The sequence below is a fragment of the Diadema setosum genome, chromosome 4, assembly GCF_964275005.1.
Source record: "Diadema setosum chromosome 4, eeDiaSeto1, whole genome shotgun sequence".
Classification (NCBI taxonomy): Eukaryota; Metazoa; Echinodermata; class Echinoidea; order Diadematoida; family Diadematidae; genus Diadema; species Diadema setosum.
Genome location: NC_092688.1, coordinates 10,499,484 through 10,560,431, shown reverse-complemented (window position 1 = coordinate 10,560,431; position 60,948 = coordinate 10,499,484). Strand labels below are relative to the sequence as shown.

At 38.5% G+C, this 60,948-nt stretch overlaps 1 protein-coding gene across 1 annotated transcript; it reads left to right on the top strand.

Annotated features, from left to right (window-relative positions):
- The first annotated feature begins 529 nt into the window (after positions 1 to 529).
- On the top strand, positions 530 to 39,364 carry LOC140227551 (ATPase MORC2-like). Its single transcript, XM_072307959.1, has 26 exons — positions 530 to 1,182; positions 2,516 to 2,569; positions 3,071 to 3,105; positions 10,513 to 10,581; positions 11,154 to 11,244; positions 12,140 to 12,326; positions 12,728 to 12,818; positions 13,252 to 13,378; positions 14,612 to 14,740; positions 15,703 to 15,782; positions 16,437 to 16,519; positions 17,148 to 17,374; positions 20,040 to 20,194; positions 21,941 to 22,069; positions 23,087 to 23,192; positions 24,397 to 24,490; positions 26,360 to 26,398; positions 27,552 to 27,764; positions 28,970 to 29,029; positions 29,214 to 29,489; positions 30,450 to 30,622; positions 31,425 to 31,458; positions 33,196 to 33,593; positions 34,567 to 34,699; positions 35,357 to 35,479; positions 37,315 to 39,364. Exons 1-26 carry the CDS (start codon positions 1,118 to 1,120, stop codon positions 37,399 to 37,401), a joined length of 3,258 nt encoding a protein of 1,085 aa, XP_072164060.1. The 5' UTR covers positions 530 to 1,117; the 3' UTR covers positions 37,402 to 39,364.
- The last annotated feature ends 21,584 nt before the right edge of the window (positions 39,365 to 60,948 follow it).

The window sequence follows — 60,948 nt, the reverse complement described above, 5'->3', positions numbered from 1 at the left end:
TGCATGTAATTAGATTCCATATTGACTTTCATGAAGACTGGAGACTTGCAACCAGACGCAACGAGGAAGGAAGACATTCCAAGCCAGCCATTTCACGTGTAGGAGTCGGGACCGTACCCATGAACACCGTCAGCGTGACCTTTCTGGCGGGAGCGGCTGATCCTTCGTTCATTGTTACAGGAAACAGGCCTTGTCGTTATAGCATGGTGGAATCCAATCGAGTCAATTGAAGTGTGTTGCATAGGGCAACCCATGTGATTGTGCAGAAGTCATTGAACAGTCGGACCACGTGCAAGCCGTAAGACCCGTAGTCTTTTAATTGAAGTTCTACTTGAAATTCGGAGTGAACTATTTCACCTGGCTTATGGACCTGTCACCATCAGACCGTGAATTGTCAAAGGCGTTAAGTTCGGTTAATATATCATTATGGGCCTACTATCCTTGCATACAACCTTATAAGTTGTACCTGCAGATAGGCTAACAATCCCAAAGAGCTAAATTCCGCGTTCAAGCAACTACACTCAGCACATTCTCAAGTATTTGTTCGTGAGTGCATGGCTTTCTGCCATTTGGATGTACATACACTGGTAAAGGTTGAGATGCACCATGCGTCCAGACGGATCCCCAGAGAACGAATAAAGAGGGTCTACCTAAAACGATCTCTTCGAGTATGTACTGAATGCTACTTGACCGTGAGCTGAGTTCAACCTCGTTAAGACCACACCCATGATTTCGCTGCATGGACGATTCATGTTAAGCTGCTTTAGGCCTACCTATGGTCATGCCAGTCTGATGGACTGATTGAGCAGCTATCTAGAGTGTACAATGCTTTGTCCATCAGTTTTACCGGGATACAGACCGAGAAGTCCAAGCAAAGTAACTATGTACGCGGTCAGTGCTATAGTCGCAGATTGTAACCAGTAACTGCAATGAACCCGTCGTGTTCTATCATCAACGCACCATATTTCTGCACTCTTTAATTGGGCATTTAAATGTGATCTTGACTGACCCGAGTCGTCGTGGGATCCAACTTGCAGAGTGAGAAAGCTAGAAGACGTGAAGCTTGGTGTAAACAATCAGCCCGGAGCAACATCCTTAGACGGCACGAACAATCAAAATGGCCGCAGCGTACAGCGGTTTGAGCCGTGCGGGTTTGACATTTGAATATCTTCATACAAACTCGTGAGTGCCTCACAGGGAACTATCTGTAACGCGCCAAAGGGCCTGCTATTGTTGCCTGTAGATTTGTCTGTGTGTTGTTCGAATGTGTCAAGATATTATGTCGCATACAGTGTTCTGTTGGTGATATTGATAAGTAACCAATTGCGCCCAGGTCGGAATGTCGTGCCCAGTCAATTGCAATCAGTCCTTTTCTTCTTCTGTAGACAGAAAGACCTGAACCCATAACTGTACGGTCCTCCTTGGCTTAATATCCCACCCTGAACCCCCCCCCCCCCTCCCTACCAACACCATTGAAGTCCACTGCACAACAGCGTATTTGACGAGTGGGCCAACAAAATTACAATCTCGAAAAGTGTTTTCTCTCCCACCTAAATCTCGTCGCTGTTGTCCACCTTTTCTTCCCTCTCCCTTCTTCTTTGTGTAAAAGTTGTAAATGACCGGGTCAGTGCCGTCGACGATTATTCTTGAGCCCTTTTCAAGAGTGTACAGTCATTCGCTCTAGGCGTACATAATTAATGTACGTCGTGTTGCAGTACGTCACAGATGGTTATTGCTTCGGTCAAAATCCGATGTGATGGCCTTTACAAGTACACTTAGACCTAGCCACGTGTTTTGGGTGGATATGAGCCTGCTCACCTCGTGACGAAGCATTGTGTGCGTGTGGTAGACGTACTTGGAGCTGTCCGTTCATGTAAAACTTAAGCCTGTATATTGCAACTTTTATATGAAGAATTGAATTACTAGTATAATTCTGAACTGTCACTGAGGATAAAAATGTCGCACCTGTTTATACGTAGGCGTACGTACTGTTACATACATTTGTAGGCTATATCTATTCAGAGAAGAACATGATTGGAAGTTTGAAGTTTAGTCAACCTTACCTATTGAGTATTGGCTAAGTCGAGAAAAAGTTTAATCCCATAGATGTTAAACACGTAGTATGTCGAAGGATTTTCTCGAGTCAATTTGGATTCGACTTTGGCGAGGTTGACTGTATACACTGGAAGCTACAACCAAACACTTTGCTACTCAGCAATGGAACATTACAGATTTGTTGTAGGATCTGCCGAGTAATTTCATTTCATAGAAAAGATTTCACAACGGTAGAACTAACTTGATAAGCTCTTCGAGGAGGCGTGCAGAGAGGTATGCTTGGGCACGCGCTTTAATTATACCGACTGAAATAAAAAAAAAAAAAAAAAAAAGCAGCATGTGTGATCTCACCAGTTATCAAAATTTGGCCTTTTGTTGATGTGTGGGCGAGTTCTGAAGTTAAAGGGCCTAGTATTCTATACTCATTATTCATGCATGAGTAACTTTTGTCTCATTCCAGAACTACTCATGAATTTCTCTTTGGAGCACTTGCGGAACTTCTGGATAATGCAAGGTAATTCATCTCATTGTGAATGTCATGATAATGATAAGAGAACTCTAGTGATAATCCTACATATATATATTTTTTTAATCAGTTTACGCCATTTCATGCTTATACGAAATTTTGATGGAAATGATAATGATTACTTTTAATGTAGACCTACCTCTGTCATCCTAGTGATTTGAAAAAAAAAAAAAAATCTGGGTTTTTATGGCACCCCCTCTTGCAAGCAAATGCTGTATGCTCTTATAAGTATATAACATGGAATTTCTGTTTTTTTCGTGCAACAGTTTTCTCATCTCAAGCTGAAACTGGCGCATTACCACCCAAACATGAAGCCCTCGCCTTAGAAAAGCAGGAATTTAAACAGCTGCTAGTATAAAATGTAATATTCCTTGCTGTTCTGTTAGATGGCGATACGTTTTTTTTCCCTAGTCATCGTCAATGTGAACAAAAAACTCGTTTAATGCATTATCATCCCTTATTAACACCTCTAAACTATCTCCATTACAGAGACGCCAATGCGAGTCGGATGGACGTGTACACTGGCAAGTACTCGAATTGTTACATTAACGCAAAAAAGAAGGGCTTCACCATAATGCAATTCAATTTGAAGTGAAAATAAAAAGTGTCATGTGATATGAATCCCAGTAAATCGGTGATCATGACCGACCGACCTCGGTGTCCTCAAAATCATAAAAGTTGAACGAGGGACTCCGTTCATAATAATCACGGAAGAAGATCGTAAGTTATCGGGCCTACTGGCTGGGAGTATAAATATAGACATTTTGGCGCCCAAGAACCAGACAAAGAGCCCATGGCGAACCGATTCTGACAAGACCACGAGTACCGTTGACTGCCTGCCAATGCTGATCGCACATGAATAGGCCTACTTTCGAAATGTCAGGAAAACACAAAACAAAAAACAGTCTTCCGCCACGAAATGGAAGGTTTCACGTCAGCATGGATTACCACTGAGAATAACGCAGCAGTGTAATTATTGAATTATTTTATTTTCATATCGGAAATTATTTAATGAGTTAAGAGCTGTGTGGTATCTGTTGAATGTACATTGAACAACACATTTTGTATGTTCTTAATACATTTCTTGCATGTGTGTATGTTTGTGTCTGTGTGTGCCACAGGCGCTTGGCGCGAAAGGGTAAAACTCCTTTGCCCAGTACACGTAGAAAGAATAAAGGGAGAATGAACTTCACATGTGATTCTATGGAGTTAATTAAGCCATGCTAATGGAACTTCATTTTTGTGAGAGGGGGAATGTCGGCAGCATCTATGGAAAATTTCAACACGTGGCATGCTACACGCATTCTCAAGACCACGTTGCAAAAAACCAGCTTTGAACATCGAGCTTGTTCACTGGCGGGCTGTTACTGCGTCCTACTGTGGAATGCGTGTATTGTGTAATACAAGTGTACAACTTATAATGGGATTGACAAGTTCATTTGGGACCCGCTGCGTAAATTGCACGATAAAAGCAACTAAATGAGATGCTGTAGTCTTTTTCAGCCAGGGTTTGTTGGGGATATCAAATTAGCACAGACTGCAGGAAAAATGAAACATGAATCTTTAACAAACAAGGAAGTGAAAATTACAAGTTGTGAAATCATAATTGCCTCTCTGTAAATAGACAGCTGAAACATAAGGTAACTATGCACGATGAATATCAACAAGGGATGTTGACAACTACTCCGATATCACTCAATGGTGCTTATCACATTTACAGTACAATGTAATAGATTTACAGTAATGCACAACTATAGACATATAGGCCGCGGAATCGGATGGATGGCAGCCCCCACCCCCCCCCCCCACACACACACATGTTTTGCCCCCCCCCCCCCAAAAAAAAAAAAAAAAACCAAAACAAAACAAAACAAAACACAAAAAACAAAAAAACAAAAAAAAAAAAACAACAACAACAACAACAAAAACAACAACAAAACACAAAAACAACAACACAAGTATATAGGGGAACACAGGGCAAAGTGAAACACCCCATTAAACCTATATATTCAGTCTTGAATCTAAAGCTGATGCACCAAGATCCCTCTAGGGATGCTCCATCTTTTGATATCAGAGCTGTGTAAATAAATAATTGTATGTGTGTCTTTAAAGAAAATGTCTGTTTTGCATACCTCAAAACCAACAATTGATGATTATATATTTTATGCCAAATTATCATGCTTATCTGAAATAGTATCTCGAAAACCATGGTAACAACGATGCCTAGATCTCAATTCAATTCAATTCAGTTCAAAATTATTTCATTTCCATATAAAGTAATACAAAGTAATTTAAGCTTCCATAAATCGTGATATCGGGGCTAGCAAATATTGGCCGACGTCACAGTGATGCATGTAGGAAAAATTATACATGGTTGGGGCAAAGTGGACGGGGCAAGGTGGAACATGTTAACTAATGGGCTTGTGGGTAAAATGAAGTTTGGTGCGTTTCCACGCACGCCGCATGCCTTGCGTTTTGTATTTTGCCCCAATGGTCTGGGGCAAAGTGGAATTTTCATACTCTTTTCAAATTCACAGCACAGTAATTGATAAAACTGATAATTTGAAAACAAATTTTACTGCCATTTGTTAGCGGTAGTCCTCAGGTAATAGCATAAACAAACAACCTTGCTTCACTCTGCTTTGAATTCCCGTTTTGGCTGCACAAACATTTTTGGTCCACTTTGCCCTGGGTTCCCCTATATACATATATATATATATATATATACTTGTATAGATACAAGTATACTTGTATAGATACAAGTATATATATACAGTATCAGTATATATATATATAATTATATATATATATATATCCTATATTTACAAGCTGACAATATATTCGTCGTCCCCAGATTTTTTCGTGGTGGGGATGCGGATGGGGAAGGCAGTTCCCTTGTGGCCCACAGTCATGCAGAAACAGTAAAACACACCCCACCCTCTCCGACTGCTCGAAAGGGTAAACACCCCTGCGTGAGTTGGCTGTATTGCTTGTCCAGTTGCGTAGCGGAAGACAGGCGCCACTTTCCGTCGTCGTTCTTAACATTTTGGTGTACTGTAACTGCCCTTTCCACAGCCAATCTCTCACCACAGGTACATAACCTAAAAAGATGGCGGTCAAGTTCGCATATGGGGAAAGTCCGACAAAGTCAAAGGTCAAAAGGTCAATGAACTTGCCCTGCTAAGAAGCACTGTACGCACTATTTTGTGGTGTATTCTCACTTTCCACAGTTTTGAGCTAAGACCACAAAATCTCACCACAGGTACACTACCTAAAAATGAATATAGTTGAAGTCCGACAAGATCAAAGGTCAAAATGTCGATGAAGTTTCCCTGATAAACAGTGGTACTCACAGTATTGTGGTGTACTCTCAATAACTTTTCACTAATTTGAGCGATGACCAGCAAACTCACACCACTGGTACATCACATAAGGATGCTGGCCAGTCAAGCTCGAATATTGATTAAGTCCGACAAGGTCAAAGGTTAAATAGTTAATGAACCATAATCGATTAGCACTGTTCACAATATCGATTGTGTTTACTCTCAGTAACTTTTCACAAGTTTGAGCTCAGACCAGCAAATTAATTCATACCGCAGGTACATCGCATAAGGATATCAGTCATGTTTGAATATGGGTGACTTCCGACAAGGTCAGAAGTCACAATGTTTATGGACTTTCCCTTATAAGTCGGCCCTATCATTATATTGTGTGCTCTCAATAACTTTCCACAGCTTTGAGCTATGACCACAAAAATCACACGACACGTACATGTACATCGCCTAACGATGTCGGTCAAGGTCGAATACAATGTGCTAGGGAAGTCAGGTAAAGTCAAAGGTCAAAAGGTCACTGAACTTTTACTCAAAAAACAATCACAAATTGCGACATGTGGGCAGGACATCGCTCGGCGTTTGCGTTGTATATATGAGACATCTACATAATGAGAATAGGTAGTTTTTTTCTTCTTTTCGAGAAAAAAGAGTGAGATCATGAGCAACCAACTCAGTAGGGCTTATAAATCTCGAGGCTCAAAGCTGTAGTGCACTGCATGTATCAGAATTCATACATAAGGCCGGGCACTCGATTTTTCTCGTGGGTGCGGCTCGAATCGGGCTATTCATTCATGAAGACCCATACATCGCAACGAACACTCACTGAAAACCTTTGGCATCAGTACTCATATTGTCTTGAAGGAAGGCCCCATTCTGACCAAATCCAAGACACGTCCGTGTCCCCGGAGGCGTTATGTTTTTCGGGTTGTCAGTCTGACCGTCCTTCCTCCCATACTCAAGTACTCGTAGTCGATTTTTTTTTTTTTTTTTTTTTTTACGACGTAAGTAAGAACGGTTTGAGGTATCCAAATGAGCGCCCTTTTGGTTTTAATTTTGAACATTTGACGTAAAATAATTTAGAATTGACACCATATAATGCAGAGAAGATTGAGCTTTACAACCTGATACCAACCCAATACCCCCAAAATTGCGATATAAAGGCCTCTGGTTCTCAGACGACGATATTTATGTATTTGTGGACAAAGCTGCCCATGTTATCAAGGAATAGGTGCACGTGCTCAAGGGGAAAGGTTATATTTCAAGGTCAAAGGTCGAATGTAAATGTCAAAATTTCACATTTGTTTTTTAATATCCCGGAAATAACTCGAGTAATCTTCATGAAATTTAGTACATTTTATGCGTGTATTGCCTGGCAATGATTTTCGTTAGAATTTTTGAACTATGGGTAAAATATTATGGGTTAAAAAGTCAATGTAATACGGTTTTTTTGTTTGTCTGTTTTTTTTTTTTTCCTGCTGAAATTGCGTAGCGAAAGGTTTGGTCCAAGAGAATAAGGGTGAAATGTCTGTCCAATCATGTAGAACTTGTCACATATTGTCAAAATATATCGTATGAAGAAATTTAAATAATGCGTTTTAGTGGCTTAACAGTCGCCATTGCAACATTAGTTTTAAGTTTTGATTATTTGTTCTGCCATGGTAGAATCAGGGAGGTGAGCTCACCTCCCTGGTAGAATAAAGCCAAGGATTCTAGACAAAACCACTGCAGTAAATTGCATACGACACGTTGTAGTATGCCTCCTCTTGTCTGAGCATGTTGTACTTGTTGTTCATTCCCATGATGTACTGCAAGTCAGGGTGGAAAGTGTCCCAAGCGAATTAGATTGGTAGATGTGCCAACTTCATCTTTCGTCAATGTCGAACAATATGTTGCCATATAGAAATATCAGTTTTGGAAGAAAGTCATACAAAAATATTGTGGATTAAACTAACTTCCTCAGATTTTTTAGTAATTGACTCAAAATCTTGCACTTTAGACATAGATGTGAAAGTTTCATCTTTTGTAGAGTAACCATGATTTTGTTTTAAATAAAGACATACAAAAAATTCAAAATTGAGCTAAACCTCGTTGAGATTTGGCGCATATGACCATTATAACTTTTAATTGAGCAAAACACCTTCTCCACCAATGTTGCACAATGCATTATTTATGGTAATAGCATTTTTTCAATAACAAGCAGAAAATACAAGGGATTAAGGTAACTCCCTTTCAAGTTTGAGTTTTATGTATTCATCCAAACTAACAAAATCTTTGTATGGGAATTACTTTTCATACGTGTGTTTTTTTTTAAGGGCACGAGGAGAGAGAGAGAGGAAAAGAGGAAAATGCGTTAAAGGACTCGATTTTTTCGTTGAACAAAGCGTCATGCATATTTTACAATGAAAAAATAAAAAGAGTACATGTATTTTGCTTTCGTTCTGTAGTTTCGGTGATCAACTTAGCACAACACGTTTACATCCGTGTTCGAACTTTAACATGTAATATGACTTATGTTGTATATTACTTGTCAAAATTAATTTTGTGATTCATGATATGCTAATATGTATTTTGTAAAAGTTCAAATGAAATCAATATCATGATGGTCGTTCAATAAATTGAAAATGAAAATGAAATGGGCATTGATCTAAAATGCTGTTAAACTGATTGTAAACATTTTATATTACCATCCTTACCGGCATAATACATTGTACGCTTATTTGAAAACAACGAAGTCAAAAGATTCGTATACTTGTAATGTCGTGGCATTTTGCACATCACCACCTAATTACCATATTACTGTATGATGTTCAGAACGACTCGAAAGAGTTATCATTATCATGCATAATTATACAGATGTTGATGTATATCATGGTTAGTGTATTCATGTTCATGAATCTTGCACATATTAGGCTTTGTCAAGACGCATGTTTATGCATGGTGGCTGAATAGAAACAGGCAAAACGGGATTTCTACGAAGGTCTGAACCATAATCATCTGCGTATGGGTATTATGTTCATTGTATGCCAGACTCTTTTCACATCCTCATTTACAAAATACATGATGTACACCTGCATGTGCATAAAGCAGTCTGAAACCCCGTTTTTAACAGACCTTACCGCGACGACGTCGTGACAGAACAAATTTCCCCACCTCAGTATATAAAACCTCATGAGAGAGCAGCGAGGGGTACCATTTAAGGTACCATTTAAAGGGATCGTATAGTTTCGGTTGAGAGCTAACTTCAAGTTTCTAACATTCTTTGGCGAGATAATGAGAAACCTCTGATGAAATATGAAAGAGCATGTAATTCCAAGAGGGATTCAACGTTTACTTGATGAAAATCGGTTTTGAAATGGCTAAGATATCCAAAACAGGGCAATCTTGATGAAAGGTGAGACGCACCTTTTATTAGGATCGCTTTGTTTTATTTTGTTTTTGGATGTCTCGGCAATTCCAAAACCGATTTTCATTTAATAAACTTTGAATTCCTCTTAGAATGGTGTGCTCTGTATTATTTCGTAGTGGTTTCTTGATATCTCGCAAAAAGCTAAAAGCCCAATCCTCATCTCCACCAATACTATACTATCACTTTAACACACACACACACACACGCACACACACACACACATACAACGAAAGCCTCCGGGTAGGTTTATACGAAGGAGATGTGCCCACCAATGCGACTACCCGCCCACCGTCCAGCGCCACGTGGTATCACTGAACTCAACTACGAGTAGAGATCAGTGGTTACAATCCATGTACGTGATCGGCGCGCTGTGTGTCAGTCATTCTCTGTTTGCAAAGTTGCACATGCGCGCTGAGTGTATAAAAAGAATGTTACCGCAGCTGTGTTCCAACCACCGAACTAAAAGTTATCTTTTAGTTCGGTGGTTCCAACAAGAGGGTTACTGTACCCGGGTAACATCAGGGTAATGTTGCGGAGCGAGGGATATACTGTTTTAACAGACGCATACCGAAAACCTCCGGATATGTTTCCATAATAACCTACCCAATGCCCGAAGGGGTGTATGTGCGTGTATATATATATATATATATATATATATATATATATATATGATATAATCCATTCACGTGGCAGATGAGAGGTTTGCCATTTAGATTGAGTATGTCAAAGGAAAGATACCGCGAGAGCGTTTTAGCAGAAGTGTTGTCGGGATAATGTTAGGATACCAAAATGTGGGGGTAATGACAGGGTAACATTCTTATCCTAGCTAGCTAGGGCAGAATTTGGCAAAAGCAACCGCGACAGCGTCCGAGCAACATTTTATAGGGACCGTTTTAAAACAGGCAGGGTAAAGAAAGATCGCCCGAACGTTTTCGGGCAAACTCTTGTTTATAAAGTTTTGTTAAAAAGGGACTGCAGGCTCTAAGCGTTTATGGCTGTATTAGGCCCTACATGGTACCATTCTAAACGTTCTTCCATATAATACAATGTACTTCTGGAATATCGAGTATAGGATATAAGATTCGATACCGCTTTATGAACAAGTATGTTATCATATTAGAGATGAGCAAGTATGATATCATAATGTAACTGTAAACGTCTTTTTTCCCCCTTTCTTTCTTTCAATGCAGAATTCGACGATTCCGTCCGAGGGGGATATACCTTGTGTTTCCTTGATGATGGGACAGGAATGGATCCGAGTGAGTATTGTTGCAAGTTCTCACTCCGCCACATAACAATGCGGACCAGAGACATTATTTTTCCAGATTGTCCGTCTGCCCGCCCAGATCTCGTTATTGCGATTTTAGGATGAGGGAGAGGGAGAGAGAGAGAGAGAGAGAAAGAAAGAAAGAATGGAGGTGGGGGCGTAATGTTTGCAGTTCACAGCAAGTCGTCTAACGTTGTCAAGATTTTGATCGAATGAGAGATATATCGGAGGCATACCATTCGCCATATTTATAAGCCTATTGCAACATTCAAGTGCCTTGTTGATTTGTGTGTTTTTTTTTTGTTTTTTTTGTTTTTGTTTTTTTAGAAGGGCTCGAGAATGGAAAGATCCTCGCCGTTCTCAGAGAATGTCCAAGATGGAATGATACTTAATGTACAGTCAACCAGTTCAAAATTCCCTCGGGAAAATGTACGTTTGAAAATTTTGATTTTGTCCTCAAATCATAGTTTTATGTAGCCTGATGTCTTTGCGATGGGTTGAAACGACTGTATTGCGGCGATTGAGCTTTTGTTTGTTGTGTCATTTCGATGATCCCCTCTGCAGACGAGACAGCCTCAATCATACAGTTCGGAAGGTCGTCAAAACGTTTACCAGACGGGGAACTTATCGGCCAGTATGGGAACGGCTTGAAATCGTAAGTTCACACAAAGTTCCCGTCGATGCAGCTGTGCAAGTTCGAAGACACCTGGATCACATTTCATGAAAAATGTCAAGAAAAAACAAGTCTTGTTAGAATAGCAACTTTGAGTAGCAACATCCAATCAGGAAGCTTGATTCTTGTCGTTACCATGACATTTGCCACTCCAGCAAGAAATAGAGAGCCTTGCTGAATGGAGTGGGCGAGGGGGGGGGGGGGGTGGTATGATGGCAAGGCACTTGGGAAGAGGAAATATGAAAGCCATGAGGCGACCAAGTGAAGCGGAAATCAGACTTTCATACTGTTGTTACTCAGTAATAATATCATTATTGCCATATGATGATTATCGTTCGCTGTCGTAAGCCCAGTTGAGGTGACCAAACGAGAAAGACACAGTCATTGGACACTGGGGTTGATTCATAGTCATAATGTAATAGAGTCCACCAGCAGACTAAATACATGTGTCATGAATCTGTTCCTATTGCGGAATGTATCGCGTAGCCTTCATCTCACCCAGTAAAAAGAAATCGGCAATTGATTGCAAGGAAGGGTAATGAAAATTTGACATACATGTATATATACAATATTGTCCACGAAGCTGCTTTCGATTTCGTAGCAAGAAAGGACGGTTTTTTTTTTTTTTTTTTTTTCAGACGCGGTGGCTGTCTTGGCCCTTGCAATAGTAACATTACGTAGAATAGTGAAAAAAAAAAGTAATGGACGAAAATGGGAAAATGTGAAGGATTTCACCGTTTTCTAGTGCACAATGAAATGGGACTTTGACGTATTTGCCGTTTTTCTCCTTTCTGTCCTACTGTGAGGATGTTAACTACGTACTGTACGTACAGTTTTAGTTTTAGATGCCCTTGTCACTTTGCCATTTTCTCCTTAGTGGCACCATGAGAATAGGGCGGGATTTCATCCTGTTCACTAAAAAGGGCGACACCATGAGTTGCCTCTTTCTCTCCCGGACCTTCCACGAGCAGGAGAAGATTGAAGAAGTAATCGTACCGCTGCCATCTTTCGATGCCATCACAGGAAGTCCGTTGATTGGAGCATCGGCCGCCGAAAAGGAAAGGGTAAAAACAAACAAACAAACAGGAAGTTTGTGCCTATCCATATAAATGTCATCGTTTGAAACTTTTGATGTCATTGGTCTGGTGTCTGATCTCAAAGACATCAGAGCTTCATTGGACGTGTCGTAGTTGATGTTCATTCCTAAATATCCTGTAATTTCTTCCCTACGTATTCATGTTTAGATGATGAAACGATTTTTGTTTTGATTTTGCTGAACATTACTAGTTGGTGGTCAGGATTCGCTTGTACCTTTAGGTCTATATGACATGAGTACATATTGGCGCAGGACAACGCATGTAAGCCTGTAAGCATGTAACGCATGTCAGTGAAATAAGAGTTGCTGATTGAGCTCGGTGTAGAATGACATCTCTCCAAGAAGACTGTATCCTTTTTCATTCTGCAGCACCGTGTGGAAATGGAGATCATCTTGAAGTATTCACCGTATCACACTGAAGAGGAGCTGTTCAGACAATTCAGGAGGATCAAAAATACAGGTACTGTATATTCAATGCATTTTTTTTTCTTAATATGAAATCGTATCAAAATATATAGACATTGTATTCATAATCAGAGGGAATTTTGAACCCGTGATGTCGGATGAAATTGCATTCGATGATCAAAGATGATCAGTTACAATAACTAAAAAACAAACACACCACACAGACAACCAGCCTTAGAGGGAGAGATAGGCCTTTTGAAACTGCATCTTAGCTTTTCAATGATTCCTCGAGTCTTCTTGCTATCGCCCCCGTTATTGCTATTATTTTGTGTAACATAATATGTCATCATGATCATGCATTACCTCAGACTAAAAAAAAAAAAAGATACTGTGACCAGCTACCAAAATCCTTTTATATTCTCTCCGCATTATTCGTAACTTCTCATGTGCAAGACTAACTTAGTTTTACTACCAACGTCTTATCCCAGGGACGCTTGTGGTCGTGTACCATGTGAAGCTCCTGGACAACGGTGATCCCGAGCTCGACGTCTTTTCAGATGACACCGACATCTTGATGGGCGGTCTATCCAAGCAGGACATTACCTACGATAACGGGTAATGCAACAAGGCCGAACATTTCCGAAGGCATCATCTGCGAAACGGAATGTTTCAAAGCGCGCATGAAGACATGTTGTCAAACTGAATTGTGTTTGTAGACACTATGTTGATGCATGAAGAATATAAAATGTAAACTGTTTCCGTTTTCTTTCGTGAAGAGGGAGAGAGAGAAGAAACCCACCGTAAGAAATAAACTGTGAAGTGGGTTTTGAGACATGATACGTGTGCGCATTATGAGTGAGCATTCCATTGCAAGGGTATTTGGTGAGGTGGTTCTCCCATTCTGCACGTATGTTTGATTGTGGTTGTCTCGTAATAGGAACATGTATTTCATTCAATACATGTGCCTGTGTATACCGAAATAAAACATTCTCCTACCGTTTTCATTGGTATTGTAATTGTTTTGGTCAGTTTCCCTTAGATATTTCATGTTGTAGGACTTTCATATGCAAATGCATAGAGGCCGTACAAATAGCACTTGCAAATTGAAATTTGAAATGTATTGTGCATTGTACTTTCAAACAAATTTGTCTTGTATGTCCCCGGAAAATCATTGTCATGCTAGAATTAAAACTGCTACATGTACTATCGCGCAAGGAAACTATATAGGAAGAATCATGTTTGAGACAGTATATGTTTTGGAAAAAAAAAAGATATATATATACATATATACAAAATGTATATGTTACACTCGTCTTTAAAATGATGCCGATTTAGCAATGCGCACACACAAGCAAGGCTTCCTAACTTGTGAATCGGTTTTGTTTTGTTTTGTTTTTTGTTTTTGTTTTTTGTAGTTATCAATTGCGAAACAATGCAAAACTCTAGTGTCCTTTTGTTTTGAGTGAGAAATGTGTGTTTACATAAGTCGTAAAATGGATATCGCAAGCAGGCTGTGGCTTGTAGCATCTGTGACATTATCCTCGTCAGTCGGCACTTTTAGGCGCATTACTCGCGTCTGCATGCCAATAAATAATGTATTATACAAGCTGTTGTGTAGACAAAAAAAAAATGCAAACTTTTTGCAACAAGATATTGCAAGTTGATGCAATACAAGTTACACATACAACGTAGCGATACCACTTACACTTTATACTTGTACAGTGTATGCATGTTATATAATCAAGAGGGATCTGACCAAATATAGTATTCCATTGTAAATTTTATGCCAACATTGGCTGTTATTGTTGAATAAAACGAAGGGTTTGTCGACGTTCGTCACTGTTTCAGCATGTTTCCCGAGCGACACTCGTTCCGGGCCTACACCACAATCCTGTACGCCGAACCCAAGATGAAGATTTACATTCAAGGAAACAAAGTCCGGACCAAGAAGCTGACATACGTCATGTACAAACCAAGGTAACGTATAATTGACGACAGGATAGCGAACTGCTGGAGAAAGATTGAAAGAAATAGAAAGAGCGAGTACATACTAGATGCTTTCAGGTTCAGTTTTTGAATTATAATTAGTCGTCATGTCACAGGACAGAACACAGTGATATACAGTAGTAGGCCTAATTCCTTCGAGAAGAGTCGTTACCATTTTATCAAGTAGAGTTTCAGAAAGATGGAATCCATCACACATGTCACTAAGGGAAAGATGGAATCCATCACACGTGCCACTTAAAGGGGAAATGAAACGGTGCTAATGCTGTCAAAACCTGCACACGTTGATGAATACAGTGGAGACGGTCATAACCTGGTAATTTAATTAACGGGACCATTGCAAGATCCAAGCCGACCTGTCTATGAGCGACTTCAATGAGAGCATTGAAATACAATTAACAAAACCAGTGAAATCGGAATCTTAGAATCGGATAAAGGACAAACGGTATTATGTAGCCCTAATGAAGTGATTTGAGGAAAACGTGACGGAAAACATTTTCTAGTCCTACTTTGAACATTTTGACATGAATATTGTGTAGGCCTACAGTATAGACTTCTTTTGTTTCACGCCGAAGAGGTTTTGCAATTCTAGACATTGATGAAAAAAGGACACTATAATGAGCTGCCTATTACGAATAAACAGACTGATGTTTTGTCATTGTATTTGTAACTTGTTTGTATGTCGCACAAACATCGTGAGAAACGACGAAATATTTGTACTGAAAGAGGGTGAAGTGTGTCGTAGAAGTCACATGGTAGTTTTTATTCTACCTGAAACCACCCCTCCCTCTTTCTTTGATTTGGAGTCAGTTTCATATAAAATTATTTTCATGAATGTGCAAAGTTCAGTCTGCTCCGTATCGCAGAGAGAGTAAGATAGTTATCCTCTTGCGAGAATTACTAAAGACTTGTATGTGGTTAAATGTTTCTTCCAGACTGTACAAATATAGCTCCAACCGCTTCAAGAAGCGATCGGAAATGGAGGCAGCACGAGCAGTGGAAGCAGCCAAATACGGTTGGTATATAATACATGAACTTGGTATATAGGCCCTGCTGTTAGTATAGTCCATTTTCAGATGATTTTTAAAGATACTGTTGTATATTGTAATACCTTGATAATGTGTTCTATGCCATATTTTCTTGGCGCACTCTCCATTGTAAGGGGTACGTGTGGTGCGATATTAATGGTACATCGCATCCTGGTCCCGAGTATTTAAGGACAGGTATATAGGCACGTCTGATTGTCCGTTAATGTCGTAGCTTGTCTTTGACTGCCATTCATGTTATTCAAACTTCAAAGTACATTGTGCTCTATTAGTATTTACCTTACCTCGGAAAGATCGAGAGAGTGAGAGAGAAGAAAAAAAAAAAGACTGATAATATAGGAGCGACAAGGAGAGAGTGTAATACATGTACCGTATTGTGGACACGTGTCGATTTATACAGTATTGTGTACTTGCGATTTGTCGCGTTCTAGTCGTAATCAAGCGATGATGTTTATGAAAAAAGAGAACGTCGGCCTGTTTGCCATGTGCCGCGTATTCCTTGCAATACTTTTGTCTTTCAGTCATTCATTGTGTCTTTGAAGACTCAAACTAGTGTCTTTACGACTTACGCTGTGTTGATCCTTACATCAAGATGTTTGATGTCTGTCTAACTGTCCTCACAGCAAACGAGAATGCACGAGAAGCCGTGAGTAAAGTGAAGGAGCTGGAAATGAAGTTCAAGAACATCAACACCAAAGATTCGCGGGTACGTCGTTAATTGGATTTCTGCAGACTAACATTTTAGCGTTTTATGCTGGGTGGCGGTTTTGTTGAGTGAGGTTCTTGGAGAGAACAAATTCGGATGGTGACGTATATACGCGGCTTTCGCCGCTCGAAAGTACACGTTTGTCTTTTCCCTCAATACGAATTCATTCTAAAAGGGAAAGGAAGAGGTAGGGTTGTATTGCGCTGATATTATGGACAACTATAAGGCAATCATTATGAAATGTTTATTCATCTCTTACTACAAAGAGGAAAGAAAAGGACATGATCATTTTCGAAATAGATACTGACCAACTGTCCGGCAAAAGCATGCATTTGATCTAAACTTTCACGGGGAACACGCCCATTTCAGACCCTAAACGATGTTTGCATACGAACTATTCCCACTGTATATTAAATATTCTGTTTTTGTTTTGTTTTGTTTTAAGGAAAGAATGAACTTTATTAAACCATGGATATATATGTTTATGGACACCTGCCAATTGCGATTTATGGAAGAAGCGGCGAGAAATTATATTCTCGTATTTTTTTCACCTGTTAAACGTGTAGGAAGGAAGGTGTGTATGTATTTGTGTCCAGTATCTATGTTATATTAATTGTCCTCCCAACAGGCGAAGATACGACAGGCACAGGCAAAGGCCCAGGACTTGAAGGACGAGGCGGCCATTAAACAGGAGGTGGCCGACAACAAGCAGAAGGCCATGAAGGAGCCCAAGACACTGGACTTCATATTCGGCGTGAACATCGAAAACAGGCGTCAGCAGGGCATGTTCATTTACAACTGCAAGCGACTGGTAAAGATGTACGAGAAAGTGGGACCCCAGCAGGATGGAGGAGTGTAAGTATAGCGTTTTGGTTTGACAACCCCCCCCCCCCCCCAAAAAAAAAAAAACAAAAAAAAACAAAAAAAAAACAACAACAACAACAACACCTTTTTTTTTTCTTTTCTTCTGCTAGAGAGTGGGATTGTGTTGGCTTTGCTCTTTTTGTTGTGGGAGCAATTTGCAAAAATAAAAATCAAATGACCGAAAAAGCAGCGTAAAAAAAAAAACACCCAACAACAAACAACAACAAAGACAAACAAACAAAGAGCTTTATTTTAGTTTGACCTAACAAACTCTCTTCTATATTTCTCTTCTTTTTTTTTTTCTTTTTTTTTTTAAATCTCTCTCTCTGATTTGGCCTGGCCCCAAAAGACTTCTACTCTCACAATTCTATTTTTGACCCCCCCCCCCCAGCAAAGTTTAGGGGTCATTATCCTGTGAAGGTGTTGTAGCTAACAGAAGGCTGTAATGATGCCTTGCAGTTACAGCTTACACCGAGTTAAAATTTGTCCTTCACGTAATTGTGCCCTGCAGCTGCAGAGTTAAACTAAGTATAGTTTCTCCCATTTCTTTGTCCCCATTTCTTCCCCTCCCTGTATAGCAGTTACTGACTGATGATGAAGCTCTAACAGTGGAAATAATTAAGGAAATGATGACCCACAAAAAGGAGATAATTGAGGATTAGGATTGGCAAATACTGGTAACAAAAAAAGAAAGAAATGAAAATAGAATATTTAGAATTTGTCCAGAAACAGAATGTGAGTATTATTCTGTTTAAATGAGACTGCACTGCATTCTTTCATTTTATGTGAAACAGGAATGTAGGTGTAATTTTCAGATATACTAATTGATAGGGTGTGAAAGGGAACTCTATTTCTCCATTTCCTTGAAGACATATTATACTATTACCTCAAGTGGAGGTGTCTTAATGTAATTTACACCACTTTTATTTCAATTATTTGAACATTCACTGTTTGTTTGTGACTTTTTCATGTGGCAGTATTCTTTGAAAGAGAAACTACTTTTTTTTTATGCCTCCGCCACGAAGTGGTGCCGGAGGCATTATGTTTTCGGGTTGTCCGTCCGTCCGTCCGTAATGAATTTTGTGGACAGGGTAACTATCAAAACCTTTTGAGGCATCCTAATGAAACTTGGTATGTATGTGTATTAGGGGGTGAAGTTGTGCCTATCAACTTTTGGGTGCACATGCTCAAGGTCAAAGGTCAAAAGGTCAAGGTCAAATACATAAAATTTCACTATTTCCACCATATCCATGCAATACCTGAAGATATTTTCTTGAAACTTAGTGTATACATGTATTTCCCAATTAAGATTCTCTGGTGAAAGTTTGGGTCATGAGGTCAAAGGTCAAAGGTCAAAAGGTCAAGTAAAATATGAAAACTTCACCTTTTTTCTCTGTACCATGGAAATTTTTCAAGGTATCTTCATGGAACATACTATATATAGATGTACTGACTGGCAATGATTATCTAGAGAATTCAGGGTTTATGGGGTCAAAGGTCGGGGTCAAAGGTCAAGGGCAATGCTTCAAAATTTTACTATTTCCCTCATGTTTATGCAGTGCCAGCAGGATTATTATTATTATTTTTCTTTACACTTGGTGTATGCATGTATAACCTAAAAGAGATTCTCTGGAAAGTTTATTTTTTCTTTTGTTTTTGCCTCAAAGGTCAAAAGGTCAAAGATCAAGTGAAAGTGCTGAACTAATTTTTTCCTCCATATCTCGGAAGTCGCTCAAGTTATCTTTAAACGTACTACATATTTATGCATCTTCTGCCTGACAGTGATTATCTTATGAATTTTAGGGTCAAAGGCCAGATGAAAATGGTAACAATTTACTATTCAATACAGAAATTGCACTTTTTCTCCATACCTTGAAAATTACTCAATGCATAAACGTATGAATGGGTCAAAGTCAAGTTAAAACCCTTAAATCCCAAATACATGCTCTCCTATTCATCCAATTAAACCTAGGTCAAGGAAGGTGAACATTCAACACCTTTGTGACAAACTTGTCATTGTAATATTTTGCCAATTTTGTGAAAATGTAATCACACATTGTCCACATGTATTATCTAGACTTATTAGGACAATCATGCATTATGGCGGAGGCATACCAGTCGCCATAGCGACATTTCTAGTTTTTTCTGAAAAGGAAGCAGTCATGAAATACTATGAAAGCACCTTTTTGAGAGAGAGAGAGAGTTTAATTTTTTCAAATTTCTCAAATCAGTTTTTGGCTACTAATTTAACAACATGCAAAACTATCACCACCCGATCTTCATCGTATTAAATTTGCAGAGTGAAGAGACAGGCATTAGTACACTTATGATACCCTCGGTGTCAAATCGTGATAACATCTCGCAAGAATGTCTGTGACCTCTTCATTTGCGAAAATATCTGTACACAAAAATAACGGCTTTTACAGTAGTGACAGACTGCTCCCTGAAACTATTTGCAAGAAGAATAATTAGAAGTCTGAAAAATTGCATGTGAAGTGATTTTCATAACAGTTGCATAACAAAAATAGATATGATCAGAAATCAGAGTATTCCATAAAAATACTGTAAGAAAAAAGGGGAGGAAAAAAGAAGGAAAAAAGTACAATTATTAAAAAATAGTGATCATATCACATCACACAAACTTGTTCCCATCCAGTATGTGCAGTGGTATCCTGGGTTTTGTCAACATTCCATATATCGTCCTGGAGCCGACCCACAACAAGCAGGATTTTGCTGACAACAAGGAGTACAGACTCCTACTGAAGTCTCTGGGTGAACACATGGTGCAGTACTGGAAAGACATTGGCATAGGTCAGTTAATAGGCTCCTCAACAGAATGATTTGCACACATCACAACAGGCACATATTTCAGTCTCTCAGTTTGCCTTGCAACAACCATTATAATAATTATTTATGTGTTTGTAAGTTTTGGACCATTCTCCCAGGAAACTTGTTGTTCCCAAATTACATACCACTATGAAAGTCTGGGCACCGTTTCATGAAAGTTGTCAGCCCTGACATTCAGACAAGTTGTCAGTCTGTGATAATCACCACAGTAACAGTCACTGACCAGAGCTTCTCAGCCTATCAAAGCCAAGGATTTGGCTGACATTGTCAGAGACTGACGTCAGAGACTGACAACTTGTCATGGCTGACATATCTTTCATGAAACAGTTCCTAGGAGGATGTTCACATGTTCATCACCAGTCCGGAGGTCACAGGGGTAGAGGCTGATGCAGCTTGATGGTATGGCATAATTAAACAGCTCCTCGGTGGCCTATATTAGATAATGTTTGTAGTGGCAGGCAGTTTTCATGCACAGGATAGTTATGCTTAAGGACCTAATGAATTAGTAGGCACAGTGATTGCCTTTCATCTCAATATAGTTAACAGGCTTCACTTACCCTGAGCACTGTTTTTTTAGTCTGGACCCACTCTTGCACAATTTTACTGTTTTATTTCCTTTATCTATTTATGTTTTGTATTGAAAGAAAGAATAATTAAGCATTTTTTAACTTTACTTTTTCAATGCTTTTGTTGTTTGAGTTTAGTAACAGCCAAATTGTTATATTACTCTCAGTTTCCACAAAATATTGAAAGATATCTAATTTTGAACAATTATTTGTTTTCAGTGTTGTAGCTGAAATTGTTACTGGATTATGCAATGTGTTTAGAGTGTACTCTTACTTTCATCCATGTTTAAATATGCTTTCATTTGTTCCATAATAGTAAAGGGTGTAACTTGAGAAGAAGCTGTTACACTATGGTCAGATTTTGAGAGATACATTCCTGCACATGTCTTGCTAATGTATTAAGTTATGTATAATCAGCCCATTTCTCTACAAGACTTAGCCTTGAGATCAGACGACGGTTCTTCTCTCGTCACACCCATACTGACATGGAGTTCAATGTGATCCACATTTCAATATTCCTCTTTTGTTTTGGTTTTTGATATAATAAAAACAATAATAATAATAATTATTCCTTATTGAGCACTTTTACAGGACCTGATCAAAGCGCTGTACAATTAACATGCAACATTCACAAAGTATAGAGACAACATAATTAAAGTTCAAACTGTTCAGTCTTAACCCATTGCGGACAAATTGATTTTGCTATACCTCGCATTTTCCATAGACACCTGCCTGAAAACACTAAGAACTAGTCTTCAATGAATAAAGTTTCCTTCTAAACATTTGGTCTGAAACACATAGGTGGAGTTGTTTTGGTAAAGTATTCCAGACAGCAGATCCAACATTTGAAAATGCACATGCAAAAGCTCTGGTTTTTGAGTGTGGGATTTGTATCTGCTGTGTTTAATCTTTGGGATATAGAAAATCCTGTATATCACCGTTTAATAGTGTGTTATTCATGGGAGGGAGGGGGGGGGGGGTGGTGGACATATTGGAATTGCAGTAGTTAAAAGTTTGTTTTATTTCTGTGTTGTATCAGCAGAAATGGGGTATTGTGTTGTTGTATGAATCACCTTTGAGCCATTAATTCATCACCCTTCCATTTACTCTCCATTGACCTCTGTCATTGCATTCCTCATTGCAGTCAACCAAGGTGTGGTCAAGTTCTGGGAGAACTATGGCTACATCAGCTCGAACTGGAAGGATCCGCCGTCACAAGAATCCAAATACATCAGAAAGAGGGCCATGCAGCTACCCACAATGCTGCAGTGCAGTAAGTTATTTCTGCCATTCCAAGCCCCCTTGTCCAGATGTTGACCAAGGAGAGAGTATACACTGTATTTTCCATGAAAGATGAATCACTTTGTCATGGCAACACAGAGACAAGATGTTACACTAACTTCTTTGAATTTGGATTAAAGAACATTTGTATCATCAGTTACATATATATAGTTTTTGGTATAATTTGTGACAGATTAGCTGTTTAAGTTGCAGTGAAATTAAAGGGTGTGTACAGTTCTGGTCGAGGTGAGGATTTAGCTTTTAACGTTTTGCGAGATATTCAGAAACTACTCTATGAGATGTCAAAGAGCATGCGGTTCTAAGGGGTATCAAAAGTTTATTTGATGAAAATCGGTTTTGAAATGGCTGAGATATCCAAAAACAAGGTGAAACAAAGAGATCCTAATAAAGTTGTGGCATGTCGCCTTTTATTATTAGCACTTTTTTTGATATCTCAGCCATTTGAAAACCAATTTTCATCAAATAAAAGTTGAATCCTTCTTAAAATTTCATGCTCTTTCATATTTCATAAGAGGCTTTTCATTATCTCACTTAGGAATGTTCAAAACATGAATCCCCACCTCAACCAGTACTGTACAATCCCTTTAAATATGCTGTCAACTAAAAAAAAAAAAAAAAAAATCAAATACAATTGTGGCAAATCAACATTGTGCTCAGTCAGGCAAACTCAACGTAATTTGTTTCCAATGGATAAGTCCTTGTGAAGGTAACAAGCATAAAATTTGAAAACTCTTGTAGGCTGCTTTACTTGCAGGGAAGTCACTAACTGAATTAGAAGTGGTGACTTCCAGGTATGCTTTATTTCTGTTGGAGTGACTCTTCACCCAGTTAGTGCCAGTGATGTCAACTATGTTGTTATAGGTGACTAATATAATTAGTCATCTAACTTTATCATAAGACATTTACATCAGTTTAGACTGTGGTTTCAATGAGCATTAAAGCTGTTTCCTCTTCTGTTACTCTTCACTTGAAACAAACATAAAATTAGACTGCTGCCTACGATGGCGTCAGCTGCCATTCTCTACAAGTACCATCGGTATCACCTACCCAGAGGACTGGCAGTGCTCCATGAGCAAGGATTCTGCCATTAACAGGTATTTTATTCTTTCTTTTTTTTTTTTTTATTGAAATTCTTACTATTGATACCATTGTAGAACTCAGTGTAATGGCCGAATGCATAGATGAATATTTTCAATATCATGTCTTGTAATAATAATTCACGTAACAACTGTAAGAGTACTTCACATTTCTGAGGTCAGCTGGCTGTAGGATTTAATGTTGTGATTTGTTTCAGCACCTATGAATTTTATATATATGTATGCATGTACTGTATGTATACAAAGGAAGATAGAATAATTATCTGACTTACTTTCTGGATTACATAATTTTCATCATACACCAACCAAACACTTCTCTTCAAGCAAGCAGTAAAAACGAAAACTGATAGATAAAGAAGAGAAAAGAGCAAAGGCTAGTGTTATTTGAATAAGCCGGCGAAGCTGTGACCCTCTTGGTTGCTATGACAAACTTGTAATGAGCTTTAGTGCGTGAGTTACAACCTACATGTACCATAACATTCTTGCTTTTGATATAAGATTATACAGCACGTAAAAAGATTCTTGCTCTCTGATTGATTGACTGCTCATCTTGTGACTTACAGTTTCATTTCATTCATTTTCCATTTCTTACCAAAAATTACACAATCATAAACACAGCATAATTGTCTGGGTACAAAGTATTTCAGATATTTACATCAGCAAGTGAATTTTTATTCATTAAGGTAAACAGCTTTTAACAAAGTAATATAGAATTGATTTACAGTATAAAGTACCATTGCCCACTGTCGCTGTTGAGAGTGTAATTTTCTTTCATCAGTTGTGCATATTGCACTCTGATGTCATAATCTACATTTCCTCCCATGATAGCCTTGTAATCAACTCATAGTTTTGCACCATTGCACACCTCTTAATGTCACAATGTTTTTGCTGCTTCAACTGATCACTTTATTTGCATATAACTGCTGTGCCATAATACAATGAAATTCCAATTTCATGAAGAGTGGTTTACCATTTCTGAAGTATATTCAAGAATCGGTGTGGACTGAATTTGTTGATGTCCGAAGTGTTTATAAAACAAATAGTGTATGCTCTGTACTCGTGCAATAGGACAAGATTTTGCTTTTGGTGAAAGATGATGAAAGAGGCTTCTTTCACCTCATGTGAAATCTTGTACCATCGCAGTAATGACCATTCTCTATTCATATACTATTGTATCTCTCTCTTGTTTTGGCTTTGACAGGTGCAGTCATCCTGAGAAGAAGCTAGCTATATCGGTAGGAACCATGAAGAAAGAAGTGAAGAGTGCTGAGGACAAACAGAAAGACCTAGAAGAGGTCAGAACATGTGCATATCGTGTGTTCATTCATTGTATTTCTTGATTGATTGATTTATTCATTCATTCATTTAGAAGCAAGACATACATTAGCTCTCTTCTATGATGTGGAAATCTGAATTTTTCACGGACTAATTTTACAGTTTAGTATTCACTTCTTTGATCACAAATATGTAGAAAGGAGAGCAGAATGTTGTGACGATAACTTTGATTGGCAGATTTTTAGCTCACCTGAGCCAAAGGCTCAAGTGAGCTATTGCGATCGCCCTTCGTCCGGCGTCCGTCGTGCGTCGTGCGTAAACTTTTTACATTTTCATCTTCTTCTTGAAAACCCCAAGACCGATTTTCATCAAACTTGGCATGTAGCATCCCTAGGGGGTTAGGAACTCAATTTGTTAAAATGGACACCATGCCCCACCCAGGGGGCCCCCAGGGGGGCCCAAACCCCCCAAAATTAAGGAATCTGTAAAAATCTTCTTCTCTAGAACCAGAAGTGATAGAGCTAAGTTAATACTATGAGTTAGTACATTGATGACTGTAGTTTCAAGTTTGTTCATGGCAGAATCAGGGGTGCCCCCCTTGGGACCCAGGGGAGGGGGGTGGGGAGGGGCCCTAATGGGGCCTAAATTGTACATTTTCATCTTTTTCTTGAGAACCCCATGACCCATTTTCACCAAACTTGGCAGGTAGCATCCCTAGGTGGTTAGGATCTCAATTTGTTAAACTGGGCACCATGCCCCACCCAGGGGGCCCCCAGGGGGCCCAAACCCCCCAAAATGAAGGAATCTTTAAAAATCTTCTCTAGAATCAGAAGTTATAGAGCTAAGATAATACTATGAGTGAGTACATTAATGACTGTAGTTTCAAGTTTGTTCATAGCAGATCCAGGGGTGCCCCTCTTGGGGGGGGGGGGGGTGGGAAGGTCCAAGTACATTTTCATCTTCTTCCTGAAAACCTCATGATGGATTTTCGTCAAACTTGGCAGGTAGCATCCCTAGGGGGTCAGGATCTCAATTTATCAAAATGGGCACCATGCCCCACCCAGAGGGCCCCAGGGGGCCCCAGTCCTCACAAATTAAGGAATCTTAAAAAATTTAGGCCCTTATTGTACATTTTCATCTTCTACTTGAGAATGCCTGGTCAAATTTTAGTAGAGCTGTGAATAATTTAGATTAGTGACTGCATGAAAGGTGAACTTGCGATACGTGAGCGCTAGACCCGCGGGTCTCTTGTTTATTTACAGTTTTCTTCAAACAAGGTGTCGAGCCTTGCTGTGAAATCAAGGTATTTTTTTTTCATAATCTCCTCATTGTAGGTGATCAGCACTGAAGAAAGAGCTAATTAATTATATTTGATTATTGCGCAAGTGTAAATATGAAATTTAAACTTTTATCCCAAACTGAGAGGGAACACCTCTGATGGGGTGTAATGTTCAAATAATGTGATGTGCTGTACATCCGTAATCTTTGTAAGCCTCAATGTTATGGTTTGGCCCAGGACCTGCTTACTTTCATCATGCAGTTTGCAATATGATTTGATGTGATTAAGATGATGATATGATATGATATGAAACGATACGGTATGGTACGGTACGTTACGATGTGGTATAGTATGATATGGTGACTGCATGAATTAATGATTTCTTTTCACATCAGGTATGTGAGAGATATTTCATACTCTTATTTATCCAATCAGCCTCTTAAAGTGAAATACCCAGTAGCTGTTTAGTGATATACCATGCAAGTGATTGACAAATTGCCCTTCATCGACATAAATAAGACATTTAAGAAAAAATCTTGAATTTGAATAAATTATACAGTGAGTTGTAGCCATTCAGCTATCTGTCTTCTCTTGATGGTGTCTCTTACAGGAAATACGGAAGAAACAAGAGAAGCTGGAACAAATGGAGGTAAGTTCCCTGTATGTAATAAGGGGATGCAATCAAATCTCAGGTCTCATACTTACAGAAATGCATGCTAAAGTTTTCATCAAGCACTCTGGGTAGAAAAGGGTTAATGATCTGATAAGATAAAAGTCATTGTTTGTATTTTTTATATTGTTCTTTAATGCTCTATTTTGTATTGTTCATGTTTGTATCTTTTGTTTTGTTCTTTAATTCTCTATTTTGTTTTGTTCAGTAAATATTGTTGATTTCTTGAATTTTGGTAGAAATTGTTAACAAACTTTGAGTCTATAAAGAAAAAGCAGTGTATACTTATTGGTTATTCTTAAACTGTTTTTGTCAAAGATTGATATCAAAGTGTTCATGTTTCAAATATAGATGTAGAAATTCATTTCTTACATGTGAAAGGGTCTTCATACTAGAACATCTTACAATGAACCTTCAGTACCATTTGTGCATGTAGCATAGGGGTGACATAATACAAGATAAACACTAGATTTGATGCAGGTTGGATTTCATTTGATGGAAAATGCACTTTGATGTGTATGTTTTCTGAAATTAGGGTGATTTTTGCAGTGAACATGGGGAAAAAACAACAACCTGTAAATCGCCAGCAAGAATTATGGAGCCTGAAGCCAAGTTTGGTAGTACACTTGTGATGAACCTTTTCAGAGGTTGATGTTCAACTGTAGGGGTTCTATGTATCTTTGAAAGACTTAGTATTCCCTCATTATCTACACACAGCTTTTGACATTTGGATCCCCAGACTCAAAGCAAATAGTCACCACGCAATGACTAAACTGGGTACAACCTGCAAACTGATTGCTCTCCTATTAATTTAGAATTGCATAGTATAACTAAACACAAGTTAGATTGATACCTCTTGTGGTATAGAGATGGGTTCAGAAAGCACATATTCACAGTCTGGTTGATACCATTTGCATTCGGGAACATGTCTGCAAGCAAGTTAAGCTTTATTCTTAGAAAAAAAAAACAAGGGGAAAGGCTATCCTGATAATTCTTCAAAATCTCTGGCATTGTGTCCTTTTCCACTGCTCAAGTCAAGGAACCATGTCACACAATCGCACATCAATTACATGAATTTGTATGTGTGTACCCTTTACATGAATAATGTATCACTTGAATGGATTATCTTCAGAGAACAAAGAAGCTGTTGGCCAGGCAACGACCACGATCTCCTTCGCCGCCTTCCCCACCTTCCCCACCCCCTCCAAGGAAAGTCTCCAAGTCAGTATCCCGTCCTGCAGCAAGGCCAAGCCCGAAACCCACCCCAAGACCCAGCCCAAAACCCAGTCCAAAACCCACCCCGAAACCCACCCCTAAACCTGTGGCAAGAGGGAAGGCTCAGCCGGTGAGTCAATCACACATCAATTACATGAATTGTATGTGCCTTGGAATAATTTGAAGGCACCATGTGCAGCCTTTGTAATCACATACTTGACTAACTGTTGTGCTTTGTAGGAATGTTCCTATTTAATTTTTTTTTTTTTTTTTTTTTTTACAGGAAATTAGCTTTTTGAAATGTTTCTATTTTCATGACCAATTGTATGAGAGATTGAGAAATATTCATACTTTTAGCAAAGTTACTCTTATTTGTCCCAGTTTCTGAGCTTCAGGGTTGACAGGTTTGCATGTCATAACATGATATCTTGAATGGTAATTTCAGTAAGATAGTTCTTGGGTCACAGGGGTCATGATGGAGCAATCATTTGAAAATTGTTATTTTTATCTTGAGTTGCCTGATAAATGGCACAAGAACTGAAAGCTTGTAGCAATATTCAACTCAGTGCAGAATGTGTAGGTTGTTGAAGCAAGAATTTGGCTTCTTTCAAATGGAATAGCCATCTGTAACTGTATCGGCTTACAGTTGCATGGATTAGGATGTTGGATGTAAAAGAAACTACATTATAGCTAATATTGAGACTTGGCCAAAAGATCTCAACATTGACATGACTAGTTGAGAAACAATGGAGAAGTAATGCTGTAGGGAACATACAAATTTGGTCACATATTCCTTTGATTTGTGTGCCTCCAAAGGTGCACAAGGTTTCATTTTCTGTGTTTGGGGTTGTCTTTGTCCCATTGCCTGAAATGTTCTTATTATGATTAGTAGAAAAAAAAATTTCAGGTGATTTTGTTGTTGTTGTTTTTATGTGAAGCCCAGGTGTGCTACAAAAGAGGCAAGTGTGTTGATTAGAGTCACGACATTGGTTCCATTAAGGTCAAAGTTCAATAAACTCTGGCTAAAATATTAATCTCCATGGCTTTGTCACATAGATATTGGGTTGAGTATAAGTCAAAAAATCAAGCGGAAGTCTGTGAATGCACAATTCTGATTGGCTGATACTTGACTTATATTTGCTTCCATATTTATATGCAACATGGCTTAGTTCTCTTCTTCTCATGCACAATAATTAAGATAAAAGAGGGATTGAAGGGTCAAGGTCAAAGGTCACAGAACAGTTGATGAAAATATTATTTCCCTTATTATTTTATTTGTATTATGACATAGGAAGTACTAGAATATGAAATATATTTCTTCATTTTTTTTAACAGATTCCCAAACCTCCACCCAAGCCAATACCCAAACCCAAACAGGTGGAGATCTCGAAAAAGGTAAGAATTTTTATCTATTTAGTCATCGTCCTCTTTCTTAATTTCTCCCCTCGACCCCCCCCCCCCCCAATAATGAGTAAACTGACTTAATGACTAGCACTTGCAACTGTTTCACCGCATGTCAAAAATGTCATAGATTATGTGACCAACACAAAGAGGACTACCTTGATTTTGAATCCCACAGCAGTATGCCACCAAGACCAAGCCCATTGGGAAAGCTTCCCCAGTTGTCCAGCGTCCAGCCAGTCCAAAGGCCGCCACTCCGCGAACGGCCACCTCCGCTCCCGTCAAGCGTCCAAGCTGCGCAGCGGCGCCAAACGTCCGCAAGCCGTCGGCAGAGATGGATGATATCCCCTGCAACATAGAGGCTGATGTCGATGACTATCCGGGGCCGCAGAAGAAGAGGAGGACAAGTGTTTCCTCCCAGGACTCCCAACAGTCAGAGGACACGGTGGAAAAGGTGAGGCAATCAATGGCCGGGGGTTTCACGGTGTACCACGTGTCCTTTCTTGGATTTGGGGGAGGTCTGCAGTGTTCTGATTGAGTAGGCCCTTTTCAGGACCACACATACATCCAAGAAAGAATGCATTGTGTACTGTGAAACCACCTACCACTTACGATGCAACGTTCTACCACAATGGAAACGCCAAAAGAGTGTGTGAGACAGTGATTGGGTTGTGTCAACTGTTGTGACTTTTAATGTTTCACGTGTCAACTCCTGTGATGCTGTCTCATGAAAATACCTGATTATGATCATGAATAAAGATACGGCCAGATTTTAAAATTTGCAGTCATGCTCTTGTGATTTTTGTATAGTAGTTACGATGTTGCTCGAATTTCATATGTGTATGAAAATTGTGTCTGCTACTAGTTCTTCAAGTGGTGATGATGATGAAGGAAAGAGATAGTGAAAATCATGGGGATGACACATAAGCAGTGAATTCCAAGTAAAAGTGAGTTGTGGGGTTTCACTGACATAGTCAGTCATGGTCATATTTTTGCATAACTCCTGAAATTCTTGGTGATGTAACAGAAAATTTTGCCTCATCAAAATGTAGTATAAACCTTGCTAAAAGTCGACTTTGCGTTAGTGGAATAATCACCCTAGTGGAAGGTCTTTTCAAGTCCTCTTCTTTGTATATTCTACTGATGTTAATCCCTCATAAGTTGAATTTTCTCTAAGTCGAAGCTATTTCGTCAATCCAAATAGATTTGAATTTGGCAAGGGTGACTGTATTTCATTTCGAAAATTCAGCATTGCAGGGTTGATTGGTTGTTGAGAGTTTATTGAGATACAATGTAATTTCCAAATACAAAGAAATATAATGAACATTAAGGTTTGTGTGAAATTTCTTGCATGCTCATTTGTTGTTCTGAGTTAAATGCTAACAGTGCGTTTTGTTTCTGCTATCCCATTTAGAATGCAAGCAGTGAGACTGACACTGATGTAGAAGGGGTAGGGGTCAAGGTTGAAACTCTCATCAAAGGTCAATGGCACAAAGGTCAAGTTGTAAAGGTCAGCAGGAAGCCCGACAGTGTGGAGAAGTGGAAGGTCAAGTTTGATGATCATCCCAAGGACAAATTTGACAAATGGTAAAATTAAAATGTCTGGTTGTGTTTGTATGTTTTTTGTTTTTTTCTTTATCTGGAAATAGATGCTCTAGGGAAGCATTGGAGGTACAGACCACATGAGGCAGCTGATAGAAACTAATTGAATCTCTTCTAATTCTTCATGTTATTGCATTTTGGCAATAGATGGTTGCAGCATTCACATAATGCACAACCTCTCAGGCTGTTTTTATTTATTTACTATTTGCATATTAAAAACACAAACTCAGCTTTAGTGCATCAAAATAGTTAAAAAATGTGAGTTAGGGATAGAAACAACCGATGTAAAAATGTTAATCAGTATGATCAATGTTAAATATTGTTGAATAAACAAAATGTAACAATTGTTATAAGAATTAATCATCTACAATTATGGTTTATTGAGAAAAATAACGATATCTCCTTATATTTTAGACTTTATTGCAAAACTTTTTTTATGGTAGGATGTTTTGTGATACAACAGACCTACACATATGCATCAAATGTGATATCTTTAACATTTTTTTAAATCACTGATCCCAGTGGTAAGTGATACCTTTCTCATACAGTGTATGTCTAATGATAGAAGAAATCTTTCATCGTAGGTACATCACTTTAAAAAAAAAAAATTGAAATAGTATCTTGTGTAAACAGATCTGCAAAGTATTGCAAAGGATGGATTGGAGTCTTGATCCAAGACTTATTGATTAAAGCCATTCTTTGTAACATGCACGTCTTTTCTTACATCATCAAATGGAAATCTTCCATTTTATTCATGAACTAAAATATATGTTTTGTTGTACTCCAGGTATGACAAAGACAGCTCAGAGCTTAGATTACAGGTAAGGATTTAACATGTTTTAATGATCAAGAACTCATAAATCTTCTTGAATGTCTAATGCATATACGAATAGGAGCAATTTAACTGGCACTCATTGAAAATGGCCACAGTTGCTATGAGTATATATCATGTTCAAATAAGAAAGTCTCTTAAATATTTCCACAAGTTTTCTTCAATGTAAAGCGTTGTTAAGTTTTGAATGAAGAATTCATTTGTTGTCATTTTGCAAAGTACTCTCTGCTGGTGGGAGTGTGCCTTCATTAATTAGATGTTGTGAACGATTCTGGTGAGAGCTGTTCTAAAGAATGTGGATCTCTTTATTTTATTAATTTTTGATTTTTTGTTAAGCCATTACAGAATTTGGTAGTATTTGTAATTTCAATGAAAGATATGATTACTTCTCTATTTAATGTACTCTATTTTATGTGCCATGCTGGAAACCCCCTGTGTGCCACATTATTGAGAGACACCAACGCGGTTATGCTTGAGAAAACATTCTGTTTTTCAAATCTATGTAACTTTAATACATTTGTGTTATAATCTGGATATGTAGTGAGCAAAGCTGTAGAGAAAATGCCAAGCCTTGCATTGACGTTAATTGTATGACAAATCTATAATTGTTTTTCTTTCAAATGACCAGCAGCTACATTACTGTAAATGCATGATTTTTGCATACAAAACAGTGACAGAAACTTAGAATTTACTTGCTAATCCAGTATGGAACACTGCTTGCTGGTCAATCATTACAAACACTTTCATTGTACTGTAGCATTTGGCGATTTATTGATCGGTTTCAATGGGTTTGTGTGTTTGAACAGAATATGTGAAGTTGACACGCCATTAAATGAGTTGGGCATGCGAACTTGGTACATAAAGAGTTAGGAAAATAAAACAAGTGACATTTTCATCTCTACAAGTAAATGTGCCACATATTGGTGTGTTTATATCTAGTATGGCATTTCAAGGGCATTTCCTTTTGGTGAAGTGCATGTCTTTCCCTCCCATTCTTTCTGTCTCTGGCATATAGATAAAAAAATGAGACATATTTTCATGCTGGTAACATTTTTGTTGTTGTTTTTTTGCTGAAGCATACACATTAGTTTGGATTTTAAAGGGAAGATAAACCCCAAGAACAATGTGGATTGAGTGAAAGCAGCAACATTAGTAGAACACATCAGTGAAAGTTTGAAGAAAATCGGACAATCGATGCAAAAGTTATGAATTTTTAAAGTTTTGGTGTTGGAACCGCTGGATGAGGAGACTACTAGAGGTTATGACGTATGAGTGGACAACAATACCAAGAAAATATAAAGAAAATACTACAAAAATCCATTTTTCATGAAAATTACAAATTCCATCAACTTGATATTGACATATGTTAAGGGTAGCAATTATTCCCCCTGCTTTCTGAAAGCGGTTGGTCCACTGCTCTTTCATAATTCTAGAAAAGTGAATTTTTGTCATATCCTCTAGTAGTCTCCTCATCCAGTGGTTCCAACACCAAAACTTTAAAAATTCTTAACTTTTGCATCGATTGTCCGATTTTCCTCAAACTTTCACTGGTGTGTTCTACTAATGTTGCTGCTTTCACTCAATCCACATTGCTCTTTGGGTTTACCTTCCCTTTAAGTATTGAGGTCTTGTGCAAACTCATCTCTTCATGCTATGGCTTGATAAATATTATCTCATGCTTTTGCAGATTGTTCACTGTCAGACTTTTCTTTGAGTACTTTTGCAGGGAAGTGAAGAAGTCGTTTCATCGCACGAGGATGAGGTTGAAGATAAGAGGTTACCAGTGATCAAGGAGAAGGAAATGGAAAGGAGCAAGGAGAAAGAAGCATCTGAAGGGACCACAGGCGGAAAGAAAGAAAGTAAAACCGAAGAAGAGGTGAAAAACAGGAGCAAGGAGAAGGAAAATGAGGAGAAGGAAGGTGATAAGAAACACTTAAAGCCTGTGGAAGAGGTTGCTAAGAAACAAGAGGAGACCAGTAGCCAGAAGGAGGATAAACGTGATGAGGATGCCAAGCAGCAGACTGTGCGGAAGACTGAGAGTGAAGATGCGGGAGTAAGTGCAGCTCTGCAGGAGGAGGTCACATCATTGAAGAGGATGAACACTGCCCTGTTTGAAGGATTCAGGTAACAAACTCCTTATTCCTTCAATTCTGCCATTTGTAAGAAGGATTCTCTTTACAAACTTCCTTGCATTATGCACAATTCCTTGTATGGTTCAATATGTTTGCATTACATACATTCTGATCATCAGTGTGTATTGTCTGACTCTCATATAGATTGTATCACAAATTTAAAAAAAAGACATGCTCATGGATTTTGTTGCACAAAGAAGGTACTGTCTACTGTAAGATTTTCAGGCAGTAGCATGCTGCTCAGCCATATAAGGTCACATATTTTCTCCCGAGTCCTCTATCAAATGCATTTATAAAATGGGCTTTAGAATCTCTGCAGTCTGATTGGTCAATTGTTATGGCTGCATTGATTTTTACTGATCCACACTGAGCCATGCATCTGGTAAAATCTGAACGCATGGTTCAAGCCTTGTACAGGTGTACCGGATGCATGATGGGGACAAAGATTGAATTTCATGAATTTATGGGCCCATTTCATAAAGCAAATGATGTACAGGCCTATTTAGTGGATTGATGAGAATTGGATGCTCTTGTTTAACTTTGGAAACATTCTAAAACCCACTCATTGGGCTCATGGCTGTAAATACTTCCAAAGTTAAACTCGTGCATCCAATTCTCAATAATCCACTCTGTCCTGTGCATCATTTGTACGATAAGACATTGATGTGTGACAGTATGTGTTTACTTTGAAGATGGTTTCATTAGGAGAAGTTGAAGGGCAATTAGCATTCCTTCTGTATCTCATCTGCTAAAATGAAAACAATCTTACAAAATGCAAACTGTGTAATGTGTGTTGTCAACATACCTTATCCAATAACAACATGTCACACACTTTGACATTCATTATTTCCTTCTCTGTTTGAGAGGTCAAATGCAATATGGTCAAAAACTGCAGTACTGTCCGCAGTAAACCAGCTCAACTGTCGTTATTTCTGCCAACCGTATCAATTATATCCAATGTTTAGGACATGTCTGAGGTACTTTCTACCCCCTGACTGGACAATGACCAAAGATGACATCAATGCAATGGATGCCAGTAAACTCACAGAGTTCCCATTGGACAGTTTCTTTGACCATTATGAGAAAGGCCTGAGGGATGTAAGTTGTCAGCAATAGATATATGCACATTTGCCTTCATCTACGGGACACTACTGTCTGATCAGTTTTCATCAGTTGTGATATTATGCATATATTACTAAGTAAAATACTGTATGTCACATGTTGGAGTGGGACAGTTTATTTTTATATTTCTTTAAGTCAGTGAGTCAAAGGTTGAAAATGTGCAAGAATCTATCACATGAATGATTTAGAATTAGACTTGCAGTACACTGTTTATGATTGATTGCATCAATTTGTTGGTTTTTATGCTACTGTGAAAAGTGTACCTTGTCCTGAATTGATTTTGAAAGGAACGTTATGGGAATAGAGGTCCATCTTGTGGATGTCCTGTAATTTAACTGTAAATATACTGTCTCTAAATGTGAGGAAATCTACTTAAAAGAGAGAGAGAAAAGAAACATGAAGATTGTTGCCCTGTATATACCCGGATCCAGGGAGGACTGCAACCGGCACACCCCCCCCCCCCCCTCTTTATTTTTTTGCTGAAACAAAAGAAATAAAAAAAATAAAAATGGGGGAGGGGTGCGTGTGCCCCCCCTTTAATTTTGTAAACGTGCCCCCTCTTTACGGAATTCCTGGATCCGCCCCTGTATACCCCAAGTGTTCTCATGCCTCCTTTTCTTTGCCATTGTCAAGCTGGTTGGGCGGTATCAGTTGAATGCAGAGGAAAAGGAGAAGGAAGCCATGGTAGCGCAGGGTAAGCTGAACAATCTCCGAAAGATGGTAGCGCAACTCTTGTCTACATTACATGATACTCAGGTGAGACAATGTAGATCATAGAAAGTCTAGTTCATTTTACGGCAATGCAAGTGTGTTCCTCACTTTTGACTGTGAAGTAAAGAGTGATCCATAAGATATGCGAGACTCTATGCTAAGGCATTTAGTATTTTAACCATGGTTGAAAAAAATGAACAATTATATGCCTTCTTTCAATAGTTTTTAAAATCACTTACTAGTAATTATCTACAGCCCATTTTTTTATGCCTCCGCCACGAAGTGGTGCCGGAGGCATTATGTTTTCGGGTTGTCCGTCCGTACGTCCATACGTCCGTACGTACGTCCATACGTCCGTACGTACGTCCGTCCGCTTTCGTTTACGCGATAACTTGAGTAATATTTACTGGAATTTTACCAAACTTTGTCCAAGTATGAAGTATGATGGGGCAATTATTTGATTAGATTTTGGGTGAAATCGGCTGAAGGTCAAAGGTCAAAGGTCAAGGTCAAATCATGAAATTGTATCCGTTTACGCGATAACTCAAGACTGGATGGAGCAAATTTCACCAAACTCTGTTGGAGGATGATGTATGATGGGACAATTACTTGATTAGTTTTTCAGTGAAATCGGACAGAGGTCAAAGGTCAAAGATCAAGGTCAAATCCTAAAATTTATCTGTTTACGTGATAACTCAAAACTGGATGAAGCAGCTTTCACCAAACTTGGTCCAAGGATGATGTATGATGGGACAATTAGTTGAGTAGATTTTAGTGACATTGGCAAGAGTTCAAAGGTCAAAAGGTCAAGGTCAAATGCTACAAATGTTGCAATTTCCCCCATATCTATGCAATGCCCGAAGGTATTTTCTTGAAACTTGGTGTGGACATGTACTACTGCGTAAAGATTCTCCAGAGAGAGTTTCAGGTCATAAGGTCAAAGGTCAAAAGGTCAAAGGTTAGGTGAAAATGTTGCAATATTACTTTTCTCTCAAATGCTTCAATGTATCTTCGTGGAACTTGGTACATATGCATGTACTGTCTGGCAGGGATTATCTAGGGAATTTAGGGGTCATGGGTCAATAGTCAGGGGTCAAAGGTCAAGGTCAACTCCTCAAAATTTTACTATTTCCCTCATATACTAGTATATGCAATGCTTGCATTATTAGTTTCAAAACTTAATACATGCATTATCTAATGGAGATTCTCCGGGAAATTTCCAGCCAGAAGGTCAAAGGTTAAGGGTCAAAGGCCAGGTTTCAATGCCCCCCCCCCCAAAAAAAAAAAAAATCTATTTTGTACCGTCATCACACTCTTTCTTCGTACCTTGGAAATTACTCATTGCATAAACTTTCCCAAAATTCCCCAAATATGTGTACCTGCACTCTTAGAAAAATTATAGCAAACCCAGTTCAAGACATTTCTGACAAACCTGTCATTTCAATATTTTGCCAGTTATGTGAAACTGTCATGGATCACACATTGTGAAGACATTGTACTATACGCCTATTGGGAGAATCATGCATTATGGCGGAGGCATCAGTCGCCATAGCGACATTTCTAGTTTTTTTTTTTTTTTTTTGGGGGGGGGGCACCTTTTGTCTTGGTTCACGAATGTATGCACAATGTTAACTCAGTAAACTGCAAATTTATTTAGGCACATTGTATTTATTTTAATGTACAATGTTATGACTAGCATTCTAAATATTGTTCATCTTTGTAGTTTGAAGCAAGGCTTCGATTCACAAATATTTGCAGATTTCTAGCTAAAAAGCTTTTAGGGTTTTTATGTTCATGTTAGCTAAGTTGTCTGATCTGAAATGACATTTCATGAGGACAACCCGGCCATGGAAACTTTGCTCTTTGAATTTCGATTGCAGGATGACATTTCGATAGAGAGCATGAAGGGAGATGAGATCGACAACCTCCTGGCAGTATGTCTCAAGGACCAAGACACGCAAGAGTGAAAGCAGCCTTGATGGACCTTTCCTTTTGTTGCATATCTACACACTGTAGCTCAGCTATAAAGTGCATGCGACCCGCAGCTCCAAGTTGTGCAAGAATGCTCAGTGCATAGCAAGAGTGATCTGAACTCATATTGATGGTGCTTTCTATGATGCTATGAAGTATGCAAGCAATTATCGTTTGATTCGGAGGCCAGTGTTTGCCCAGTTCATAGTTGTCAATTTCATGTATGATAGTACGCCGTTAACATGTATTCTTGCATATTGTATCATACCAACTTTTATTATGTCCACACCGACTATCCTTTTCTTTTTCTACATCTCTTTTTTTTTCTCTTTGTCCTCAAAGTTGAGCATGAATATTCCCTGGACATGCTGTGGAGTAGGGAACATCTGTTTAGAACAGTTATTTAGCTAAAGTTGCCAAATGGATCACGCTCAATTTAAAAACCGTTAAAACATGTACATAGCTGTTCAAATTTGTTCATTGTACTTTTCATCGTGTGTTTATGTATGAAATGTGCATTTAACTGTACTTATTTTTCTATTGTGTGTGTTTAGGAAGAGTTCAGAGAGCTTTAAAGTCAATGAATTTCTGAAAACTGATTGGAGAGAATCTTTACCAGTTCGTGCCAATTGTGTACACACTTCTGAGCAGCCAGATCTGTAGCTATGAAAATATATAGTGGACAGCACATTGTTCTTATTTTTGTGTGTGTTTGTTCCATGAGCCAATGTACACTTGAAAATCATTGGATGAATGTTCCTCAAGTTAGCTTCTCTGACCCCCTGTGTGAAATGAAGCTTTTTCTTTTTTCTATCTGTTCGAAAAAAAAGTATCACAGGAAGTGATGATAAGGGTGAAAAAAAAAAATCCTCGATGCATGTACATGTACATGAAAGAGCCACTGAAAAAGAATGCATTCCATTGCTGCCAAGACTTAATCACAACAAAAATCTGTGACATAAGTGAATTTGCCACTTCTGTGAACAATTATGTATGTTGGTAGATTTGCCAGTAATATACATGTACATATATACAGTAAAATCAACATAGACACCCACACTCAAAGAATGAAAGCAACAAAGCAAATACGCAGTAAAGTGAGAAGCATCCTGTGCCAGTGTACTCTGTAGAGAACAGATGACTTTCAAAGAAGAGAATTTAGCATCAGTTTGCAGACAGGGTTAGTAAATTTCAGTATAATTTACCTTTAATCCCACTGAAGTAAGCAGTTTGCTATGTCACAGCTTTGTGCAAGCTTGTACGTACAACCTAACAAATTGAAACCCCTTCAGATCCCTCAAAAAATAAAGATTGAAGAAAAGCAATGCTTGCCTATCTGTCAGCTTGGGTGAGTGTGGTACTGTATTGTAGATGAAAATATACAGGTACGTGTATGAAAATTACACATCCTGTTTCTTGTGAAGGTGTCATATTCACGCTTTCACCCTAGTTTAGGTGCTTTAAGACAGTTTGCATTTTATCACAGGTAGAAAAGGAAATAGTTTAGTACCTGGAAGTACCTGTACCAAGAAAGCAAGAGGAAACATCCGTAATTCATGTACAATACCCACCACAATTTGATTTAAGTTCCATTTCACTATCACTTATGTATGTGTTCCCTGAAATAAGTTTTCAGGTTTGTTTTGTTTTTCTGCCGTTCATCATTACTTTTTAAATACAGTATATTGTACAGTGTACATGATGTTCTAACGTTCACATATTTGTAGTCGAAATTTGACATGGCATTGTAATGGGAGATTGATTAGGAATGAGCATGTGAACTACTCCTTACTTCGGCCACAGATTCTGCCAGTTTTGTAAAAGAAATGCAAACAAATATGTTTTATAAGTTTGTTGAAAATGTGATTCTTGAAGAAGTGTTATTTGATGTTGAACAACAAGATAATGTCATCCTAAAGAACATTGAATAAATATGGATCAATCGCAGTATACACTGTATTCTCTTTGCCATGACGAGAACACCTCGTCTAAATTGAACTCACCGTTTTGAATGTTTACACAAGAGAAGCTGCTATCTTAATCCTATACCCCTGGTACTGCCATACCCAGCATTACCAACGGTTAGCTCTCTCATGGCAGAGACCCCCCCCCCTTTGTTTTTATCTCAGTCTGGCAAGTGTAAAATGACTGCATGCATGGGTGCACGCACACATCAGTGTGCTTGGCCGCACTTTGCTGTTGCTTTGTTGTCATGAGTATTCCCTCTGTCATTTCTAGGGAGGGAGGTGGGAATTGACTTCCCCACCTCCCAAAATATGATATCTTTATACAATTCAGGTTTTAGACCTTGCAATCCCCTGAAACAGTGTTGAATCAATCCCTAGACTAGAGTGGTAAAGAACTGTGAATTATTCTTGCAGAGAAAAAAAAATCCTGCACAAATAAAGATTGCACTTTCTTGAATACATAATTAAAAAAAAAAATTATGCAGCTTGTGTTTGGTAGAAAATTAACACAATATTACGATGCCCACATAACAATCATGCAAGAAGAATTTGGTCATCAGCAATGCATTTCCACTGCCGTAAATGTATAATTGTCTTTGATGTAGACTACAAATCTACAAACTGGTGCTGAAATAATCCTCAAACCCGAGTTGGAGGAGAGTTGGAGGAGGAGTTGCACGTCTAAAATCTTTCCCAACTCGGGTTTGGGGATTATTTCGACACCGTTTTCTAGATAAGGGTAGTCTGAATTCCAGACCCTTTGCCATTTAGATCAATTTTGCCACTCGTGTATGGATTCAAAGGAGTACTTTCGTCTGTTATAGGTCAGTGTTTGTACACAGGGGCGTCACCAGCTTTTTTTCAAGGGGGTGCGTTTTGACACTAAATGTAACGAGAATTTTTTTTGGACAGACATTTGGAATTTAGGAAGCTTTTTAAGGGAAACCAGACGAGGAAAGGGCACCGGCGTAGCTAGGATTTCATCTTGGGGGGAGGGTGTGGGAGGGGGTTGTCCCCCGTCCCCCTCCCAAAGTGAGAACTTTTTGTAGTTTGATCTTGTGAAGTGTGCAATTTGATGAATGTTTTTGATTGTTTTATCGACTTGAAACAGTCCCACTCGTTTAAGGGAGCAGTATATTTTGATGTAGATTATTATGGAACAATTTGCCTATAAAATAGTATCATCCAAATAAACTTCTTGTTTTAATATCTACACTGAACATGCTGAATACATCATGAACGCGAACAAGCAAGAGCGAGCGGAGTGAGCGACGGGGGAGGGTGTGGGAGGGGGTGTCCCCCTCCCACGGTGAGAACTTTTTGCATATTGATATTGTAAATGGTGCAATTTGATGCATGTTCTTGCGTGTTTTATCGACTTGAAACAGTCCCACTTGTTTAAGGTAGCACATGTTGATGTAAATTGTTATTAACAACGTGCCTACAAATGAAATCATTTAAATAAAACTTCTTGTATTTTCTTATACTGATGCCATGAACGCGTCCGAGCCCGAGCAAGCGGAGCGAGCGAGGAGGGAGGGTGTGTCCCCCTCCCACGGTGAAAACTTTTTGCATTTTGATGTTGTAAATGGTGCAATTTGATGCAGGTTTTTGCGTGTTTTATCGCCCCCCCCCCCTCCGGCTACGCCAGTGGTAAAGGCTTAATTGAAAGGAGATAATATCCCTTCCCCCACGACGGAACTTTTGCATTTTTTTTTTTTTTTTTTTTATGAAGTAAAGTGACAGATCTGGTGCACACTTTCGATGAAACATTTGTAAATCCGTCAATCGAAAGGTGTATTAAGTCCATGGAAAATAAACCGAACGGGGAGAGTGTGGGAAGGGGTATCCCCTTCCCACACGAGAGAGACTTTCCTTTTTAGAATTGAAATTCAGCAACCTGCCACCTGGTGCACACTTTGGGTTAAATAATTGGACAGATTTCTAACAAAGAAGCAAGAAAATCTTTTCATCTCGGGAATTATGATTATGTGGGGTGGGTGGGGCAAATGGTGCGCTTGCCCTTCCAATATTTTTATTGGGGCAACTTTCTTTCTGTCAAAAACCAAGAAACTCTTTTCATCTCTGGAATTACAATGTATTAATCATGGGGGGGGGGGGGGCAAAATTATAATGCTTGCCCAATGTTTTTATGGGGGAACTGTCAAAAAAAGCAAGAAAATCTTCTCGTCTCGGGAATTATGGAGGGGGGGGGGTGGGCAAAATGATATACTTGCCCCTCCATTTTCTTTATTATTATTATTTTTTTTAATGAGGCTGAGGCTCGCACTTGGCCTCGCATTATCAGTATGGATTGGTCAGAAGTAACGTGCTGTACATAGACCCTACATACTTGTAAAAGTAGCACACGCACATGCAAACGTGTACGGTGCTCCGTACCGTACGGATGTACAGTACAGTCGATAAAAAGTAAACACTGTAGAATACTAGTAGATCAGGGCCCCGTTTTATCAAAAGATAAAATCAATTTTAAATTTCCTTACCACACAGTCTGCCATAGACTTACAGTTGAAATCAACTTTATAATTGATTTTAACTCTTCATAAAACAGGGCCCAGTGCCGCTAAAGCCCGGGGTGCGAATTGCTTTTGCCCACGATTTTTTTTTTCTTGTCCCTGGTTCAAAATAAAAAATAAATAAAAAAAAAACAACAAACAACAAACAAGAATAATTATTTAGCGTCCGGCGTTGAGGTCGCTCGCAGACTGAAGTGGTGATTTGTTCTTTTTTTTTTTTTTTTTTTTTTTTTGGTCTGAAGGGGGGTGCATCTCCCCTGGTGACGCCCATGGTACAAGGGATTACTGTGCAGATAAGAAGCTTGGCTGGTGAGACAAAACGGTGTCGGAAACCCTAGCAAAGCATTGTTTTACTCAGGTTGCCTTAGACGGACTGTATTCCTAATGCCTATTTTTTTTTTTTTTTTTTGGCAAAGGAGTTAAATGTCATATTTCTCAGACATAGGTGTATTTATATTATACACTATATATACATAGTGTATATATATATATATATATATACACACAAACAAACACACAAATATATTGTATATGTATATACACCGGACTACGGACTTTCGCAGCTCCACTGGCAGAAGATGGAGTGTCTTGCACGTATACACACCGAGTATGCGTGTCATAAAATACAAATGGTACATTGTACATGAACAATTAAATGTAGGTCCTACGATTTGTAAAAATGTGAGGCAATATCCTTTTAAACCAAGCATACTCGAGGAATAGAACCACACTGGAAGTAATGGACAATGGAGATAGACCTACATGTACATGTTCCTCCTTGGGTACTGAGACCAAAATCCTTACCTTAGAATAGAACGCGCCAACAAGTTATCGTGTGATTTTCAAGTGGATATACGTGTAATTACCAACCACTACAAAATCGCCGTTTTGTGGCGAGGCATTCGCGCTTTATTCATATTCACTCATCCAAGGCCAAGTCGCCACACCCAAATTTGCATACATACTGTAACACAAAGAAGACACTACATGGGCACCATTTTTTTATCCTTATCAAACTTATCAGCTGCAATACCGAAACCTATCGCCAAGAACTATTCGGGCTTGGAACATACAATTGTACTCCCAAACTGACATATCGATAGCAACACGGGAGAGACTTTCAAAATTAGACTGCAGGAAACGATCCAGAAAGGGAATACATGTACTGTGTAATCTTAAAATAGCCCCCCCCCCCCCAATACAATCAAAATAATGAGACTCGACTCTAAAATGTAAGGCTCATATTTAGAACAATGAACACACCTCTCGAGCGATAAATGTTCTTACTGCATGGTCGTCTACACTCGGCAAACAAAGAAAGTAAACACTTTTTCAAGTTCATATTTCTCATAGAAAATTTGGCCAAATATTAATGTTTTATATACCATGTCAAAGGTAATTCAATTGGTTATCAACCTGGTAGGTCAATAGAACTTCGGCAAACTTTACGCATGAGTGAACACATTCATTTTTTTTTTTCTCTTCCAAAGCACAAAAGTAAAAATGGCGGCAAATATGGACTAGTTGTCATTCATGCGTATGTGCTCTTCCATGTAACAATGACAACAAAAGACAATCAAAAAAAAAAAAAGAAATCAATTTTCAAAAATCATCCTGTGATCTCTATAATGACTTTGTAGCCCGCAAAGATAGAGAAAAGCGAAAAAATATAGAAAATTAAGAATCTTCTGTCAAATTCAAATTTTATGAAAGAGGCAATGTTAACAAAAGTGGTAGAAATTTCGAATGCTATGTTCATTCAGTTTCAGTTTATTTTATTTCGACACGGTCACTCACTTCAGCCAAAGGCTGTTCTTCAGTGAGTCCGTGAAGTGCATGTTACAAATCAATGTAACATAATACAACATTTTGTACTAAGTATACTTAACATGAGAAGTAGAATCAAACACAATTATCATACACTGTAAAATCAACGCCATAAAAACAACCCTACCATTTATACTGAAATAATATTGCAAAAGATTACTTACGCATTAAAAAGAAGTAAAATGCATGTATATCATATATATATATATATATATATATATATATATATATACATACGTGTATACACATGTGATAAATGAAAAATAGAAAAATGAAAAATAAAAGTGGGACCGTTCAAACATAAGACTTAATACAGACACACACACACACATCATAAAACTGCAATTAATTATCTTAAAATCCTACCTTTGTATGAAACTTATCTATTGCACTTATGAATGCAACTAAAGAAGCACTTTGTTTTGCATCGCTTGGCAAACTATTCCACATTTGGGCACCACGATATGAAAAACTGCATTTTTAAAAATTTGTGGTTAATTTGATTGTCTTCCTCAAACCATATAAATATTGTCTAAACGTTATATATAATTTCAAATTAAGAATTTTGAAAATGATATTTGGTTCTTGAATTTGTCTCATGAATCCTTGAATTCCTATCAAAAGCATGAAATACAAAAAGTTTGTCCATTTCATCACCTTTGCAGCTTACTCCCTGTGTCTTTTCAAGTTAGACTGGACAGAAACTCTTAGGATATAAAGCGATACAAGGAGATTTTTTTTTTCTTTTTCATTCATGTCTCTCGTGTTGAATTGGTCTTGTTATCATTGGTATATCTTGGAGGGCGTTTGCAAAAGAATTGCATAGTGTCAATTTTTGCAATTTTTGATAAATTGTTTTGTGTCATGAAAGACAAAAATCAATGTGTTCACTCATGCATGAAATTTCACTTTGTATTAACCTACCAGGTTGATAGCCAATTAAATAATCTGTTGTATGGTATATATATAAAACACAATGATATCAAGCAAAATCTTCCATGAAAAATATGTGCTGGAAAAGTGTGTACTTTCTGGGTTGTTGTTGTTGTTTTTTTTTTTAAAGTGTATATCCTGCCTCGACGATCAGGACCACAATTTGAACAGAATATAATTACAGTGCACAGCGCTCTGCCATGGTATAGGCCTCGTACAGTTACGTTCTGAAAATACTGCATATAGGGTGTGTTCACAGGGGCACTCATTGTGAAGGGCGTCACGCATTTTAATTCTCAAACCGTGGGAAGTCCCCTCTCTTTCCCTGAGACTCATACTAGCACATTATTGAAGAACAATATCCTCGGCAGACACTGGTTTTGTAGATTAACCCTGCTGACCCGTGTTTAAAAAAAGAAAAAAAAAACAACAACAACTATGCAATGCAAATGCATGTTGACATGCACTGATTCATAATATGCCTACCCTGGATGATCATTGCTTACGTGGCCAAATGAATAGGCATAAATGTGTGTCTAATATTCTATAAACCTTTCTACTCTTTTCTTCAGATCCCGTGAATACGTCCATACACACACGCACACACACACACACACACAAGCAAGCAAAAGAAGGAGAAAAAAAACCCCCTCCAAATCAAGATTCTTACCCTTGACATATAATTTGTCGAGTGGTGGTAAAGTACGTAACGAAAGATATCGGAATACGCCTTCCAACAGACCGAGCGTAACTTGCAAGTGTACATACAGTGTCCTATGCTAATCATGATTGTAACACGCAAGTTATGGTCAGTCTGTAGTATACGGAAAGGTGCATTCCAATATCTTTTATTAACCAGATCAGTACTCAAAGGGGGTGGCTAGTAACTGATCAGTGGGAATCAGTGGGAATGCTGGGGGATGATTGTTCCAGTCCTTGTGGGATTTATTTTAGAGTACATTATGTATCTACTGTTGTGTGAAAATTATTTGCTTCAGAATGGTCTCATATGCAAGTAATGTGCAGTTTAATCGCCCCGTCACTGTACAGGCATGCTAACCTGGAAACATTAGAAACAGTAGATACATAATGTACTCTTAAATGAATCCCACAAGGATTGGAACAATCATCCCCCAGCATTCCCACTGAATCCCACTGATCAGTTACTAGCCATTCCCTTTAAGCAATGATTGACAGATGATGTCACATATTGGTTTGGAAGGGTTTTTGTAGGCATATCCAAGTAATCTGAAGGATATTTTATAGATGTTCATTTGGCTACGGGGTGATATTGACAGTATCATGAATCCATGAATCCAAGTCAACATGCATTTGCATTGCATATGCCTATCTCCTTTAAATTTGCACGATGACAGAAATATATGTGGCGTGACGTTGTGTAAAGCAGAGCAAAAACAAAAACAAACACAAAAGCAAAACAAAAACAAAACAAAACAAAACAAAAAAACCCGCCTGGGTGACTTGCAAAACTCATATTCTTTTGCGTCAATGGGGCGTTGCCTAATGCAGACATGCAACGCAATGTCAATAGCACCGATGAATATCATTCTGGATTTTCCCCTTTTTACCATATTCTGTAGAGAATGTAAAAAACAACAGAATAGCTGGTTGTTCCATGGTTCAGTTGCTTGCATTGGGTCCGACTAAGGCCATGATTGAGTCTGAGTAACAGTTAGAAAAGTATACGCACTACCTCCAGCTATATGACAAGAATCGAGGAATATTTAATAAAACGTAGATGAATAGGAGAAATAGCTCGTTTATTGTGCATGAATCGATTAACCCCGCGACATACAATGTATCTAAATTGCGATAATGTTACCGTAATTACACGTGACATAATGCTTTGAAATGTGATAAAATCATGTTTTTATACAAATGTATTGACACTAGGAAAGCTAAATATTTCACCAAAGGACATAGTTGAAGGTGACATTATGGTCTAAGATAAGATATGCACATTGAATTACTTATCCGCAAGCATGTCGAGGATCTTTTCCTTATAGGCATATACAGAGAAATTTGTTGGAAGGGATATTTACCGAAACATTATCCCTTCCAACAATAATGCTTACTTACCATTCATATCATTGTACATTTTCGTTTAAACTAGCTGTATACACAACCACATGATAGACTTCAATCAGAACTTAATCAGTTGCTGTTCCATTGTACAGCGTTATCAATGTGTCTTCAGGGGCAACGCAGCGCTTTATGGGGGGGGGGGGTGCGCCCCGATGTAGACGGGGATCATAGAGTTGCTGCACGTGTCATTTTGTGCAGTCACACTGATGTATTCTCTTTTTGAATAAAAGTTCAATTCCTTCAGAAAAGCTTGATATATTGGCAGCATTTCTCGTAATGAAATCAGTCATATAATGACCAAGAATGTCAATCTAAGGACCCGTACTTGGAGAGTGACATGCTAGGTGACAAAGTGGTATAATAGATCCAATGCACAAACAGTATTTATGAAAAAGATGTGAAAACAGCACGTTTCTTCCCATTAAATTTGTATCATTAAACTGTTGTGAATAACTTCTACAATACAACATTATGTCGTTGCACATGAGTTACTTTTAGAGCAACTAAAATAGAGCACCACTTTCGTGCGATTTTAACCCTTTCAACCCAATGAGTCAAAGGCGCACAGCTTTCACACCTATCACATTTTATGGACAGAAAATTAGATGCGTATACACACAGGGGGGAAAATATGTTACTGTTTAGGCCTACAACTTACATGTATTGATACTCAGTATTGATAATGTAATAAACGATAAAAATGTCAAACTGTCCTTTTACCTATAAATGCAGCTCATTCAAACACTTGAAAAGTAGAATATTCAAATAGCGAAGAGCGGAGCGAAAGCATTATACACGTCTTCAGTAAAACATCATTATAAAACAACTCATGAATGCATACCGACTAAACCCTTGTAATACACATGAATTTACCAATATAAACAACAAATGCCATCAAAATGTTCATAATTTAATCTTCTATTCTATAAAATCTAATATCATCACTTCGGATAACATAAACAGTGATAGGAACAGCAATTGCTATGAGTAAATTTCCGGGAATGACATATTACGAGTGTAGTATTCTGTATGATCAGTTAGCATTGTCGGTACGAGTACAGCGGGTCTATTCTTTATCGTCATAAACATTTTGATGAACAGTATTTACAAAAATAAAACAACCATCTATATATATATACATAATATCTAAATAAAACAGAAAATACTTGAATGCCATGATTCAAGTCGGACACCGGCAATACCATGAGAATCGTTTCAATGTTCTCACTCCACAACGCCCTCCGGACGATGCCAACGGCTGCTGCTGCCTGCATACAAATTAATATGTGACCCTAATGAACACATATTAATTATGATTAACATGAAGGTTCATGATGCAACAATTGAGTTTTTATGTGTTTCTCGACCACCTTATACGTCCCGGATTCAAGCAACAATTCCAAACTCCAATACAAGAAACTATAAACATTCACAAAACTTGCGAACTAAGTTATTGTACCAATTGATAAAGAGATATGACTCTATTTACTCTTTCTCTTCAAATAACAACTTAATCTAATTACATATCACAAACTAAGATTGCCAATTCCATTCATATACTAGCTACTACTTTGTACATGTATATCTACATACAAATCAATATTGTCATCCTTGAAGTACAAATACGCCTTTTCAAGTAAGTTAAAGGTATATATACAATGTTATATCGTATTATGGTTGAGTACATAAAATAGAATTATTACAAAAGATAAAAAGCAATTTCAAATATAATTTTTCAAATCCATATACTCGAATGTACCCAAGCCACTAGGCACTGGCACCGATTCATATATCATATACAGTATATATATATATATATATATATATATATATATATATATGTTCATATATATAAACTAAATGTGAACAAACAATCGGAATAAACTCCAAATTATCTACTCTTGTCTAACCTTTACCTCATCTCAACAAATTAGTGTGCAACTTATGGATTAGGACTGGTAATATTTGACTTTATATCATAGTCAATCTATTTTAAAGACAATAATATTCCAGTATCGGGTTGTGTACGCTGGACTTGACCATCTTGAACTCAGTTGATGTAAAACGACATCAACATTCATTATAGGTACAGATTACTGTGTTCTTGCATGATGATAGAAAGCCCAAAGCTGTCAGCTGCACAGTAAATTGTCTACAAATCTAACCATATTCCTGATTGTCTATCAGTGGACGCTATTTCTTGATATGCTGTACACGAATATGACACTATACTTGTTTGTAACTGACTCTAAGTTGAAATCACAAGCAACAACATAACTTTCCACTAAATATACAACAACCAATGGAATATAGCAGTTTTATATCGACATGATCGACATTCTATGGAGTTATTTCAATAATAAAGATACATACAATGCCTGTAAACAACAAGACATACTCCCAAGTATGAATTTCTTTCAAAGAACAAAAAATTAAAATAAGAAGGAACTTAATCATTTATCAGAACCTAATTATACGCATTGTAACTGATCTCATTTATGATTCTTAAACTAGAAAGCGATTTCAATACATCAGCACCATTTTTATACATGCTTATAATATCATTCAGGTTCTATTAACCGTAGTTTGGCCCCTAACCAATATCCATCTTTGTCACCTTGCAGCACAGGTTGATGACTAATCCTTTGTTCTTGACCACAATTTTGTAGTGCATGGTCAAGTGCAAAGTAACACCTTTGTGCCACAGAGTTGGGCTTGAAGCTGTAGCTGTACTCAATGTACCTTGGTGCTACCTTTTATACATTTTATATACATTATGCATTCTCTACTGTTCTGTAAAACATAAGACTAATATCTGTATTTCTACAAAAGTATAACAAACTTATATAAGCGTCTCAAAAAGGTTGTGCATAATTATGACGATACATAATTAGCTTTTCACGACTCATTCCTCATATTGTTTCCTAACGAAATGGCGCCGCATTCCCTCCATATCTCAGAAATATTTGGGTTTGCTCATCAACGGCGTGTCAATGGCATGAGATCACAATCGCCGTGTCCTCGATATAATTGTCGAACTATACGCTTGCGTTGTTGCTATTCAGTCTAATGCTGTTAATGTTCCTATTTTTTGACTCGATAGGACAAGACTGGTACTGTCAGTGTAATAAACTTTCCTTCAATAGAGTTACCGAAATCGAAAGAAGACCGCTGTGTATAATTTTTGGCCTACAATCTGCTCGAATAGTTTGTCGTCTAGGATATGGTCTGAACTGAACATAACTGAAAGATGTAGACCCTGCTAGTGGTACAGAGAGCGATGGCATTTCCTGAAGAAAACTCCTGAAGGCACAACCAGTCTCGACGACAATCGGACATTATGAAGTCGGACACAAGCGTTTCGATAAAATCCAGATTATGCGCGTGTCGGTCAACTGTCACGGTGTTCCCGCTTCCCATAGATGCGATCAGAATGGAGCCGTCTCTGCCTACAGCCGGATAAGCGTGTCGTGCTTTCGTCCCTCCTTTGTGGATGGTCTGTTTCTCTTTGCCAGAATTATCGGCAATTATGATTTTGTTCGAGTGGCATTTGATAACTAGCAGTTCGGAGTGATGCAAAGCATGAATCTGGTCCGGCTTAAACATACATTCGACCAGGTTGGTCTGTTTGCCATCATTCAAGTCGAACACTTGAATCACTTTTGCTTTCCGATAACTCACGTATAACTTGTCTCTATCTCCTACAGTGAGATTTACTACTCCCCCTTTTCCAACAGAAAGAGTCTTAAAGGTCCTTTCCAGCATGTCCCAAGATGCGGTGTATACGGAAATTTTGTTCTTATCATCGCAGACAACGAACATTCCAGAGGGTGTACAGGCTAGAGCAATAATGGTAGCGTTGATGTTGAAAGTTCGTTGTATGTTCTGCTTGGAGCAGGTGATGATAGCTTCGCCTTTCATGCACCCTATTACCATCATGTCATGAGGAGCAGCAGTCATATCATTCATGCTATCCTTGACGGGAAGAGGGATTTCCTGCATCATTAACCATCTCCCCTTCTCATGTCTTGAGTATGTTGGCTGCTCAAACTCATTCATAGTCTGTGGGTTTCGCGAGCCGTAACCGCCCCATGAACCTGGTGGACAAGGAAGCTCTGTGCTTTCACGACGTGGAAGGTTATCATCATCCCTTACTCTTTCATAGGGTGGTGTTAACCGCCTCCTGTGCTCATAAAGGTTATCATCATCGCTTACTCTTTCATAGGGTGGCGTTAACCGCCTCCTGTGCTCACGTCTCAAGTGTGTTGGCTGCTCGAACTCATCCGTCGGCTGTGGGTCTCGCGAGACGTAATTGCCGCATGGAGCTGATCGACGAGGAAGCTCTGGTGGGTTGCTTACCCTTGAATAAGGTGACGTAGGACTAGGCGGTATATTATCATACACGTGACTAATAGGCTGGTGAACCAGCTGTCCAAAGAATATTTCTATCTCTGGAGAGCTTTCAAACGCCAATCCCATGACGGAATCGGTTTCTATTTGAATCACATTCATGTAGGGGGTAGCTTCTTTGATCAGAAATCGCAATTTTTTCACCAGGCTGCTTCGTAACAGTATGCTTTCGTCAGGCAAGTTGGAATCATTTACCATATTCAGCAATTCACTGACAGCATCAATTTGCTCTCTCTTCCTTTGAATCGGCTCGATAAACCCCTGAATTTTGTCCTTTAGATCAGAGTTACGTCTCTTGCAATGCTGAACTAAGGCATCCCTTTTTTCTGATAATCGCCTTTCCGTCATTTCACATCTTCGTTCGATCTCTACCTGTACGTTATTGGCGTGACGAGAAACTTCTGAGCGAGTGTGTGAAAGTTCTTGTTCATGGCGTTTCAACCCATGCACTAAGTTTGTCACTTCTCTGCAAACGTCCCCATATTCCTCATTGTTCCCTTCATGGTACGCTTCCAACGTTTTGACCTCGTGATGTCTGTGAAGGCTTAATTTGCATCTCTCACAAATGTTTTTCTTGCAAGTTACACAGACATCACGACACTCGTCCCTGGACTGGGCCCCGTGCCGGCAGAACACCCGTTCCGATACCACCTCTCTGCCATTCTTGATGTCGTCGACGGTAATCACACGATGATTTTGATTAGGTTCCCAAAATTTATGCCCTCTCGTGCAATCTCGACACATGAAGGTGTCGCACTGTTCACAGAAATTGACGGCTTCGGGATCTCGATTTGAGTTTTGGCAGCTCGCTAAGGTACAGCTTTGTCGCAGCCCAGCTATAGTGTCTATCAAATCCCTAATAGAAGTATTTTCTTCTAGCTCTCCAATTCCATTTCTTGGAATGGATGTGGACTCATGACAGATCGGGCAAGGTAATGTGTTGGAGTTCCCTGCTGCCACATGTAACTTTGTGAGACAATCAATGCAAAATGAATGCACGCAAGATAGCCTCTTTGGGTCCCTCAAACGATGAGAGCACAGGGGGCATTTCAACAATCGCAGGCTAGCAGCTTCTCGAAGTGACGTAGTTCTACCTGCAACCACAAGGAATATACAAGAAGTAAACTGAAATGGCTATTAAGCATTAAAAAGCCATATTTCTTTTATCGTATTCATTGATATCCTAAGAATATATTCATACAGGTACACGTTTAACACGATAGATACACTTGATATCGACACGCACCATAGGCCTATTATTGTTCAGTCTTGGAAAGTATACGTACAGGCCCTGCGCCCAGAAAACGTATGATGCATCTAATGTAATATTTCCTTCCTTTTAAAAGCATCACCTACATCTCTTTGATCATAATGGTGATTAATGGTGATTACTTTAATTTGTAGTTTTCATGATCCCTTGTTGAATAATAGAACAAGAGTTCACAAAACTACAGAGATCATGAGACATAGGAAAAACTTAGACTCAACAATCTTTATATTGAGAATCTATTTAAACAAAGTAACGGGGATATTAGTAAAACATCCAGGCAGACTTTGATATTTTATACATTTTACACATTATAGGGATCGATGCAATACAATGTACGGCCTTATGCCTTGAAATTGACCTTAGGTCCAAATACAAGTTTAAAGGGATTCGAAAATTGTATTTCTGATTTTATGTAGATGTATATTCTTCATTCATTTTCTTTCTCTCTTGAATATACAGCGTGTCCCAGAAAAAAGAAAAACGAAACCGAGTTTCATTGCAATTCTTTGCGATTATAATCATATATTTGCTTTATGAGATGAACGTGGATTGAAAGATACACTACTTCTCTTATTTCTTTGTTGCACAACTCATTGTTCAAAATTCGTGCATGACTGAGTTTGAACAATAGACAGTAGTGCTACTAAATTTTCATTCGCACGAGCAAATGGCGACTTTGAATGAGTTTTTCAGACTTTCTTTTGCAAAAAAAAAAAATAAAATCATAGCCTTAATATCAATTCTTTTTCATTTCATATGATATCCCATGCGTAACAAAATGGTCAACGCCTGCTCGAGAAAACTTAATTTGAAAACATGCTTCCATTTTACCCCGATAGATAGATAGTAAATAAGGAGCCAGTTAGCTTTACCGACACCTGCCCAACTTGGCAGATAACAATGGCCTTTATGCTTCAATGAATTTACACAAACATGAAGGGAGTGGGTAAAAGGGATTGTTACAGACGGTTCGGTTGTGAATAGGGTCGTAAATTAGCACATGATTATGAGCTTGCCTGACCATGCAGCTAACTACAGAGGAAAGGGTGTTCATCAGCGGAATGTTTGGGATGGTGGGGTGGGAGTAACGGACCGAAAAAAACCCTTCCGAGAACCCCCCCCCCCAAAAAAAAGACGACTTTCTGCCCTACACTTGCACCTTTAACATGTGAGAAGCGCAAGTTCAGTGATAAATAAAGAGATGTACCCTCTCTTTCTGCTTCACCTCCTCCTTCAGAAACTTCAAAACCCTGTCAGTGATGAAAGATGAACCACGGGTGAGGGAAATGTAGAGAGGAAAGAAAACAGTGAAATAGGTTTGAGGTACAATATCATCAAAATGTGTATCATTGTTGTAATGTTGATTTCCCCATAGCCATTGGACTGTGTGCTGCCTGAGAATACTCACGATATTAGTCTTCAATTATTAGTTATGTCTCATAGCTTATTCTAAATAAATGACAACAAAGGGCTTTCCGTCTCATACAGCATTCTCTGTAAATACCCCCCCCCCCCCGAACAACATTCACTGTAGCACTGCGGTTGTTTTGTGTGAATTGAATGGAGCAGATGAGCCCATTGTCTAATGCTAAGTCGGGAGAGCTGAATGCTTGTTTTTCAACTATCCGTAGAATCGGTAGAAATGAAGCATGTTTTCATGCAATTTTTTCTCAAGCATGCGTTATTCATATTCGACGCGTAAGGTCTCATTATGAGAGAAAAAAATATGAATATTTGGGTTATGAACTTTGTTTTTGGAAAACGTAACGTTAAAAGTCTGAAAAATTCACTTAAAGTCACCATTTGCGCGTGCAAATGAAAAGTCGGTAGCACCACTTTTCATTGTTTTAACTCAGTCATGCATGAACGATGAACATTAAGTTGTACATCAAATGAAAGAAGAAAAGTTTATCTTTCCATTGATGTATATCTCATATAGAAAATGTATGATTTCGATAGTAAAAAGTTGCATGGAAGCCCGGTTTCGTTTTTTTCTGGCACACGCTGTACGTAAATGCCTATATATTTTTTGTGTTTGTATATTTTTATCATCGAAGCTTGAAATTGCATATAATTCTCTTATGAAATACTAATCTGAATGCTTGTATTTTTTTTTCTTATGTAACTGTATACTTTTTGTTTGTATTTCTCATATATCAGGATCCCACCGTAAAACGGCGCTGTTACGGTAACAGCGCTGTGTAGGGTCATCCCTCCGTTGAAGATTTATTTTATGTGATATATCTTTGAATATCTTTTTATGACGGTAAAAACACAATACAAAATAATACAACACTAAATGCTGCAGTTGCACTACTTTAATTAAAAGTAGAAACCCTCTTGGTTAACGTCATAATATTGTACATAACGTAGCCACAAAAGGGGGATAGTGTATTGTAGTCATGAAAAAAAAAAAACGGTCTCACACAGATGAGTATAAAACTCATGCCTCCAACCAAGACATATAAAAGTTCTGAAAAGGCACATGTTTCTGAAGTAATAACTATGCAAAAGAGGAGAGAGGTTGAAAACAAAAGAGCATCATGTATACATAAAAGAGCTGTTCTGGCCTGAGGAATATGCAGATCCTGCAGTAACTATAGCAGCAGTCGAGGTAGAGGCCTCTGCCCCCCCCCCCCCACCTTCGTTGAAGAAAAGACGGCTTTTTCATTCTTTACGCCAAAATGTGACTTAACCTATCATACTGAAAGCTGTCTATGGTCAAAAATGAAATATCTATATAGCTAAATTTCCGTAAACTATGACCCTTGAGAGATATGATGTCATTTTTTCTAATCTGGCATTGCATTCATTTTTGTGAGTTGAGTTTCATGAGTACTCAAATTGTTAAAGGGACTGTACAGTACTGGTTTAGGTAAGGGATTCATGTTTTGAACTTTTCTAAGTGAGATAATGACAAACCTATCATGAAATATGAAAGAGCATGTAATTTTAAGAAGGAATCAACGTTTATTTGATGAAAATTGGTTTTGAAATGGCTGAAATATCCAAAAAAAGTGATAATAATAAAAGGCGACAGGCCACAACTTTATTAGGATCTCTTTGTTTCACCTTGTTTTTGGATATCTCGGCCATTTCAAAACCGATTTTCATCAAATAAACTTTTGATACCCTTTAGAATTGCATGCTCTTTGACATCTCATAGAGTGGTTTCTGAATATCTCGCAAAACGTTAAAAGCTAAATCCTCACCTCGACCAGAACTGTACACACCCTTTAATGTAAAAAAACAGATGACATAGGCGTACGGTACAAGTATCAGCATCATCGCACTAAACGCATATATAACACGCACCGAACTGACCTGGGACAGAAATAGAAGGAACAAATATAAATGTACCGTATAATGGAAACTTAGCCTCTGCTAAGTTTCCATTATTTCATTTCATTTTTAAGTTTCCAAGAATAAAAAACAGGAAATCCTCACAAACATGGTACATAGTAATGTTTATTATATTATTTATATATTTCTTCAAAGATAATACCGCGGTTTGCGATATCATATGACTGTCTGTGGAAAGTTTGCACGAAGGACGCTCGGTAGATCCCGTCTTTAAAAATGTATGTTTGACTTTGACAATATACTGATTTTGATATTTTCAGACCTTGTAGACTTAGCCTAAACACCTATATTCATTCGACTCCTTCGACAGGTAACCAACGTCTTATAGGAACTAATCGATGAAATTTCATAGTTTCTCTTATAGGTGTTGGTCAGGCATAGTCATGTAAACTCTCTTTATCCAAGTCCTCATATTTCGGACAAGAAAAACAAAAGAATAAAAACAGGAAAGCCTAGATATCTTAAAATGGCAACATTTAGAATATAGAATACACAAATTACAAGATTTAGGGTAGAACTCACTTATGGGCTGCAAAAACATTGCGTCGTTTGCCATTACAGCATCGGGTACCAGGCAGAAAATACATCAATTTCCTGATTGAGTTATGATATTGTGCACAGCAGCACGCCCTGTCGCGAATGTGTGAATACAAGATTGTGTTCCTGTGGTGTATTAGGGTGTGCTGACACGCTTGCTTGCGTTTTCAAGTTTGTTTACGGCGCGGTGAATGGATGAGTAGTTAGTAGGGAGTTTTCGCAAGCACGACGCGACCTTGAGTTGAACGTGCCGTGTGCAAACTTTGCTTCTGCGCATGATCAAATCCGAGAAACGTCCCGTCCTGGGGAAAACGAGTACGGTACTAGTACTCGGCCAAAATAGCGTTCGGTCCCAATGCTGGGCAGGAGGGGCCAGCCAGCCAGCCAGCCAGCCAATCAATCAGCGATCTTGTCCCCTGCGTAGAAACTGCTTAGACATGGGGACGAGTACGGGGACTGTCACAGCTGATTGCTTCCGCGTATTCCCGTTGTGTAGCGAAAACTCCCTAGTATTGTATGAGCATGAGACAGTGGGCACGCACAAAAATCATTTTCACCCGCAGCCATACTATACAGTACTACAAAATAAGTGCTCGTCGGCTTTTTTTTTTTTTTTGCGTTTATTAAGTTTTCATTTTCTTTTATTCTTATAGTCCATTGTCTTGCTTTTTGGATAGAATTCCAGCAGCATTTTGTTGTATATCTCTTCTTTTTTTTTTCCAAAAAGATTCAAAAAGGAAAATGACGCTATTTGAAATGAAATCGACCACTTGCATTCTGGGAATTTTGCGAGCTATGCGGGATTTCCCCCAAATCTTGATTCGGGCGAATGATGTCATCTATGACAGGCATTGTGTCTGTGGCTTCTTGATGTTGTCAGAGAAGCTGAAATGGCTTTCGTATTAAAGGAAGAGTCATCTTTCTGCGAATTGCTATTGCACGTTCGGTTATGTTTCATGTTGCTATGATCATAGGTCTACGGAAGCTTAAAAGTGCCAACCAGATGACGAGATAAGAAGACGAGAAGACAGGTTAAATACCGAGAAGCCGAGTTATTGCAACTCGGCAAGTCGACTTGCTTGGATCAAGAAGACAAGATGACAAGTTGTTGAAACTCGGTAAGTCGACTCGTTTGGGACAAAAAGACATGAATACGAGTTGTTGAAACTCGGGAAGTCGACTTGTTTGGGACAAGAAGACATGATGACGAGTAGTTGAAACTCAGCAAGTCGACTCGTTTGGGACGACAAGACATGATAGTGAGTTGTTGAAACTCGGAAAGTCGACTTGCTTGGGATAAGAAGTCAAGATGACGGGTTGTTGGAATTCGGCAAGTCGACTTGCTTGGTTCAAGAAGACAAGATGACAAGTTGTTGAAACTCGGCAAGTCGACTTGTTTGAGACAAAAAGACATGATAACGAGTTGTTGAAACTCGACAAGTCGACTCGTTTGGGTCAAAAAGACATGAATACGAGTTGTTGAAACTCGGGAAGTCGACTTGTTTGGAACAAGAAGACATGATAACGAGTTGTTGAAACTCGGCAAGTCGACTCGTTTGGGACGAAAAGACATGATGGTGAGTTGTTGAAACTCGGAAAGTCGACTTGCTTGGTTCAAGAAGACAAGATGACAAGTTGTTGAAACTCGGAAAGTCGACTTGCTTTGGACAAGAAGTCAAGATGAGAAGTTGTTGAAACTCGGCAAGTCGATTTGCTTGGGACAAGAAGTCAAGATGACAAGTTATTGAAACTCGGCAAGTCGACTCGTTTGGGACAAGAAGTCAAGATGACAAGTTGTTGAAACTCGGCAAGTCGACTTGTTTGGGCCAAGAAGATATGATAACGAGTTGTTGAAACACGACAAGTCGACTTGCTTGGGACAAGAAGTCAAGATGACAAGTTATTGAAACTCGGCAAGTCGACTTGTTTCAACAACTCGTATTCATGTCTTTTTGACCCAAACGAGTCGACTTGTCGAGTTTCAACAACTCGTTATCATGTCTTTTTGTCTCAAACAAGTCGACTTGCCGAGTTTCAACAACTTGTCATCTTGTCTTCTTGAACCAAGCAAGTCGACTTGCCGAGTTCCAACAACCCGTCATCTTGACTTCTTATCCCAAGCAAGTCGACTTTCCGAGTTTCAACAAAGGCATGATAAAGAGTTGTTGAAACTCAGCAAGTCGACTAGTTTTGGACAAAAAGACATGAAAATGAGTTGTTGAAACTCGGGAAGTCGACTTGTTTGGGAAAAGAAGACATGATAACGAGTTGTTGAAACTCGGAATGTCGACTTGCTTGGGACAAGACGTCAAATGACAAGTTGTTGAAACTCAGCAAGTCGACTTGTTTTGGACAAGAAGACATGATAACGAGTTGTTGAAACTCGACATGTCGACTGTTTTGGACGAGAAGACAAAATGCCGAGTTGTCAAAACAGGACAAGTCGACTTGTTTTGGAAACGAAGACAAATTGGTTACTTAGTGGAACAAAAAAGTCGACGGGGGGGGGGGGGGTGATCGGCGATTGTCACCATTACCACGGTTACAAGCCAATAACCGGACCGGCGCACCCTTTTGTTTTGTTTTGTTTTGTTTTGTTTTGTTTTGTTTTGTTTTGTTTTTTGTTGAGGGGGAGAAGCTTGGTGACCCCCCCCCCCCCCCGACACACACACACACACACTTTACAGGGAGCGAATGTCCCATTCTTTTGCATGAATTATGAAGTGGGAGGGAAGTGGCAGCAAAAATATGAAGTCTTTTTTTTTCTTGTTTTTGTTTGTTTGTTTTTGCTTGTCAGTATGAAGACTTTTTTGTTGTTGTTCTCTTGTCTTTTGATTTCCTTTCTTCTTCACTGAAAGGTGATTTTGACCCCCCCCCCCCAAACCTTTCAAAAATGTGGCGCGGCCCTGAATAGTGCCTACATAAATTCAATAAAATGGTAATATTTCTTTTAGGTAATGAAATTATGTACAGACCATCCCCACCCCCCCCCCTCCATTACAGGGGGAATTTACGCCCATGGCTGTTATGCTTAATCATTCTTTGCCTTCTTCTCGGTGGGTTTTTCGAATTCGCTATTGTGCAATATTCCCCCCCCCAAAAAAAGATGTCACAAAAACTTATTAGTACATCATTCGGTTCATACCCTTTTCCCCGTATACCTCCTCTATTACTGTCATCTATAAAATGTTGAAATCCAAACTTAAAACGTATCTGTTCCCCTCACAATGAGGACTATAACTGCAATATGTAATGTTCGGAACGATTGCAATCTTTATCTGGTATGTGATTGTTTGTTGCTTGTCATTTTCTTCTGTGTTTTCTTGTTTGAACATGTATGATATTTAAATTCATTTTTATTTCTTGAAACGCCATCGAAAAAAGTAGACCTGCGCCCTGTGCAAGTATAGGCACCATTAATAGTATTTATTAATTTATTTTTTTTTAAATTATTTTTATTATCATTATCATTATTAATATCATCATTATTCACATTATCATCATCATATGTGAAGCAAGCAAGCTTTTCACGATTTCATTCCTAGACAGAATGCAGAAATGGGGACCTCTGAGCGTTAGCCTTGGATGACCAGCACGACCGCAAAGTAAGCAAGCAAACAAGCAAGTAAGCAAAGGGACAAGACAAGACAAAAAAAAAAAACCAAGATGGTTAATGTATTATCGGCTCTGATGCGGCTCGGGAATACCGAGATCATTACAAAGAAACGAATAATTAATCACTGTGATTTCGAAGACTTCGTTGATACCCGTTATTTTTCGCTGTTCACAGAATATGAGTTTTTCCGACTGAAATAACAAACGATGTTAGAAAATTTAAATGGGAGTGGTAATTTTCTTGTGGCAAATTAATTGGAGGAGAGGTGATTGTTTGGGGCCTAATTTTAGAAAAGTGCAATTTTAAATGGAAATAATGTTCTGTGTTACCTATAATGTAGTGGTTACTGCAAAATGATGTAGCAGGGCAATACTGAAATGAAAAGCCGAGGGGGCTAAGTACTTTTTCTCTGATATATATATTTTTTCTTTGTTGATTATTCATCTTTGGGATCTCTACAATAATATTCAGGTGGGTGTGGAGCTCTCACCCTTAGGCAATTTTAATTATTCGAAGTGGCGTCCAAAAATGGCCGCCATGAAGCCTAAAAGTCAGAAAAATGTCATTAAACACTAGTACTTCAATTAGAACACTTGTCTAAACGGCCAGTAATATTAGTATAATGTCTTTAGTCGAAAAAAATCTGGTTGCCATGGTAACCATCAAATAATTGGAACAAACCTCAAAAAAGTTAGCAAAGTATGCAAAATACACAAAAATGCCTGTTATTTGTGCGAAGTGCACGAAATATCAATTGCCTGCATACCTCTTACAAAGAAAGTCTTAATGAAGTTACCATTAATCTAGCCTTAATTTATATTTATAGTTGCCATAGTAACTTAAACTTGAATTTAATTGTGAATAAATTCCGAAGGATTGAATTGCAGTATAGCAATGATGTGAAAATGTGAAATACCATATTTCAGGTCTTTACTCCACATATGCCTATATTGGTTACACATACCGGTACCTCCCTC

Bases quoted from the DNA above. Each gene is read 5' to 3' on its own strand.
- LOC140227551 (XM_072307959.1), top strand. From the start codon at position 1,118: ATGGCCGCAGCGTACAGCGGTTTGAGCCGTGCGGGTTTGACATTTGAA. The intron at 2,570-3,070 runs GTAATTCATCTC...TCTCCATTACAG, and splicing joins GAACTTCTGGATAATGCAAG to AGACGCCAATGCGAGTCGGA. The intron at 23,193-24,396 runs GTATTTTATTCT...TGGCTTTGACAG, and splicing joins AAGGATTCTGCCATTAACAG to GTGCAGTCATCCTGAGAAGA.